The sequence below is a fragment of the Rutidosis leptorrhynchoides genome, chromosome 8 (assembly GCF_046630445.1).
Source record: "Rutidosis leptorrhynchoides isolate AG116_Rl617_1_P2 chromosome 8, CSIRO_AGI_Rlap_v1, whole genome shotgun sequence".
NCBI lineage: Eukaryota > Viridiplantae > Streptophyta > Magnoliopsida > Asterales > Asteraceae > Rutidosis > Rutidosis leptorrhynchoides.
Genome location: NC_092340.1, coordinates 312991488 through 313063576, shown reverse-complemented (window position 1 = coordinate 313063576; position 72089 = coordinate 312991488). Strand labels below are relative to the sequence as shown.

At 35.6% G+C, this 72089-nt stretch overlaps 5 protein-coding genes and 1 pseudogene across 6 annotated transcripts; 1 reads left to right on the top strand and 5 right to left on the bottom strand.

Annotated features, from left to right (window-relative positions):
• Positions 1 to 34682: 34682 nt before the first annotated feature.
• On the bottom strand, positions 34683 to 35566 carry LOC139864429 (uncharacterized). The gene is made up of 2 exons (XM_071853006.1): positions 35399 to 35566; positions 34683 to 35261 (listed from the first exon to the last, which is right to left on the bottom strand). Exons 1-2 carry the CDS (start codon positions 35564 to 35566, stop codon positions 34683 to 34685), a joined length of 747 nt encoding a protein of 248 aa, XP_071709107.1.
• A 339-nt stretch (positions 35567 to 35905) lies between these two features.
• Positions 35906 to 41639, bottom strand: LOC139864428 (protein NO VEIN-like). The gene is made up of 6 exons (XM_071853005.1): positions 41634 to 41639; positions 39371 to 41524; positions 38793 to 38905; positions 38297 to 38678; positions 37762 to 38079; positions 35906 to 37379 (listed from the first exon to the last, which is right to left on the bottom strand). The coding sequence occupies exons 1-6, from the start codon at positions 41637 to 41639 to the stop codon at positions 36030 to 36032; spliced, it is 4323 nt and encodes a 1440-aa protein (XP_071709106.1). The 3' UTR covers positions 35906 to 36029.
• A 672-nt stretch (positions 41640 to 42311) lies between these two features.
• Positions 42312 to 48171, bottom strand: LOC139864427 (protein NO VEIN-like; annotated as a pseudogene).
• Positions 48172 to 57668: 9497 nt separating this feature from the next.
• On the bottom strand, positions 57669 to 62124 carry LOC139862566 (uncharacterized). Of its 2 annotated transcripts, none has more exons than XM_071851183.1 (9): positions 62036 to 62124; positions 61273 to 61385; positions 61101 to 61162; positions 60503 to 60626; positions 60146 to 60294; positions 59932 to 60039; positions 59726 to 59845; positions 58484 to 58657; positions 57669 to 57942 (listed from the first exon to the last, which is right to left on the bottom strand). In XM_071851183.1, the coding sequence occupies exons 2-9, from the start codon at positions 61382 to 61384 to the stop codon at positions 57841 to 57843; spliced, it is 951 nt and encodes a 316-aa protein (XP_071707284.1). In that variant the 5' UTR covers position 61385; positions 62036 to 62124; the 3' UTR covers positions 57669 to 57840. The 2 variants fall into 2 exon arrangements, with proteins under 2 accessions (XP_071707284.1, XP_071707285.1); XM_071851184.1 differs by lacking the exon at positions 62036 to 62124 and adding an exon at positions 61871 to 61888.
• Positions 62125 to 64082: 1958 nt separating this feature from the next.
• LOC139862927 (OPA3-like protein) lies at positions 64083 to 67097 on the top strand. The gene is made up of 4 exons (XM_071851552.1): positions 64083 to 64284; positions 65306 to 65440; positions 65606 to 65692; positions 66599 to 67097. Exons 1-4 carry the CDS (start codon positions 64156 to 64158, stop codon positions 66755 to 66757), a joined length of 510 nt encoding a protein of 169 aa, XP_071707653.1. The 5' UTR covers positions 64083 to 64155; the 3' UTR covers positions 66758 to 67097.
• A 1388-nt stretch (positions 67098 to 68485) lies between these two features.
• Positions 68486 to 70665, bottom strand: LOC139862510 (transcription elongation factor 1 homolog). The gene is made up of 6 exons (XM_071851124.1): positions 70582 to 70665; positions 70436 to 70472; positions 69675 to 69803; positions 69411 to 69481; positions 69169 to 69190; positions 68486 to 68767 (listed from the first exon to the last, which is right to left on the bottom strand). The coding sequence occupies exons 3-6, from the start codon at positions 69785 to 69787 to the stop codon at positions 68686 to 68688; spliced, it is 288 nt and encodes a 95-aa protein (XP_071707225.1). The 5' UTR covers positions 69788 to 69803; positions 70436 to 70472; positions 70582 to 70665; the 3' UTR covers positions 68486 to 68685.
• Between the last annotated feature and the right edge of the window lie 1424 nt (positions 70666 to 72089).

Genomic DNA, 72089 nt, shown 5'->3' with positions numbered 1-72089 from the left:
GCTTGTTTAAAACGAAGTAATCATGATGTTGGGCTAATTACTAAAATTGGGTAATTGGGCTTTGTACCATAATTGGGGTTTGGACAAAAGAACGACACTTGTGGAAACTAGACTATGGGCTATTAATGGGCTTTATATTTGTTTAACTAAATGAAAGTTTGTTAATGTTAATATAAAGATTTACAATTGGGCGTCCCTATAAATTACCATATACACTCGATCGGACACGATGGGCGGGGTATTTATTTGTACGAATAATCGTTCATTTAACCGGACACGGGAATGAATTAATAGCCACTAGAATAATTAAAACAGGGGTGAAATTACATTCAAGGGTAATTGGTGTAATTGTTAACAAAGTAGTAAAACCTTGGTTTACACGCAGTCGATAACCTGGTGTATTCATTAAACAAAGTATTAAAACCTTGTTACAATTCGAATCCCCAATTAGTTGGAATATTTATCTTCGGGTATAATAATAATTTGACAAGGACACTTGCAATTTATATTTATGACTGATGGACTGTTATGGACAAAAACCAGACGGACATATTGAATAATCCAGGACAAAGGACAATTAACCCATGGGCATAAAACTAAAATCAACACGTCAAACATCATGATTACGGAAGTTTAAATAAGCATAATTCTTTTATTTCATATTTTATTTCCTTTATTTTATATTTAATTGCACTTCTAATTATCGCATTTTATTTATTGTTATTTTATTTTATCGCACTTTTAATTATCGTACTTTTTAATTATCGCAATTTTATTTTATCGCATTTTTATTATTCGCAATTTCATTATCGTTATTTACTTTACGCTTTAATTTAAAGTCTTGTATTTATTTTATATTTTACATTAGGTTTTAACTGCGACTAAAAGTTTTAAAATCGACAAACCGGTCATTAAACGGTAAAAACCCCCCTTTATAATAATAATATTACTTATATATATATTTGTATTTTTATAAAAGTAAACTAATATAGCGTTGAGCTTTGTTTAAAGATTTCCCTGTGGAACGAACCGGACTTACTAAAAACTACACTACTGTACGATTAGGTACACTGCCTATAAGTGTTGTAGCAAGGTTTAAGTATATCCATTCTATAAATAAATAAATATCTTGTGTAAAATTGCATCGTATTTAATAGTATTTTCTGCTAAAATTTAATAGTATTTTATACCCCCCCTGCTTTGACATCAAGTATTTTTGGCGCCGCTGCCGGGGAACTAACTCTTAAAAGCCGGAAGCGCAACGCTAATATAAAAAAAAAAAAAAAAAAGATTTTTTATCTACTTTTATTAAAAGTCATTTTTGTAAAATTACGTTTTAAAAATTCGAAAAATATAAAAAGAAAAACAAAAATATTAGTATTTTTAGGATTTTGTTAAATATTTAAGTTTTATAAGTTTCTTTATTTTTATTTTAGTTTATAAAAATATAAGTTTTAATTTTAATATCTTTTAATTATTTAAAAAAACAGAAAACAAAAAAAAAAAAAAAAAAAAAAAATAAAGAAAAACGCGTAAAAACAAAAGCTGTCAACTGAATTCCTGAACCCCGCGACTCGTGGGGTTTTCCTCTTTATTTGCCGCGACTCGCGGAGGACTTCTGACACACGGACAAAACCCTAATTTCGCATTGATTACGGGTTATAATTTATTATTATTATTATTTAACTTAATTATTATTATTATTATTATTAATTTTAGTTTTATTTTTACTTTTTACTTTATATTTATGTATTTTGTTTAATAAGTTTATTAAAATTGTAAAATTAGTAGTTTTAATTAAATAAATAATATAAAAATAATATTTTTATAAAAATTGTACTTTTTACAACTTTTTGTATATTTTTATATTTTGTACCTTTTTAATCGTTGTAGCGTAACTTTTGTATTTTTAGCTCATAATTAATTTTAAACTTAGTTTTTGCTATAGTTATTTTTACTCCTATATTTTTAGGCTTTGCCGTAGAATTCCTTAAGTGCTTTTTCTTTAGACTAAGATATAGGTGCTTTAGAATTTTGCGACGCCTTTTTAAGTTTTAGTTTCTTTTTAAGTTATTTCCATTTGGGATTTAGTTTTTCCTGTAAGCTTTAATATTTTTAGAGACCTTTTACTATGTACCAATTATCATTCCAATTAGTAATTTCAATTTGCGATTATAATTTTAAGTTAGTTGTAGTAATAAGGTTAGGTTAGTTAAGTATTTTTAAGTTTTTTTAAGTTTCTTTTATTTTTCCGTCACCTTTTATTTTTCAACCATTTTTCCTTTTTCGACCTTTTTCGACGAACTCTTTGTCTTTCTTATTTCTCGCTATTCTAGTTTTAGGACTTAGAATTTTTTCTACTTCTTATCTAAATTTCTTAAAATTACGAAAATTTATTTTAAGTGGTTAAATTAATAGACATCAAAATTTTCTGGTTCGTAGTAATAGTTGGATTTGTACGTGGACCGGGTTATTGGAGCCAAACAGTCCTCAATTATATTGAGACCAAACGAATCCTGCCCCTCTGCTGCATCTTTTGGCTATTCGAAACGTGGGCAAAATCAGAAAAGTCTATTGATTGGATAACTTATTATAATTTTTCTTTCCTTTTAAAAACTAATAGGATATTCTGTGAATGCACCGAGCAAGACGTTCACCACCTTTTGTACGTTCACCACCTGTAACTAGATCAAGACATCGTTTAACAAATATAACCGCCGTTGATTTTTCTTTAGAATCGTCATCCAGTCGACCAAGTACTTCAGTTCAAATTTCCGATAATCCAGTTTTTGAAACAAACCTCACAATTGAGAATCCAGAAAATATTCAGGAACGGTTCATAGATCCTGAACCATTAAACTTTCCTCCGGAACCACCAATCATTCAAACAGAGATTGTTGAGGAACGAACTATTAAATCAGAATCATCTAGTGATACCGAGTCAACAAATTCAATTATGGAGAATCTGGAACCTTTAAGTATGGAAGATCGAATGAGAGCTAAACGCACTGGCCAAGGTCACGCAATTACTCATCCAGACATTAATGCGCCAGATTATGAAATCAAAGGACAAATTTTACACATGGTGACTAATCAATGCCAATTTAGTGGTGCGCCGAAGGAAGATCCAAATGAACATCTACGTACCTTTAATAGGATCTGCACACTATTTAAAATCCGAGAAGTGGAGGATGAACAAATATATCTCATGTTATTTCCCTGGACTTTAAAGGGAGAAGCCAAAGATTGGTTGGAATCGTTACCTGAAGGGGCGATTGATACATGGGACGTTTTAATTGATAAATTTCTTAAACAATTTTTTCCTGCATCTAAAGCCGTAAGACTTCAAGCAGAAATTGTTACGTTCACACAAAAGCCAAATGAAACTCTATATGAGGCGTGGACAAGATATGGAAAGTTGTTAAGAGGATGTCCGCAACATGGTTTAGACACCTGTCAAATAGTACAAATATTCTACCAAGGATGCGACATCACTACAAGAAAAGACATAGATATAGCAGCTGGTGGTTCGATTATGAAGAAAACCGAAACTGATGCTTACAAAATTATTGATAACACTGCTTCCCACTCACATGAGTGGCACCAAGAAAAAGATATCATTAGATCATCTAAAGCAGCTAGAGCCGATTCTAGCCATGACTTAGATTCCATTTCCGCAAAGATAGATGCTTTCGAGAGACGAATGGAAAAGATGACTAAGGATATTCATGCTATACGAATTAGTTGTGAGCAGTGTGGAGGACCACATTTGACAAAAGATTGTCTCAGTATTGAATTAACAATGGAACAAAGAGAGAATATTTCATACATAAACCAAAGGCCTGGAAATAATTATCAGAATAATTATCAACCGCCAAGACCGATTTACAATCAAAACCAGAATTATAACCGAAATATTCCATACAATAACCAACAAGGTCCTAGCAATCAACAAGTATCCAATAATACTTACAATCAGCAAAGACCGAATTTTCAAAACAAACCACCACAACAAACCGATGATAAAAAGCCGAATTTAGAAGATATGATGACGAAGCTAGTTGAAACTCAAACGCAGTTTTTCACATCTCAAAAACAAACCAATGAACAAAATGCTCAAGCATTTAGAAATCAACAAGCTTCTATTCAAAATCTGGAACAAGAAGTAAGTAACCTAGCAAGGTTAATAGGTGAAAGAAAACCGGGAAGTTTACCTAGTGATACAAATGCTAACCCCCGGAATGAAACAGCTAAAGCTATTACCACAAGAAGTGGTACAACACTTAAAACACCTGAAATACCTGTAACTTCTGATGAAACTATTCCTACTCCACAAGAACCACAACCTAATCAAGATAAGGAAAAAGAACCGGTAGTTGAAAAGGTTAATGAAGATAACACAGTTAAGGATAAACCTTATGTTAAACCATACCAACCACCACTTCCTTATCCGAGTAAAATGAAGAAGGAAAAACTTGAAGCCGAGCAATCCAAATTCTTGGATATGTTTAAACAGATAAATGTAAATCTTCCTTTCATTGATGTGATTTCAGGAATGCCAAGGTATGCTAAATTCTTGAAAGATCTAATCACGAATAGAAAGAAAATGGAAGAACTCTCGGCTGTTACTATGAATGCTAATTGTTCAGCAGTGCTGTTGAATAAGATACCAGAAAAACTATCTGATCCAGGAAGTTTCACAATTCCATGTTTTCTGGGTAGTCTTAGTTCAATAGAAGCATTGGCTGATTTAGGTGCTAGTATAAATTTAATGCCGTATTCACTATACGCTAAACTAGACCTTGGAGAATTGAAACCAACCAGAATAAGCATACAACTAGCCGATAGATCAATAAAATATCCTAGAGGGATAATGGAGAACATGCTAGTTAAAGTTGGTACTTTAGTATTCCCAGTAGATTTTGTTGTTTTGGACATGGAAGAAGATTCTCAAGTTCCTCTCATATTAGGAAGACCATTCTTAAACACGGCTAAAGCAATGATAGACGTGTTCGGTAAGAAACTGACCCTAAGTATAGAGGATGAGAGTGTTACCTTTTCAGTTGATAGAGCAATGCAACAACCACAATCTGCAGATGATACATGTTATTATATTCAAACTATAGATGCACATGCAGAATTATTAGAAGAATTTCCAGAATTACAAGGAACAGGAGAATGTTCTTTAGGAGAAGGAAATGAACCAATTGATGAAGCTGAAATGTTAACTACACTTATAGCTAATGGATATGAACCAACAACAGAAGAAATTCAAATGCTAAAAGAAGAAGACAGATATCGATATAAATCATCGATAGAAGAACCTCCGAAATTAGAGTTAAAGCCACTTCCAAACCATTTGGAATACGCTTATTTACATGGTGAATCTGAATTACCTGTAATAATATCGTCTTCTCTTACTGAAAATGAGAAATCACAACTCATTTCTGTGTTGAAAGCTCATAAACCAGCCATTGCATGGAAGATTCATGATATTAAAGGAATAAGTCCTTCGTATTGCACACATAAAATTCTTATGGAAGAAGGTCATAAAACGTATGTGCAACGTCAACGAAGACTAAATCCTAATATGCAAGATGTAGTTAAGAAAGAGATTATTAAGCTGCTAGATGCAGGTTTGATATATCCAATTTCTGATAGTCCATGGGTAAGCCCAGTTCAATGCGTACCTAAGAAGGGTGGTATGACTGTCATTACAAATGAGAAAAATGAGCTTATTCCTACTAGGACTGTAACAGGATGGCGTGTATGTATTGATTATAGAAAATTAAATGACGCCACCAGAAAAGATCACTTTCCCTTACCTTTCATAGATCAAATGTTGGAAAGATTAGCCGGAAATAGTTACTACTGTTTTCTAGATGGATTTTCCGGATATTTTCAAATTCCAATAGCACCCGAAGATCAAGAGAAAACAACATTCACGTGCCCTTATGGTACTTTTGCTTACAAACGCATGCCATTTGGACTTTGTAACGCCCCTGCAACCTTTCAAAGGTGCATGATGGCGATTTTTCATGACATGATAGAAGAATGCATGGAAGTATTCATGGATGACTTTTCAGTCTTCGGTGATACATTTAAATCATGTCTAGTTAATCTGGAACGAATGCTAATTAGATGCGAAAAATCAAATCTAGTGCTTAATTGGGAGAAATGCCATTTTATGGTTAAAGAAGGCATCGTTCTTGGACATAAAATTTCAAAAGAAGGAATTGAAGTGGATAGAGCTAAAGTAGATGTAATTGCTAAACTTCCACATCCCACCAATGTTAGAGGAGTTAGGAGTTTTCTAGGGCATGCCGGTTTTTACCGACGTTTCATAAAAGATTTTTCTAAAATTGCCACTCCTATGAATAAACTCCTAGAAAAGGATGCGCCATTCATCTTTTCAGATGAATGTATCAAATCTTTTAATATTCTTAAAGAAAAACTCACTAATGCGCCGATCATGATAACACCAAATTGGAATCTACCATTTGAACTAATGTGCGATGCAAGTGATTTTGCAATGGGAGCCGTTTTAGGACAAAGGATTGAAAAACGATTTCAACCTATATATTATGCTAGTAAGACATTACAAGGAGCACAAACGAACTATACAACTACTGAAAAAGAACTCCTTGCTATTGTCTTTGCTTTTGACAAATTTCGATCATATCTCGTTCTAGCAAAAACGGTGGTCTATACCGACCATTCTGCTCTTAGATACCTATTTTCAAAACAAGATGCTAAACCAAGATTAATCCGTTGGATCTTACTCTTACAAGAGTTTGATATTGAAATCCGAGATAAAAAAGGAGCAGAAAATCTCGCCGCTGATCATCTTTCTCGTCTTGAAAATCCCGAATTAGAAGTTCTGAATGAATCGGCCATAAAAGACAACTTTCCTGATGAATATCTATTGAAGATAGATTATAAAGAAATCCCATGGTTTGCAGACTATGCAAACTACTTAGTTTGTGGATTCCTTGAAAAAGGATTATCGTACCAAAGACGAAAGAAATTCTTCAGTGATATAAAACACTATTTCTGGGAAGATCCACATCTGTTTAAAAGTTGTCCCGATGGAATAATACGCCGATGTGTATTTGGAGATGAAGCTAGTAAAATTTTAAACCATTGTCACACAGGACCAACAGGAGGGCATTATGGGCCTCAACTAACAGCAAGAAAAGTTTATGAAGCTGGATTCTATTGGCCTACAATTTACAAAGACGCACACCTTCTTTGCAAATCCTGTGATGCATGTCAAAGGGCCGGAAAAATAAGTCAACGTGATGAAATGCCACAAAATGTCATCCAAGTATGTGAAGTATTTGACATTTGGGGTATTGACTTTATGGGTCCATTTCCAAAATCTCATAATAATCTATATATACTCGTAGCCATTGATTATGTATCTAAATGGGCGGAAGCACAAGCTCTCCCAACTAACGATGCACGAGTTGTAGTCAACTTTTTAAAACGTCTTTTTGCAAGGTTTGGAACACCGAAAGCTTTAATAAGTGATCGGGGTACTCATTTCTGTAATAATCAACTTGAGAAAGTTCTTAAAAGATATGGAGTAACTCATAAAATCTCCACCGCATATCATCCACAAACAAGTGGACAAGTTGAAAATACCAACCGAGCTTTAAAACGTATTCTAGAGAAAACCGTAGGATCAAATCCGAAGGAATGGTCCATTAAATTGGAGGATGCACTCTGGGCTTTTAGAACAGCCTACAAAACTCCAATTGGAACCACACCTTTTAGACTTGTTTATGGAAAAGCATGTCATCTTCCAGTAGAAATTGAACACAAAGCATTTTGGGCTTTGAAGACATGTAATCTTGATTTACATGAAGCCGGACGTCTACGATTAAGTCAACTAAACGAATTAGAAGAATTAAGACACGAAGCATACGAAAATTCGTTAATCTATAAAGAAAGAACGAAGAAATGGCATGATAAAAGAATCAGAAATTCAAAAGAATTTAAAGAAGGAGACAGAGTTCTTCTTTTCAATTCACGATTCAAGCTATTTCCTGGAAAATTGAAATCAAGATGGTCTGGACCATTCATAGTCAAAAAAGTTTTCCCATACGGAACGATAGAATTGATAAATTCAAATGGGATTGAATTTAAAGTTAATGGTCACAGAGTTAAACATTACATACATGGTCCGATGGAAGTCGACAACGAAGTTAATCACAATTTCAATACCACAGCTAACTAAGTATGGGGAGAATCAAGTCTTTAAAGGATAATATATATTTCTGTTAGAGTTAGATTGTCTGTTTTCGTGTAATTCTCGAAAATGGAACACGTATGGTCTTTCCCTAGCAGACCCTAAAGAACTAGTCTTCTCCCCCCATTCTGAATTTTTATTTTTTTTAGGTTTTTACAAAATGAAGACTGCCTGTGAACTAAACCATGGTCTAATGCTACACGCTTTGATCACTAAACGTAATAATGACATACTACCGAGTGAAATAGTATCAGTAATCAGAGAAAGAATGGACGGAGTTAGAAAAGGATCCAGATGCGAAGATAATAAGTTACAATTTGGTAAAGGAAAATCAAAATCCGCAGCGAAAAGAAGAGCACGACACCTAGAAAAATGTCACAAATGCGGAAAATGGTCACATGGAGGTAAATGTTCAAATAATCAAACCTATTCAAATACCGAATTTGTTACTTTATGCAGAGACGGACCGTTCATATGTTTAGAAGAAAAGACAATGAATGCTCGAGGTTACGCCTATGCAGCCATGGAAAACCAATTAAATCGACTATCTTATGAATATAATAGATCATATAACTAAGAAATCTATTTCACAGGTATGTCTGTACAGTTTTTATTTTTATTTTTAACCTTTTGATAATAAACGCTAATTTGTTCGCTAAAAAGTATTAAATTGGTATTAAATAAAATTAGGTTTGGCAACCGAAATTATTGATATCATTCAAAAATTTATTACATCACTGCGAAATTTAACGTTTATTCTTAAGGTATAAATATCTTTAAACAATCAAACCAAAATATTTCAAAAATTCGTCATGAGTTAAATTAGGTCTTGGAACCAAAATTACTTTACCGAAAAGAGGGGCGCATATTTTTGATAATATTTGATTGATTAAAGTGGGATAAAAAGACAAAAAGATTTTTAAATTTATTTTTACCATGTTTTTAAAATTAATATTTAAATCTTAAATTAATATTGTAAACTTTGTAAAAACAATATATTTAAAATTGTAAATATTTGAAAAATTAATATAAGTTTGGTGTGAATTTATAATATGAATTTTTAATTTAAGTTTGGTGTGAATTTTTAATTTTTAAAATATGAATTTTAATTTTATGCATTTTAAATTTTAAGTTTGGTGTGAATTTTGAATTTTTAATATTAATTTTGAATTTTATATTTAAGTTGTGTGAATTTAAAAACAAAAATTTACTTTATCTCATTAAGTTAAGAATATGATTTTTAAAATTCGTCGTAAGTTGAAGACTAGGTCTCTGAACCGAAATTGCTTTACCCGAGGAAGGGACGAGAACTTTTATTATCATTATTTTTAATCTTATTAAATTAAAGTATGCCAAAAACATTAAAAAACCCAAAAATCTTAGCTTTTAAAACAATCGCTACAAAAAAGACAAATTTTAAAATTTTGTCGAAGGACGGACTAGGACATCGATCCGAAACGACCTCGTCCTAAATAACAAGGGAAACAAAATTTTAAAATTAATTTCTTAATTGTTTTATAAGTTAAGGATTAAAAAAAAAAAAAAAAAAAAAAAAAAAAAAAAAGGGTAACTCCGCGACTCGCGGAGTTTGCAGTGCAAACCTCCGCGACTCGCGGAGGGACCAAATTACAGAAAAAAAATAAAACAGCTGCACACGATCAGTTCACTCCCACCAACACATAAACACCCAAAATACTGCGAAAAAGAACTCGAAAAAACCCGAAAATCACCCCCAAAAATCTCAATTTTTAACCGTTAATCACCAAATTTTTTGCTAAAATCATGTTGAGAAGGATGATATCTAAGAATTACTCAAGAAAACAGGTACAATTACACCCCAAATCACCTTTAAATCCGAATTTTAGTGTGTTCTTGAGCATATTTTCATAATTTGAATTTTGTTAATTTTTAGTGTAATTAGTGTTAAATTGTTAGTATATTATGCATGTATAACCTAGAGTGATGCTTGTTAACATGATTTGAAGCCAAAAACTTCAAAATCTTTAGAATCTAGGGTTTGTGTTCTTGAGCAAATTTGGGGCTTTTTGATATAAACAGGTTATGGCCGATTTTTGTCATGAATTATTGCTAAATTGAGTAGTGTAACATGTCTAGGTAGTTAAAAGATCCAAACTTTGAGCCTAAACATGATTTTGAGAATTAAAGTGGACTTTTTCAAGTCCAAAATTCATGAACTTGATTTTTGAAAGATAATGCCATTTGAGACTTGTTTATTTGCTAGTAATGATTATTTTGACATATTATTTGAGTTGAATGCTTATGAACTTGGCGAAAATTTTCGTATATGCTTATTTGAAAAAGTGTAGATTTGATAAAAATGTGAAAATGAGCTTAAGTTTGATATAAATTGATAATGTCATTGTAATTATTTTGATTGATGATTTTGCTGACACTAATGCATATTTGGATGCACAAAATTTGTGTTTGACGTGTTTTGCAGAATGAAAGGGGTGAATCTTCATCCCAAGCCCGTCATGCTCCTGCTGAGAACTTGGAACAACAGGAGGTAGATAACTACTACAAGCAGGATGTACCTCATCCAGTCATGACCTTTTCAGATATGCACTTGGAACAGTTGCACCCGAACCTGAGATTTGACAGACTTTGGATAGATTATCCAAAATATCAACGGGGTTTGCATACTCTTCATTCCAAGGTTGTTGAGGTACCGAGGGTCATAGAATGGGGACCCTTGGAAGCTGTAGAATTGGCCGGGCCAATTAGGGAATTACTGGTACAGAGGTATGGTAATTCTTCTTTTAATGACTGGATATGTTTATTCACCATACGCAGACCTGTATATAAAGTATGGTGTGAAGAGTTGTTATGTAGTATAGAGTTGAATGATCGGGTAGCTAGTTTAACCGATCGTTCTTTTATTAGATTTTTGTTAGGCGGTTCGATGCGCCACATGTCTTTACTGGACATGGCTCAGGCTTTACGTATATATACGCCTGAGGAATTAGCGTCTGCCGATTGTAGAGGATTGATACTAAACGGTAGGAAAATAGATGAAAATTTTGATACACACGGTGTGTGGAGTCAAATGACAAGCCATCACCGTTTCAAAGGGGGAAACTACTCTTATTTGGATATAGATAGAGCCGAATTAAGAGTAATACATAGGTTTTTAGCTAATTCGATTACACAAAGGGGTAAAAACAAAGAAAAGGTAAATGAACAAGATTTGTTTTACCATATGTGTATTCGAGACCCACACAGCGCTGTAAGTATACCATATTGTGTGGGTTATTATTTATCAGCTATGGTTCGAGGGATGCGTCCACATAGCATAATAGGAGGTGGTATTTTTATTACTTTGATTGGTGAATATCTCGGTGTGGATATAAGTCGGGGGGGATTATTAGTAGAAGAGCCGGAACCCCGCGACACTATAGGTTTAAATGTATACCATGGTGCGAAAGTGTTGAAGCGGCGAAATAACGCCGCAGTACGATACAATGGTAGACATCCACAGGCAGAGAGAAACCAGGAACAAGGTAATGTAGGAGGGGGGGAACCAGATGCAAGAAATGCATAGGTTTATAGCTTCTCAGGAATACGAAAATGCTAGACAGAGAGCATTTGAAGATTGGCAAGTTCATCAGAACCAGATCATAGCACATTGCCAACATATAGGTAGAAACTATATTCCTACACCGAAACCCGTCTTCCCTCCTTGGTCGATAGAGATGCAGCCACAATATCCTACGTATGACCCTGCCGAAGCATTCTATAGCACTTATGGTTATGCGTGGAACCCCTATTGGTACCAATATCATCCTTAGTTTACTTATTTTTTATTATTTTGTAATTTGTAATTATTGATACATTTAATATTTTTGTTTATATTGTAATCATTTTTATAATTTCTAACTTTTATTCTTAGATTTTAATAATTTTTGAATGTGGGGTAATAAACCAAACTTCAAAAATATGTATATATGTTTGCAGTTTATCTTATGTACACAACAGGGTAAAACAACGCGTTTTCAAAGACTGGCATTAAGTTCAGCAAAAGCAAGTAATTTTGACGACAATGATGCAACATGTATGTGAAATAACAACAAGACGGAATGAACAAATGATGTGCACCATTTATCATTCAGCAAACAAACGCCAATATATTTGGAAACTTTGGTAAAAATTTAATCATTTTCACACAAATCACCCTCAATAATTTAAATTGTTACTGATTTCTTGCAAATGAGGGCATTGCAAGATCTTAAGTGTGGGAAGGGGTTAAATTCTTTCGGATTTTAAAATTTTTATATTAAACACTTGGTTACCATTAAAAATACTAGTAAAGCAGTAGTTGTATTAGAATCTAGTGCTCTCTGATAAAAAAGAACAGCCCTAGTCTTATATACTGACTACCCAATTCTAGTAAAATTTTTCAAAATTTTCAATTAAATGAATTAAAATCATGTTTATACACATTTATGAACGATAAAACTAGGTTTTAACACCGAAATTATTGTTACCTCGGAAAGGACATAAATTGAGAAACAAACTAAAATGTTAAAATTCATTTAAAATGGAATAGAGGACGATAAAAAGAAAAATAAAAAGCCAAGTGTGGGAAAATTTACCAAATTATTTTAAACATATGTCACATATATCTGTAACAAATAACTGAAAATACTTTTGCTTTGGACTAAACTAAACTGTTTTACCCAATGAAAGAAAAGAAGAGATGGATCTACACGATGAATCAATTCCATCATTAAAAGGAAGTAAAGTCTTCCGAAAAAGACACGCGCTTCTTGATTTAGGTCATGAAGTTGTCGTTCAGACCAGCTGTAGGTTGACGAAAAATCTAGAAAAGTCATCACTAAAATCAGCAGGAAATCCACGGACCTCAGCATTAAACAGGGTCGTCAAGTGGTCAGATTTATCCTAACCATGAGAAGGATTTATCTCGTACAATGGGGAGGCACCGTGCAAATTAGCTGGATAAGACTAATGAATCAGATCCCCAGAAAGGATAATCTCCTTAAAGATTAAAAATCAGCTTTTAAGACTGATATTACTCAATCCTAGAGATTGACCTTAAAGATTGAGAATTCAAACTCATGGAATTCAATGATATCTAAACTCGAGCTTAAACGAAAAAATATTTTGATCAAAATTATAAACCGATTTGTTTTCTGAAAACCCTATTTTCAAATGCGTTCATTACCATTGAACGTAAAATCCTAGGAATTCACCTGGAATTCATTAGGTCACCTGAATCAAATCGGGTGTCAACCGTAAGAACGGTGGTTGCATAGCATGGTCAAAGACAGGACCTTGTGCCAGACCGAAAAAATTATAAGGGTGAGCTTTACTATTGCTCCTACCAAGGATAGTAATTGCGTCCGACACGTTATAGACCATAATCAAAAGCATGTCACGGGACATTGCCTTAAACAGTTGCTTGTTCAACGCTTTCCTTTACAACCGGACGGTAGTTTGCCGAAAGGTAATATACGGAACAAGTAAACTGGACGTGTTGCTTTCCAAATACAAGGTTAGCAAGTGGGTGACACAAAACCGCAAGTTTTGAGCTAAAATTTTCAAATCTGAAACCCACCAAACCCACAAAAATATTTTGCAAACACCGGTAAAGGGTTATTCCGAAAAATTTATCTAGGGTAAAAACTAGATTTAATTTTCAAAAGATCAAATGTTTTCATAAAGATCCAATTTCCTTAATGGATCTAAATTTTTATAGTCATGTGGGACTGTAAACCATATCGTTACTACCATTGTTTATACCGCCGTATAGAAATCACTGATGTACAAAGTGTGAAGAATAAAAAAGTGATTCTAGTATTTCAAGACGATATTGCTTGAGGACAAGCAACGCTCAAGTGTGGGAATATTTGATAATGCTAAAAACGAACATATATTTCATAGCATTATTCCTCAAGAAAGACAAGCTTTTAGTTGCAATTGTTCTATTTACAAGTGATATTCGTTTAAATAATAAAAGGTGAAGACAAAAGACAGATTCGACGATTTGAAGACGCAAACGACCAAAAAGCTCAAAAGTACAAAAGACAATCAAAAAGGTTCCAATTATTGATAAGAAACGTCTCGAAATCACAGAAGTACAAGATTCAAAACGCAAAGTACAAGATATTAAATTGTACGCAAGGACGTTCGAAAATCCGGAACCGGGACTAGAGTCAACTCTTAACGCTCGACGCAACGGACTAAAAATTACAAGTTAACTATGTATATAAATATAATATAATATATAATTAATTATATTAATTATATATATATTATATATATATATTAAAAACTGTCGGCAGCCAGAAACTCCAAGGGTGTGAATTGAAAATACCTCTCCGCGACTCGCGGAGTTTGAAGGGCTTTTTGCCGCGAGTCGCGGAGCCCCAAATTTCACTTCTGGCTATAAAGCCAACCGAATTCTGATCGAATTTATCATCCTTTTTCTCTTCCTCTTCAACGTAAATATATTTATATTTATAATTTATATTTTAATTTTAATTATAATTCTAATAATAAGGGTATGTTAGCGAATGTTGTAAGGGTGTAAGTCGAAATTCTGTCCGTGTAACGCTACGCTATTTTTAATCATTGTAAGTTATGTTCAACCTTTTTATATTAATGTCTCGTAGCTAAGTTATTATTATGCTTGTTTAAAACGAAGTAATCATGATGTTGGGCTAATTACTAAAATTGGGTAATTGGGCTTTGTACCATAATTGGGGTTTGGACAAAAGAACGACACTTGTGGAAACTAGACTATGGGCTATTAATGGGCTTTATATTTGTTTAACTAAATGAAAGTTTGTTAATGTTAATATAAAGATTTACAATTGGGCGTCCCTATAAATTACCATATACACTCGATCGGACACGATGGGCGGGGTATTTATTTGTACGAATAATCGTTCATTTAACCGGACACGGGAATGAATTAATAGCCACTAGAATAATTAAAACAGGGGTGAAATTACATTCAAGGGTAATTGGTGTAATTGTTAACAAAGTAGTAAAACCTTGGTTTACACGCAGTCGATAACCTGGTGTATTCATTAAACAAAGTATTAAAACCTTGTTACAATTCGAATCCCCAATTAGTTGGAATATTTATCTTCGGGTATAATAATAATTTGACAAGGACACTTGCAATTTATATTTATGACTGATGGACTGTTATGGACAAAAACCAGACGGACATATTGAATAATCCAGGACAAAGGACAATTAACCCATGGGCATAAAACTAAAATCAACACGTCAAACATCATGATTACGGAAGTTTAAATAAGCATAATTCTTTTATTTCATATTTTATTTCCTTTATTTTATATTTAATTGCACTTCTAATTATCGCATTTTATTTATTGTTATTTTATTTTATCGCACTTTTAATTATCGTACTTTTTAATTATCGCAATTTTATTTTATCGCATTTTTATTATTCGCAATTTCATTATCGTTATTTACTTTACGCTTTAATTTAAAGTCTTGTATTTATTTTATATTTTACATTAGGTTTTAACTGCGACTAAAAGTTTTAAAATCGACAAACCGGTCATTAAACGGTAAAAACCCCCCTTTATAATAATAATATTACTTATATATATATTTGTATTTTTATAAAAGTAAACTAATATAGCGTTGAGCTTTGTTTAAAGATTTCCCTGTGGAACGAACCGGACTTACTAAAAACTACACTACTGTACGATTAGGTACACTGCCTATAAGTGTTGTAGCAAGGTTTAAGTATATCCATTCTATAAATAAATAAATATCTTGTGTAAAATTGTATCGTATTTAATAGTATTTTCTGCTAAAATTTAATAGTATTTTATACCCCCCCTGCTTTGACATCAAGAGTAGATGAGGATATCATCTATGAAGACGATAACAAACTTATCCAAGTAAGGCTTGCAGACACGATTCATGAGGTCCATGAACACGGCAGGTGCATTTGTTAAACCGAACGGCATCACGAGAAACTCATAATGTCCATAACGAGTCCTGAATGCAGTTTTCATCACGTCACTTTCCTTCACCCTCAGCTGGTGATATCCGGATCGCAAATCAATCTTTGAATAAACGCTCGATCCTTGTAGTTGATCAAAAAGATCGTCAATTCGTGGAAGAGGATACCGATTCTTGATAGTCAATTTGTTGAGTTCACGGTAGTCAATACACATACGGAAGGATCCATCCTTCTTCTTCACAAACAACACAGGTGCGCCCCAAGGCGAGAAGCTTGGTTGAATAAATCCTCGGTCTAACAGCTCTTGTAGTTGACTCTGTAATTCCTGCATCTCGAAAGGTGCGAGTCTATAAGGTGCGCGAGCTACAGGTGCAGCTCCTGGCACTAAATCAATCTGAAACTCTACAGCTCTCTGCGGTGGCAATCCAGGCAATTCCTCTGGGAAGACATCGGAAAATTCGTTCACAATTCGAACGTCGTTCACACTCTTCTCCTCAGTTTCTACCGCTTTCACATGTGCTAGGACAGCAAAGCGTCCCTTCTTCATAATCTTTTGCGCTTTCACGCAACTAATGAGGTTCAACTTCGAGGTACATCTCTCTCCATAGATAACCAGTGGTTCACCATCTCCTTGTGGTATGCGAAGTTCTTTATCTCCACAGATAATATCGGCCTTTATCTTGCTCAACCAATCCATACCGATGATCACGTCAAAACTTCCCAGTTTGATAGGTATCAAGTCAATTTCGAAATCTGCACCAGCTATGTTGATAACAGCTCCATGACTAATATGGTCAACCTTTTCAAGTTTTCCATTTGCGACCTTGACAAGCATACTTTCTTTTAACGGGACTAATGACCAATTAATCTTATCGCAAAAATGTCTACATACATAACTTCTATCCGCACCAGTATCAAACAGGATAGAAGCTAAAAGATTGTTGATTGTGAATATACCTGTTACCAAGTCGGGGTTATCGCGTGCATCCCTTGCATTAACATTAAAAGCTCTAGCACAGGGTGGCCCGCCATCTTTTCGCTTGTTGGGGCATGCGTTTCTGATATGGCCCGTCTGTCCACATTCGTAGCACTACTTAGGTCCATTGGTGTTCGGCTTCCCATTCAAAGTGGTGACCTTGCAGTCTTTCCCGATATGCCCAGCCCATTGGCACTTCTAGCAAACAACATTGCAATACCCAGTGTGGTGTTTGTAGCACCGTTTGCATTGTGGTAAGGTTCCTTTGTAGTTCGGGTTGGTGTTGGTGTTGTTGTTGGGATTAGGGTTTCCACCGTTGTTGTGCCTCTTGGCAGGGGTTTGATCGTAGTTTCTCCCCCTGTTGTTGTTGTTGTTGTGGTTGTGGAGGTTGTTGTGGTTGTTGTCCCATTTCCTCTTTTCACTACTATCGGCTTCAAACTTAGTCTTCTCCGGCTCGTCAAGGATGATTTGATTCAGGAGAGTATGCGCCATGCGCATTGCTTCGGGGACATTCGGTGGCTTGGATGAGGTGACATTACCCTTGATGGACTTAGGAAGTCCCGTGAAGTATTTCTCCATGCGCTTGAATTCGGGGGTGACCATGGTCGGACACATTAATGCTAACTCCAAAAACCTACGATTGTAACTGTTAAGATCGTTTCCCACGGCTTTCAACTGCATAAATTCGATCTCCATCTTTTGTATTTCGGTCCTTGGACAGTATTCCTCAATCATAGCACACTTAAACTCTTCCCAAGGCGTAGCATACGCCTCATCAATCCCTTTTTCTTGAGCTAACGTATTCCACCACGTTAGCGCGCCGTCAGATAGCGTGCAAGATGCAAACTTGGTCTTATTATCCTCCGAACAGTTGCTAACTCGGAATACTGATTCAAGTTTCTCGAACCATCTGGTGAGACCAACTGGTCCCTCGGTGCCGCTGAAGTTATGCGGTTTGTAGCTCTGGAATTCCTTGTATGTACACCCATTTCGAATGGGTGGAATAACCGGTGGTGGTGGCGGTGGAGCTTCGAGATTTCTTTCTGCTAGGGCTGCAACGACCCGTTCGTTGATCATGTCCTCAATCTGGGCAGCGGTAGGTGTGGACCTTCCGTTAGCCATGATATTCTAAACAAAAATTTTGACCCAAGTCAAAATCCAGCATTCAATATAGTAATAATATAGTATATAGCAACCAACATGGAATCAATACATCTCGTGTTATTAAATAACGCATCTAGGTACAAATACCACAGAATCATCGTACAGTAATGTAAATAGAACATCGTGCAAGAATTTAATAACGCAAAGTTCCATTCATTAATAATAATAAGTTTCATACATCTGAATAAGTCCGTACAATACATAAATAATATAAGAATCTACAACTAGATTACATCATGAAATCTAAATACAAGGTCCTACGGTGAAGGCGGGTGAACTGCTCCTCGAGCCAACTGCTCCTCGAGCTCAGTGACTCGAGCTCGGAGAGTTTCAATCTCCCTCATCAGTTCCTCGTTAGAGGGAGCTGGTGGGGCAGGCGGTGCAGGTGGGGCGGGTGGTGCCGGTGGTGCCAGTGGTGCTGATGTAGATGGTCCGGCTCCGGATGTAGACAGTACGTCCCTAGATGTAAGTGGTCCGTATCTAAATCTAGGTGGTACGGTTCCAGGAATAGTCAATACGTAACGGGGAACCTTACGTATCTGTGGGTCAGCAGGGTATGGCACAACTCGTTTACGAGCAGTAACCCTACGACGATGGCCAAATGCGTCAGTAAAAGCACGACCTCCATTCACCCCTGGAATGACGGTGCCGTCGAAACGGTACCGTTTCTTCGGTGGGGTGGAGGGTTGTAACGACCCGTCAATATCGCTATTGACGCGGCACGTTAATCATTGATTCCACAGTGAGGTTTTGACCTCTATATGATACATTTTGATAAAATATTGCATTCATTAAAATAAGTGACTTTCTAAACATAGAAAGTTATAAACATGTGGGCAAGTGCTTAGGTATAAGCAAAACCCCGAAATACATAAGTCTTTAATTTACAGGTTGACATCACAGTCCAATTATTTATTACACAACGCAGTTTTATTTTGAATGCAATAAACTTTGTACAAAGCATGAGAGACTCCATGCAGGCAACAAGCACATCACAGCGGAAGCATTCTAAGGACCTGAGAATAAAACATGCTAAAAAGTCAACACGAATGTTGGTGAGTTATAGGTTTAATTGCTCGAGTCATAAACATGTATAAAGATAGACCACAAGATTTCATATTTCCATTTCTCATAAACATACGTCCCATACATAGAGACAAAAATATCATTCATATGGATTGAACACCTGGTAACCGACATTTACAATATGCATAAGAATATCCCCATCATTCCGGGATCCTCCTTCAGATATGATATAAATTTCGAAGTACTAAAGCATCCGGTACTTTGGATGGGACTTGTTGGGCCCGATAGATCTATCTTTAGGATTCGCGTCAATTAGGGTGTTTGTTCCCAAATTCTTAGATTACCAGACTATATAGGGGCATATTCGATTTCGATCATTCAACCATATAATGTAGTTTTGATTACTTGTGTCTATTTCGTAAAACCTTTATAAAAGCGCATGCATTCTCAGTCCCAAAAATGTAAAGAGTAAAAAGGGCAAATGAAACTCACGCATATAAATATTGTAAAACAGTTAATAAAGCATTTGCATGTATTCTCAGCCCAAAAATATTTAAAGTATTTAAAAAGGGATCTATAACTCACAGTTCAATATTGAGACTCAATATTGTTGGCAAATTGCGTAGACGTAATGATGGTAGACGACTGTATGGTTGGCCTTGGATTCAAGAACAATACCCCGAACAATACCCAATATTTCCTTAGCTTAAAGCGGTTTGAAACCCGAATTAAAACACCCTCGAATATACTTTATTATTATTAAACTTAAATTATAATTATAATTATAAATTAAAATTTAAGTTACAGATATATTTATGAAAAATATCGTCGAGTAAAACTGACCTTTTATAGTACTTTTCGATTTACTGTAGCTCATGCGATCGCATGAGTTTTCAGTGTTTTTGCCATGCAATCGCATGGCCGCCTTTTCTGTTTTTGTTTGCTAGTTCGTCGACATCAAATAGTGTTACTGTAGCAAATAGTGTGTACTGTAGCAAATAGCGTACTGTATCAAATAGTGTTTACTGTAGCAAATAGTGTTTCACTGTAGCAAATCACTGTAGTAAACTCGTTTTCACTGTAGCACTGTAGCAAAATACAGTTCACTGTAGCAAATAGTGTTTTACTGTAGCAAATTGTGTTTTACTGTAGCAAAGTAATTTTTACTGTAGCAAATAGGGTTTTACTGTAGGAAAGTCGTTTTTACTTGTACATATATATATACATACATATAATTGTTCATGAATCGTCGAGAGTAATCAAAGGTAATTGTATATATGAAACAGTTCTAAAATTTTGAGACTCAATCTAACAGACTTTGTTTAGCGTGTTAAAATAATAAATCGTATAGAGAATTGGTTTAAATAAGTCAAAAATTTTCGGGTCATCACAGTACCTCCCCCTTAAAGAAAATTTCGTCCCGAAATTTTGAGTAGTACCTGTTTCATGAGCGATATCAGTGAACAAATGTGGATACTTTTGCTTCATCTGATCTTCGCGTTCCCAAGTAAACTTGGGTCCTCGTCTTGCGTTCCAACGAACCCTAACTATCGGTATTTTGCTTTGTTTTAATTGTTTGACCTCACGGTCCATGATTTCAACAGGTTCTTCGATAAAATAGAGTTTATCATTGATTCGTATTTCATCAAGAGGAATTACGACATCCTCTTCAGCTAAACATTTCTTCAAATTTGGCACGTGAAATGTGTTGTGAACACTACTAAGTTCTTGCGGTAGCTTTAATCGATAAGCAACTGTTCCAATTCTTTCGGTGATTTCAAAGGGTCCTACGTACCTAGGACTTAGCTTTCCTCGTTTACCGAATCGTACAACGCCTTTCCAGGGTGACACTTTCAACATGACTTTGTCGCCCACTTGAAATTCTAGCGGTTTTCTTCTTACATCAGCATAACTCTTTTGGCGACTCATGGCCGTTTTCAATCGCTGTTGTATTTGAATGATCTTTTCGGTGGTTTCGTGAATAATTTCTGGTCCAGTAAGTTGTCTTTCTCCTACTTCACTCCAACATATAGGAGATCTGCACTTTCTACCGTAAAGTGCTTCAAATGGCGCTGCGTTGATGCTCGTATGATAGCTGTTATTGTATGAAAATTCTGCCAACGGTAAGTGTCGATCCCAACTGGTTCCAAAGTCAATCACGCATGCCCGTAACATGTCTTCCAATGTTTGTATTGTTCTTTCACTTTGACCATCTGTCTGTGGGTGATAAGCGGTGCTCATATCTAATCGAGTTCCCAATGCTTTTTGTAATGACTGCCAGAAACATGATGTGAATCGGGTGTCGCGATCAGATATGATAGAAATGGGTACACCATGCCTGGAAACTACTTCCTTCAAATATAGGCGTGCTAATTTCTCCATACTGTCTGTCTCCTTTATTGGTAGAAAGTGAGCTGATTTAGTTAGACGATCAACTATCACCCAAATAGTATCATGACTACTTGCAGTCCTTGGCAATTTTGTAATGAAATCCATAGTTATTCTTTCCCATTTCTACTGCGGAATTTCTGGTTGTTGCAGTAATCCTGACGGCTTTTGGTGCTCAGCTTTGACCTTTGCACACGTCAAACATTTGCTTACATAAGTAGCAATTTCTGTCTTCATATTAGGCCACCAATAAAACTTCTTGAGATCGTGGTACATTTTCCCGTTTCCTGAGTGAATTGAGTACCTCGTTTTGTGTGCTTCATCTAGTACTAGTTGCCTTAGATTACCATGTTTTGGTACCCATATCCTATCAGCAAAATACAGGGTTCCATCGGCTTTTACTTCAAGCTGTTTTTCTAACCCTCTGCTCATTTCGCCTTTTTCATTTTCTTCTTTTAAAGTCTCTAACTGTGCTGCTTGAATTTGCTTTGTGAGATCAGTACGAATTGTAATATTCAAAGCTCGGACCCTAAGAGGTTTTACTCTTTCTTTTCGACTTAGGGCATCAGCTACAACATTAGCCTTTCCAGGGTGGTAACGGATTTCACAATCGTAATCGTTTAACAACTCTACCCAGCGACGTTGCCTCATATTGAGTTGTTTTTGATCAAAAATATGCTGAAGACTCTTATGGTCGGTGTACACTGTACACTTGGTGCCATATAGATAGTGTCTCCATATTTTGAGTGCAAAAACTACTGCTCCAAGTTCCAAATCGTGCGTCGTATAGTTATTTTCATGAATTTTTAGTTGTCGTGAGGCGTATGCGATGACTTTTGTGCGCTGCATTAATACACATCCTAAACCTTGGCGTGAAGCATCACAATAGATCACGAAATCATCATTTCCTTCCGGTAATGACAAAATGGGTGCAGACGTTAACTTCTTCTTTAATAACTGGAATGAGGATTCCTGTTCTGTGGACCAATCATACTTCTTTCCCTTTTGAGTCAATGCAGTTAAGGGTTTGGCGATTCTAGAGAAATCTTGAATGAATCTTCGGTAGTAACCAGCAAGACCTAAGAATTGGCGGATTTGTGTTGGAGTCTTCGGTGTTTCCCATTTACTAATGGCTTCGATCTTGGCGGGGTCAACTTTAATTCCATGTTTACTGACAACATGGCCCAAAAATTGTACTTCTTGTAACCAGAAATCACACTTCGAAAATTTTGCGTACAATTCTTCTTTCTTGAGTATCTCTAGTACCAGTCTTAAGTGTTGCTCATGTTCTTCCTTGTTCTTCGAGTAAATCAATATGTCGTCGATAAAAACAATGACAAATTTGTCTAAATACGGTCTACAGATGCGATTCATTAGATCCATGAATACTGCTGGAGCATTAGTCAATCCAAAAGGCATGACTAAAAATTCATAGTGACCGTAACGGGTTCTGAACGCTGTTTTAGGAACATCTTCTTCCTTCACTCTCAGCTGATGATATCCGGAGCGTAGATCAATCTTAGAATAAACACTTGATCCTTGCAATTGATCAAACAAATCATCAATCCTCGGTAATGGGTACCGATTCTTGATCGTTAATTTATTTAATTCTCGGTAATCTATGCACATTCTCATAGATCCATCCTTCTTCTTGACGAACAGAATAGGAGCACCCCAAGGTGAAAAACTAGGACGAATAAATCCACGGTCCGATAATTCTTGCAACTGGTCTTGTAATTCTTGCATTTCTGAAGGTGCAAGTCTATATGGAGATCGGGCTACAGGTGCAGCTCCTGGTATGAGATCAATCTGGAATTCTACACATCTGTGTGGAGGTAGCCCCGGTAATTCTTCTGGAAATACTCCGGGATATTCTCTTACAACCGGCATGTCATCAATGCTTCTTTCTTCAGTATCGATCTTCTTTACGTGTGCCAGAATAGCATAACAACCTTTTCTTATAAGTTTCTGGGCCTTCATACAGCTGATAAAGTTCAGTTTTGAGTTGTTCTTCTCCCCATAAATCATTAATGACGTTTCATCCTTACGAGGGATGCGGATTGCTTTCTCAGCGCAAACAACTTCCGCTCTTATTTTGGACATCCAGTCCATGCCAACGATTACATCAAAGCTTCCTAATTCTACGGGTATCAAATCAATTTTGAAGGTTTCACCAGCGAGATTCATTTCGCAACCATGACAAATTTTATCGGCTTTTATCAGTTTACCATTAGCTAATTCAATAGTATATTTATCGTCTAGAGGTAATGATGCACATTTTAGTTTAAAACTAAAGTCTTTACACATATAACTTCTATCAGCACCCGTATCAAACATAATAGAAGCTAGTTGATTATTAACGGTAAACGTACCCGTGACAAGATTAGGATCCTCACGTGCTTTACTGGCACTAACATTAAATGCCCTCCCACGCGCGGGTTCTTTGTTCTTCTCCTTATCAGGGCATTGATTTATAAAGTGACCAGACTTCCCGCATCCAAAACATTTCTTGACATCGGTCAGTTTTGTCTTTACTTCAGAAACGGTGGCATAACAATCTTTCGCCACATGTCCTTTCTTGTTGCACTTATCACAGACCACTTGACAATAACCTGCATGATGTGTGTAACATCTTTTGCAGAACGGATGGGGTCCCTTATAGTTTGGACTTGCAGTTGCCCCATCTTGTTTACCTTTAAAAGTTTCTTGTTTCTTCAGGTGAGTACTTTTGCCCTTATAGTATTCCCATTTCCTCTTTCCTTCAGTTGTCTTGACTTCGGTAATTGGTGCCTTAATCGAACTCTCTGTGATCTGGTCCATGAGTTGGTGTGCCATTGTCATGGCTTCCTGCATCGTATTCGGTTTGGACGATGTAACATTTCCTTTGATATTGATCGATAAACTGTCAATATACATTTCTATCTTTCGTTTCTCGTTTGGCACCAATTCGGGACACAACAAGGCTAGTTCCATGAAACGCTTTTCATAGTTATTGAGATTCGTGCCGATAACCTTCAGATTACGTAACTCAGATTCCATTTTTCTGATCTCGTTTCGAGGACAGTACTCCTCGATTAGCATCTTTTTCAGTTCTTCCCAAGAGATATCATATGCCGTATCTATTCCTTCTGCTTTAGCATAATTGTTCCACCAAGTAAGTGCACCGTCTTGCAACGTACACGAAGCATACTTTGACTTGTCTCCGTTCGCACAATTACTGATTTTGAAAACGGACTCCATCTTTTCAAACCATCGGGTTAGACCGACTGGTCCCTCGGTTCCACTAAACGTCTGTGGTTTGCATCCTTGAAAAGTTTTGTATGAGCATCCGTTTCGTGAGTTTGTGTTTACGGCTGCTGCTTTGGCTGCTGCTTCAGTTGTTGCTTTTGCTGCCTCGGCTGCAGCAATTCTTTCATTCACACGTTTCTCGACTAGTTGCTCAAACTCAGCATCCGACATTTGAGACATGTTTCTTCAATAAACACAACAGATATAATTTAATCATATAGAATATTATAGGTAAAATGAGTTGTTAATAGTTAATCGTAGCATATTAATAATATGAACCGATTATTATAAAAGCCTTTTCTTCTTATTAGCATTTTATAATTATTTCTAGGGTATTACCTACCCGTTAAGTTCATACATAATAGCTAGTACAAGGAATTAACTACTAAAATCCTAATAATATTCCACTATGAAAAATTATAGCGAGTTACTACATTATTATGTAATAATAATAATAAGAAGTAGTAATAATACAAATAATCATTCCATGCATTTATTATTAATAAACCAAAATAATACAATACCATACAATACTGATATTTTACATATGCTTATTTTACATAACAAGATAGAGTAGCACACATAAGCAATAAAATAGCGCATGGAAGATTTATGGTTGCGAGGTCGTTTATTCAGAACTATCAGAAACTTCTTCCCATTTGGTTCTCTCTGCCAATTGTTTGTGTGCACATGGTCCGACAGACATTCTGGCAGTGTATTTTATTTTTAGTTGGGGTTTTGAGGTACCCGTTGCCTCATTGGGTTTAATACAATAAGGGTGGTTACGGATCGAATGGTCCTGTTCTTTTTTAATAATTAAGGACATTTTATTATTGTGGTTGTTTTTATTATCTATAGCAAGTTGGAATTTCTCCTTAGTGATCTCTTTTATTTCATTAGCGAAATCCTCCTCCTTACTGATCTCGTCTGATGACGAACTGTCTGAGTCATGTGTAGGAGAATATGATGACGAACTGCAAGAATATGTACCGGTGATCATGAACCGAAATCTGCCAGGCGTAATCGGCACAACCCGCCCGTCGGCGGTATATCTGGACCAATGTCCATATTTGTTTAGAAATGGACGATCCTCGTTTACTCCAGGGATCATGGGTCCATGCCAACGATACTGTGGCTCCGGAAAACTAAAGCTGGGTGGAGCTGGAACCTCCTCTGGGTTTACCGGGAGTTGAGATTCCCCGGCTAACACAATTTCTTCTTTAATAGGTATTGGAACGTCCTTTTCAGTTGTGGATAGAATAGATTCAGTGTCCGATTCCGAGTCGTACAAAATGATAGGATTAGAGGAAGTCATCTATCACATAATTGAAACAACAATTACGTTAGCATATAAATATATCACATATAATATTTTTGACCAAATGATAAGCAAAAATCAGTAAAAACAAATATGGTCATAGTCCAGACTCACTAATGCATCCTAACAATTACTAGTTAAACACACTAATATAATTTCTGGTTCCCTATGACCTCAAGCTCGGATACCAACTGTAACGACCCGTCAAAATCGCTATTGACGCGGCACGTTAATCATTGATTCCACAGTGAGGTTTTGACCTCTATATGATACGTTTTGATAAAATATTGCATTCATTAAAATAAGTGACTTTCTAAACATAGAAAGTTATAAACATGTGGGCAAGTGCTTAGGTATAAGCAAAACCCCGAAATACATAAGTCTTTAATTTACAGGTTGACATCACAGTCCAATTATTTATTACACAACGCAGTTTTATTTTGAATGCAATAAATTTTGTACAAAGCATGAGAGACTCCATGCAGGCAACAAGCACATCACAGTGGAAGCATTCTAAGGACCTGAGAATAAAACATGCTAAAAAGTCAACACGAATGTTGGTGAGTTATAGGTTTAATTGCTCGAGTCATAAACATGTATAAAGATAGACCACAAGATTTCATATTTCCATTTCTCATAAACATACGTCCCATACATAGAGACAAAAATATCATTCATATGGATTGAACACCTGGTAACCGACATTTACAATATGCATAAGAATATCCCCATCATTCCGGGATCCTCCTTCAGACATGATATAAATTTCGAAGTACTAAAGCATCCGGTACTTTGGATGGGACTTGTTGGGCCCGATAGATCTATCTTTAGGATTCGCGTCAATTAGGGTGTTTGTTCCCAAATTCTTAGATTACCAGACTATATAGGGGCATATTCGATTTCGATCATTCAACCATATAATGTAGTTTTGATTACTTGTGTCTATTTCGTAAAACCTTTATAAAAGCGCATGCATTCTCAGTCCCAAAAATGTAAAGAGTAAAAAGGGCAAATGAAACTCACGCATATAAATATTGTAAAACAGTTAATAAAGCATTTGCATGTATTCTCAGCCCAAAAATATTTAAAGTATTTAAAAAGGGATCTATAACTCACAGTTCAATATTGAGACTCAATATTGTTGGCAAATTGCGTAGACGTAATGATGGTAGACGACTGTATGGTTGGCCTTGGATTCAAGAACAATACCCCGAACAATACCCAATATTTCCTTAGCTTAAAGCGGTTTGAAACCCGAATTAAAACACCCTCGAATATACTTTATTATTATTAAACTTAAATTATAATTATAATTATAAATTAAAATTTAAGTTACAGATATATTTATGAAAAATATCATCGAGTAAAACTGACCTTTTATAGTACTTTTCGATTTACTGTAGCTCATGCGATCGCATGAGTTTTCAGTGTTTTTGCCATGCGATCGCATGGCCGCCTTTTCTGTTTTTGTTTGCTAGTTCGTCGACATCAAATAGTGTTACTGTAGCAAATAGTGTGTACTGTAGCAAATAGCGTACTGTAGCAAATAGTGTTTACTGTAGCAAATAGTGTTTCACTGTAGCAAATCACTGTAGTAAACTCGTTTTCACTGTAGCACTGTAGCAAAATACGGTTTCACTGTAGCAAATAGTGTTTACTGTAGCAAATTGTGTTTTACTGTAGCAAAGTAATTTTTACTGTAGCAAATAGGGTTTTACTGTAGGAAAGTCGTTTTTACTTGTACATATATATATACATACATATAATTGTTCATGAATCGTCGAGAGTAATCAAAGGTAATTGTATATATGAAACAGTTCTAAAATTTTGAGACTCAATCTAACAGACTTTGTTTAGCGTGTTAAAATAATAAATCGTATAGAGAATTGGTTTAAATAAGTCAAAAATTTTCGGGTCATCACAAGGGTGCCTGAATAGGTCTATCAGCAGGATCCTCATCATCGCTGGAGTCGTCTGATGATGAAGAATCGGCGGATGATGAGTCATCCGAATCGTGTGGTGGTGACACTGGTGGCTGAGCTGGTAATCCGAAGTGTCCGAAGGCGGCCAACATCTGTCTGTGTCTGCCTGGCGGAATCATGACTAAACGTCCGTCGGGAGTGCGTCGGCAAGGCGTGCGCATGTGGTTACGAAACGGCCCTTCCCCGAACTCCGCGGGGATCTCAATACCACCAATGCGGGGCTGTGACCTGGAGGGTCCGGGAGCATACACTGGGGCAGGTGCACTAGTACCAGCTCCGGAAGTAGAAGCGCCGGGATCACTAGTGGGTGTCGGGGCCGGTGTATCGGCAGTAGCAGCAGCAGGTGTAGCAGTAGGTAGGGCGACGGGGTCTGAGTCTGTACTGCCCGAAATTCCAGTAGGTGGAACATCCGACATCTGAACAAGGAAAAATAAATTTTCCATGTCAGTATGTCATAAAGCAAGCAATTAATAGGCCAACAGTTTAAATCATGTATAACAGTAACTAGCATGGCAATAACAGCAATTCGTATGAAAGTAGCATGCAATCAAAAGCAAGTAGCATCATGCAGTAGTGATATCATGTAGTAGCATACGGCATATAGCAGAAAAAGTAAGCATTAGCATGTAGTAAGCTCAGCGGAAACAAGTAAACTAGCAAGTTGTAGATTAGTCCTATTAGTGAATCCTACTCGGGTCTGTCTTAGACTCACTAATGCAACCTAATTCCCTACAACCAATGCTCTGATACCAAATGTAACATCCCAGGTAAACGTTCCCCGTAGCATGATATTGTCCGCTTTGCCCGTAGGTGCACGGATTTTTCTTGGCAACCACACACGACGAGCACTTTCCCAGGAGGTCACCCATCCTGGTAGTGCTCTCGCCTGAGCACGCTTAAATGCAGAGTTCTCATGAGATCTGCTGCGCTTGTGGTCCCAAAACGCGTCATGCTAGGAAAGGTCTCCACACCCTTATAAGGCATGTTTCGTTCCCCTCTCCAACTGATGTGGGACTGATGTAACACGGATGTTACACAACTGCTGAAGAATATGGTACTGAATACATCTCCCCGATCTCTTCCTTGGATGAGGGACAAGAACTCTTGCTTAACTTGAAATGATTGGCTAATGGAATGCTAACAGGTTTTGCATTGTTCATATTGAAACGTGAAAGCACTCGTTCAATATACTTCTCCTGAGATAGCCATAACCTTTTATTCTTCCTGTCTTGGGTTATCTGCATTCCCAAAATCTGTTGAGCCTGTCCTAAGTCTTTCATGTTAAAAGACTTCGAGAGTTCCTTCTTCGGCTGGTTGATCTTCGTTGCGTCTTTCCCTACGATCAAAATATCGTCTACATATAGTAGAAGAGCAACGAAATTTCCTTCAGAAAACTTCTGAATGTAGACACACTCATCTGCTGCAGTTTTCTTATACCCTTGACTCACCATGTACGAGTCAAACTTCTTGTACCACTGCCTAGGTGCCTGCTTCAAACCATATAAACTTTTCTTCAGCTTGCATACGAAGTTATCTCCTGAAACCTTAAAACCTTCCGGCTGCTCCATGTAAATTTCTTCATGTAAATCTCCATGATGAAAAGCTGTCTTTACATCCATCTGTTCAAGCTCCAAGTTCATACTTGTGACCAATCCAAGTATGACTCTAATTGAAGTCATCTTGACTACTGGTGAAAATATCTCGTCAAAATCAATCCCTTTCTTCTGTTGGAATCCTTTGACTACAAGCCGTGCTTTGTATTTCACCAATTTTCCACTACCATCCTTTTTTCAGCTTGAACACCCATTTATTTTTCAGTGAATTCTTCCCGCGTGAAAGTTCTACAATCTCATAAGTCTGATTTTTCTGCAGAGAATCCATCTCATCCTGCATTGCGAGCAACCATTTTTCTTTGTCCTTATGAGATACTGCTTCATGAAAACTCTATGGTTCTCCATCTTCAGTAAGTAGAAGGTACTCGGATTCTGGATATCTACTCGATGGAATCCGACCTCGTTCAGATCTAAAAACATCTGGAACATTCTGAGGAGATCCACCATCATATTGACCTTGTGATGGTGCTGGAACGTCTGGCAGATGGGGTTGTGGCTCCCCCTGCTCAGCACCGTCATTTTCCTCATTATCTTTTACTTCTGGCATTTCTTCTTGCACTGAAAATTCATTTCTCATGAATGATTGCATTGTTACCTCTGGCACATGAGCATCAACATTTTTCTTCTGAGATATTGTGGGCTTTTCAATATCTTCTATTGTCTGGCTTTCATGGAACACCACGTCCCTACTTCTGATCACCTTTTTCTCCTTTAGATCCCATAATTTGTATCCAAATTCTTCATCTCTGTAGCCTATGAATATGCATGGAGTAGATTTTACATCCAGCCTCTGCCTGAGCTCCTTGGATACATGTGCGTACGCTAAACATCCAAATACTCTTAAGTGAGAGTATGATGGATCCTTTCCAGACCAAATTTTCTTCGGAACTTCAAAATTTAATGGTACTGATGGAGATCGGTTGATCAAATGACAAGCGGCTCTGACTGCTTCTCCCCAGAATGGCTTTGGCAGCTTAGCCATACTGAGCATGCTCCGAACACGTTTCATGATTGTTTGGTTCATTCTTTCTACTATACCATTATGTTGAGGGGTACGTGGGACCGTCTTCTCATGTAGGATGCCATATGATCTGCAATAGGCATCGAACTGCCTGGAAGAGTATTCACCGCCGTTGTCGGATCGAAGACACTTTAACTTCTTTCCTGTCTCACGTTCTACCGTGACATGGAACTGTTTGAAGTAATCGAACACCTGGTCCTTCGTCCGTAAGAAATATACCCACACCTTTCGAGAAGTATCATCGATAAACGTCAGAAAGTATCGATTGCCGCCAATTGATTCAACCTCTAAGGGACCGCAAACATCAGAGTGTACCAGACTGAGTAACTCTGATTTTCTCGTTGAAGATGAATTAAACGAGACTCTATGCTGCTTACCAAACAGACAATGATTGCAAGGATCTAGTGCAGCGTCCTTGTCTACATTGATAAGCTTCTTCATTATTAAGGTAGACAACCCTTTCTTACTCATGTGACCGAGTCTCTGGTGCCATAAATTTTGTGAAGCCTCCTTTTCTGCAACATTAATACTGTCTGTGCAGATCTTCACATGAGTTTTGTATAGTGTGCCACAAATGTGTCCTCGAGCGACTATCATAGCGCCTCTTGACAATTTTCATGTGCCTTTACTGAAATGACTATCATAGCCCTGTTTGTCGAGAGCTACTCCGGAAAGTAAATTCAGCCGAAGATCTGGCACATGGCGGACATCCTTCAAAGTGATTGTGCTCCCGGAACTTGTCTTTATCTTGACATCACCAATTCCGACAATCTCAGTGAAACTGGAATTTCCTATCTTCACAGCTCCAATGTCACCAACTTTGTATGTTGTGAAGTATTCTTTATATGGAGTCACGTGTAGGAAGCTGCAGTATCTACCACCTATTCCGTTTCTTCTCGTGATACGTGAAGGCATGTCTCATCATGGGTTGAACAATAAGCTACCTCATCAGAGATAGTCACTAATGTTTCTCCACTCTTATTCTTCGGCTGTGAACTGCTCTGATGTTGTTCTTCTTTTAATTTGTAGCAGTTCTTCTTCATATGTCCCTCTAATCCACAATGATGACATTTATATAATGGTTTTCTGTCATCAACAGACCTGCCCCTGCTCTTGCTTCTGCCTCTCCATTTGTTTTTGCTACTCATACGTTGTCTCCCCCGATTCTCTGTAACAAAGGCATGGGTCTGATCTGTGCCCATGTCCTTTCTCATTGCCTCTTCACTGAATAGGGCATCCTTGACCATTGACATGGTAAGTTTGTCATTCGGAGCTGAGTTGCTAAGTGTTACGACCAGTGTTTCCCATCTATCGGGAAGAGAACTAAGTAGCAATAGCGCCTGAACTTCATCGCCAAGAGGCATCTCTACAGACGATAACTGGTTGACCAAGCTCTGAAACACACTGGTATGCTCGGCAACTGAAGTTTCACTTTTGAGCTTCATGTTGACTAAATGCCTCATCAACAAGGCTTTATTTCGAGCAGTCTTGGCCTGGTACATGTCCTCCAACTTTTTCCAGAGGACATATGCGTCTGTCTCTTGTGCAACATGGTGGAAGACACTATGATCAATCCATTGACGGATCTGACCAATAGTTTTTCGGTTTGATTTCTTCCACTCTTTCTCTTTGGAAGAATCAGGGTTTATACCCTTCAATTCAATAGGATCGAACATATCCTTACAGCTGAGGAGATCTTCCATCCCAGCGTGTAGTTTGTGGTTGTGAGCATAATCATAGCTCCGAAAGATGATGTTGACTCTTCTGTGGACATTATCACCTTACAAATGATTTTTTAACACTAACGGGGTTGAATTTTAGAAAACAGATATCACCGTTACGTCCGGAACGGTTGAAAATGGTGGAATAGACACTTCGCGGCTCAAATTTCACTTACGGGGCAAAATTATAATTTGTTATAAACTTCAGGAACCAAAAATGAAATTCTGAAAATTTCAGGGACCAAATTGTAAAATTTCAGAATTGTTACAGTACTGCTACAGGAACTTGCTACAGTGCCGCCAGTTGCTACAGTGAATTGCATTTTCTGGGCTCGTTATAACTCCGTTTAAGTCACCGTTTTTTGCGTTGGACTCGGTTCGACGAGACGAATCCAATGGTACACTCAAAATTGGATTTTGAGAAAACTTCAGAAGACCCAAAAACTCGACCAACGTCTCTAACCAAGCTCTTGATACCACTTGTTAGGAAGAGAGGATCGCCTGGACGTTGGGAGATACAAATTTGAGAGAAAAATAACTCTATTACTCATAAGAATAGATTACACGAGTATTTACAAAACTCTAAAAAAAAAACTCTCAAACTCACACACACTCTCTAGGTTGTGATTACACTTCTCTGAGTGATTTGGGATGATTTACAACGGAGGTTTGCACCTCTATTTATAGGAGAAATCTTATGGCGGTGAATGGTGTGAACGAGGAAGGTTGGCGGAAGTTGGCGGCCGTCATCGTGTTTAAGTTTGCCACTTCCATACGCGTTGTCAATGTCGGCAGCTTTGAACATCTAGATGATGGCTGGAACAGAGCCATCTAGATGACGGCTGGAAACCACTGGAAACCATCAGTCCTCAACTACCATCATCTCCCCACAAATAGGGCAAGGTTCAATTTTTCAAGTATTTGCCACCTAATATTTTCTTATATAGTCTATTTTATGTCTTCATATCACTATTTTGATAAGGGCATTTGTGTAAACTAAGCTAAATGAGATACGACAACTCAAAATGTTTAGATACAAAGAATCCTGATCACTTCCAAAAAAGGATCAGACCAACCGTATAAGGTTAATGTGGACCTACATTTTAACACGCTATTTGTATTTGTATTGGAAGGTTGACATACTTTGGCAAATGTTAAAATAGGTTAAATGACAAATATGGGATAATAGACAACTTGATGTGGCCATGTAACCCCATTTGGTAGGGGCAGCCGGGCAGGAGTATAGATAACCACAGATAGTTTATTCGAAATATAGTATATCTAGCTATATTTAATGACGATTTTTTAGAGTGTGAAGTGCACATACATAAGAAATATCTTGATATTGTCGCGGAAATAACGAGTATCTAGGGGCATCGCCCCCTAGTTAAACCGGTTTTTCCCTCCAAAAATAAGAGTTGCACCCTTTCGTTTCACAACCGAAATTAACTGTACGTTTTTTCCTTTAGAAATATAGGAGGATTTTTCATATGAAGATTTAGAAATTACATACAAATTATCTAATATTCAAAGTTTATCATCTTCTAGTCTAGAAACAAAATACTTTTTTCTATCCAAGTAAAATTTTACTTATAAGAAATAATTAGTAATAATCATTACATTCTTTAATTTACTCTCATTGATCACTATAAGTTTTTAAATCTCTACCAACATTCACTTAAATTTACATTTAAATATACAAGAAATTGATAATTTATCGTATCATAAATAAATGAAAATGAAAATTGTCGCATGATAATTATTATGAGATGGAGGAGTGGATACAAGTAAAGTTTATTCTGGATTAATTGTTTTGGCCTTGCTTCTTGTTTGTTTTTTGTTTAGGCTTTCATCCTTTTTTAAAAATGTCTTTGTTGAGTCATTTGGGCAAAGTTTGTGTTTATTTGAAAATGAAAAACTTACAATGACAGAAAAACATAATCAAGAATCATTTTGAAGATCAATCCTTACTCCACCAAGACTCGAGTTACTAGCCGGTCCAACTGGCCTTAACCAAGCGCTCTTCTCTTGTGCTTGATGCAAATGCAATGGCACCGTGTTATTATCAAGAAAATAAAGCATACAAACCATCGTTACTGATGTCGCAAACATCGGAATTGGTCCAAAAAACCACATCAACAACAACAATGCAAGATAAAGTGCTCTAATGCCAAGTGACCAAAAATCACCACCTCTAATAACAGCCGATTCAACTGATTTTATAGGCACATTACTATCTGGTATACTTATTAAATAAGTAGCATGAATCAATGATCTTGTAGATTCAACAAAACAAGCAAAAGCCAAGAGGAAACTAAGCAATAGGCAAATGTATTTTATTGATATTGTGGATGAATTTGTGTCGCCATATATCAAGTTGGTTCGAAATACAGAAGAAGTATTTGCCACCCAAGCACCAATGATGGAACAAAGAGTTAAACATATTGATGACATGACCATTGCGGTTGATATATTGGTGGAAATCACACTTAGAGGTACCGAAATGTTAATTTTGTCCATCTGCAAAAAGAAAATCATATACATATGTTATCTAACTCAACTGGGTCGAACCCACAACCTCTAGTTGAAATTTCTTTTTTTCATACAAATGAAAGCTCGTTTTATATAATGTTGCGTAGAGATTAAAGAAATATTGCCTGCATAATCTTGTCGACCCAAGCCTTTTTGTCATTGTTTTCAAAGCCGATAATGGTTGTGTGAGGACAATGGAGACATCTATAGAGAAGCCATAGATGGTATCCAAACATGATCACAAGTGCACTTGGTACAAACACCAAATCAAGATACTCTTTTTGGTAAATCATTTTAGAATCAACTTCTTTTTAAAAAAGGCGATATGTTTGGTTGTTTATAAAGATCAAAAGAATCTTGTAATGTACTTGATCTACTTGGTTTAAGTTTGCAAAATGATGGTTGACTTTATATAAACTCTCATAGATGAAAGCAAAGTCATGGATATTAGTTGGATTTTAAGATATTGCTTAATGATAACTTTTCATTCATTAATGATACAATGATATGGTTAGGGTTGCTTGAGATTGAAACTTTAATTGGGAAAAAGTCAATTGTGGTCATTGCAAATTAAAGTTATGTTAATCACAAATAGACTCAAGATTTAAAGAATGATAAATTCAAAGGTGAATATTAACACGTTTGTTGCAAAATAACTACCTTCTCAATTTGTTGCAAAATATATATATACACAAAAAGCCTTAATTTGTACAGAAAAGCTATAACTATTGATGTATAATAACTTTATTAATTCGGTTAGCGAAACCCAAGCCGAAGGTTCCCTGATCGACATTGTTTTATCAGATCTCTATGAACAGTAATCTGAGCCGATTTCTTTTTCTTTTCATCTGATAAAACAACACACGCAATGCTATAAGATTCGCCTTTTTCAACAGCAAACTGCCACTCGTTTACACTTATACCAAACCACTCCTTTTTCGCCTTTACAGTCGATTTAACTTCTATATATTCCACCTCCTTATTATCTTCCTTATCTTCAACAACAATATCGTACGGTAGTCCAGATTCTTTAACTTCGTTTACCCATCTCACACGCTTATCCGCAAATTTCACACAAAAGTACTCGAACGCCTTTTGTTCTCCTGTACTCCCCGTTAACACATTTTGCGGAACTATTTTCTTCCCGTTATCCAATTTACCATTTGGACGGGCTTCTTTTTCTTCCAAGATAACTGAAGGTCTCGTTATAACGGGCTTTTCTTCAATGGTCCAGTCACCATCAATTACGACTAACGGTTCTGTAACATCGGGTCTCGTTTGAGTACAAGTATTAGACGGTTTTGGTGATGAAGGTAACGTTGAAGCAGCAATTGATCTGTCTTTAACGCCATTAGTCATACAAACAGAATCATACTCGTCGTTCAAGGTCAAGTCAATCTTTAGAGCAATTGATTCAGATTCTGATCTGTCTTTAACGCCATTAAAACCACCATTCGTATCCCTATATATTCCAGAATCTTCTACAACATCATCTTTCAAGGTCAACGAGTCCATCAATAGAGCGAGAATATCGTCTATTGTTTCCGTTAGTTTCGTCTTCGATCCATATTCAAACCGTGGTGGGGTTCTCCAATCGACAGGTGGCCAATTTGAATCTTGTTGCGGTGATGACGTGGACTCAAACGACCACTGTGGTTCGTCACTAGGAAGATTCGGTAGCTTTTGGCTATTTGCGATGAACACTTCGAGTTGCTCCTTTGTTGAACCGGTCATTGTTGTCAGCAAATGAAGGAAATTTGCCAAGTGCAATTCGGGAACTTGGGGAATTAAAAAACGAGAAAGCTCCATAAAAAGCGAGTGGGAATCAGATTCGACGGTTGCATACAAGATGTTGTCTTGTAGAAGACAAGCGCACTTAAACGAGTTATTAGATTTAACATTGTATCTTTCGATGACGTTTTTGTAGGACAGTTTCTCCACCACAACAATTTTCAGATTATCGAATTCAAACGATTTGAGTTGAGAATATTCAACCGGATGAATGCTATAAATGTAACGTTGAGCATACGGAAGAGCCCATTTTGCCAATGAAGTTTTATCACTATCATCTGCCAGCCTGTCGTATATTGCCTCACGAGTCATAACCTGCAGAAACAAATAACGTACTTCAAATAATATAATATCCATTTGTTCATACAATTTTAGGCTTAAGTGGTTCGAAATGTATCGAACTAAGGTCAGAAACCTATAGTGTGTGTCGATCTATTCAAGCTTAAGGTCAGACAAAAAAAACACACAGTTTAGGAAATATCCTTATCACTGTACTATTTGTTCACTTTCATACAACTTTTTGTTCACTTTACTGTTTTACCTCTTATTTTCACCTACATTTTTGTTTTACATGAATAAAGCAAGGGTATAAAAGAACTCATTATTCTTATCTACTTATAGAAGCGGACTATTAATTTGGAACAACCCAAAAAGGAATACTGGACTATTAATTTGGGAGAGAGAGAGAGAGAGATACCTCTAAAAGAGAATAGATTCCGAGTCTCCGCAATAATACCGAAACCTTATCGTGAACCATTTCTTTTTCGTGAATAGTAAGTTCACCGAAACATAGAAAATGAACATTGCTAAAGTTGTTGAATTCCTTCTTTAGCTGTTCATCAAAACACCAACATACGAGACTTGACGATTCGCGCAACGAAACCCATTTATTTTGCTCTGTAGGAAGAATCATCATATGCTTTTCCGCCATAGTTTTCTTCATGTAATCGATATCATCAGAGCTCAAAACCCCAGACTCTAATCCATCACTCCATTTTTTCAACACTTGAAAAACCTAATAAAGATAAAAACAAAACAGTTATGAGTAAGCAACTTTTGGGATATTATTACAGGTGGCAAATACCCATTTATGCAAAAACAAGTCGATTCGGTTGATATCTATGGTGAAAGAAGTAAAATTTAACACTGAGTTACAATAAAAATTTGTATCTGTTTTTATTTTTTGTAATCGTATGTATTGCATAAAATAATAAATATGAAATGGAACTCACTGTGTTAGATGCTTGTGAGGGGAAACTGTGGGTTGACAACTGTAACAAAAACTGAAGATAGCTTCGAAGAGGAAGACTTTCAGGTACCGAAAACTCGTTCACAAAGAAATAACGGAGCTGAGGATAAACATTGCATAACATCTTACTGAAAGTCAATCGTTGCTCAAACGATGGATTGGATGAGTTTGTTGAAGAAATGATGGAATCATGCCAATATACATCATTTGGAGATAAAAATAAACCAGAGACCACTTCAATCGTGGAATCAAATGAGTAAGGAACAAATATGAAAGCTTCGAACTTTAAACTGTCGACTATCTTCTGCTTTGAGACGCTCATCTCGTTCCATAAGTACGTGTAGAACTTGGACATTTGGGATATGCTGGTGAATGAAATCATCAACGGTTAACATGAAAAAAAGTTAAAGAAATAAACTATATAGACGTAAATAAGTTTGTACAAAATATAAACTTTAGGGAAACTAAAGTAATAATACCTGGTATTAAAAGGTTTCCGAGAACTTGTCCAAGTTTTAAGAACTGATAAAGCATCATCAATATTGACCGTACTCTTTAAACCGATATCATTTATCAGTTTCACATTGTTAACCTTCACACAACAAAAGATACAAGGTGTATTAGGGTTTGTTTGTTTGTTAAAACTGAATGATTAAGCGTTGAATGGTTCATAATCCGAATGATTCAAAGGTTCTTAATGAAGTTGTTTTAACCTGATTGATAATCATTTTGAACGAATAATGTGAATGATGTAGAATTACCTTATTAACCTTTGACATGAATAAAAATCACAATGTAATTGTTTAATAAGTGTTCTTGATATAATTAGAATATTACACAAAATTTATGTGCTTAATGGTTAAGAGAGAATTCCAGCTCTGACATTCTGTCATTCAGAGGTCAGAAACATATGCGTTGATTGGTTCACCATTCAGCGAACCATTCAATTAAAAGGTAAATAAACGCACCCATAGTACAGCAGTTTGTGCAGTTTGTATAGAGAAATAATATACCAGCTAATAAAAAGTAAAAAAAAAAAAAAAACAGATAAACTAACCATTGGAATAGCATATGGCACGCTAGCACCAAGAACATCGTGCACCGCCTCACATTTATGAAACAAATCTTTAGGAAAGTGAAGTTGATCATCGATACTAGAAGCTAACCGTTGTACACCTTGAAGGATTCTTATAATTGAAGTTTTGAACTTGTATTGTCCATTATTGTTGGAACATAAACCGGTTAACTTATGGCTAAAATAATCATCCCAAATTGTATCAATAACCTTTAAAATGCACTCACTCTTTTCCCTATCGCAACTACCCGAAACGTGCGCCAACAGACGATATAATTCGGGCGAATCGTAATCTACGACAACGGATCCCAAAGAAATATAATCATCCAACATCATATTCTTTAGATCCAAACGCGATATGTCCTCAACACGGTTTTCAACTTTAACAATTTGCACAAAATCGGAAACTCCTAATTCCTGCAAAAACTTTTTAAACTTGAATGGTGAAGATTTGTACATCAGGTGTTCGAGGTAACATTTATCAATCTCGCACCAATTCAGACCGGTCCCACTAACCAATTTGCTCATATCGATTAAATTCCCAAATTCTTTACCAAAATGAATGGGTACATCAGCGATTCGTTTGTAACCATGGTTTGTTAAAATATAAGCATTGTTACGTAACTGTGAGTATATGTTCTCCTTTTCAACATCACACTCGGGACAAGGTGTTTCGAAGTGAAACATTATAAAAGAAAGTAACTCGGTTATAAAACCCGTATTTTCTTTTAGAAACGTTACGTTAGAAATGTCACGTAAGACGTGTGATTTCAATATGTCGTGTTCAGACAACCGTTTTACACCGAGTTTGTAAAGCATATTGGTTACGTTTTCGGCATTTAAAGAATCTTTAATAAGTGCAGAATTCACCATTTGAATTTTGGTGTATAATTTTTCGAAATGATGATCAACAACAGCATCAATACGCAACCAAATTTGACCATCTTGAATCGATGTGTACCTGCCGTCAACAAGCGGAACGAACGGTAATTTGTAAAGAGAACTTATCACTTCAGCTTTACTTCCATTATTCGACATCAAAAACAAAAGATTTAACCAAGAAGATAACCAGTTAAAGCCCATCGATTTTAAAGAACCTTTCCGACATAAAGATTCCATGATTCGAATAAGAATGTGGGGTCCACACTCTTCAACGAGTAACGCCTGTGCCACAGGATCAGTTAAAACCGTATCTTTATTCAAGTACCCGAGACCCAAATGCTGTTTTATCAAACTATCCGGCAACAATGAACGAATATCTTCTGTCCAGTTTCGCACTACTTTACTTGGCGGGACCCATATATTGTGATCGTCAAGCAGACAGTTGGAGTTACGCAGCTTATCTTTAATTTTACGCGGAAGTTGAGAAAAAAAACCATTAACTTCCCCACCAATAGGAACAAAGCTCAAAAAGACGGAAACGCCTTTCGCGGGATTCTCTTTAAAACACGGAAGGTTGCAGAATGCCAGCTCAGCACTAAAAAAAAGATTCGGAAACTCGGATAACAAAAACTTGTTCCAATCACTATTTCCTTTAACTTCTTCTCTTGAAGATGGAATATCAAAATCCGCTTGGATTATAAACTTTAAACCGTAATCTCGTAAAGGAAGAAACGCAAATACCGATTGTTGGTCGAGTTTCGATACGTAGCTTCCGTCACCCGAAACCTCTAAACTAAGTGCAATTGATATTTCGGTCGTTTCAAGATCTGGACGAATATGATTCGCTTGTAGTTTATGCGATTTGATGAACCAAGTCGTTTCGTCTTTTCCCGTTAAAACATTCACGATTCCGTTACCGATAATTTGTCTCCTCATGACAATTAGTGAACCGTTTAATAAATTTTGAAACTTGATACATTTAAGGTGGTGTAAGAATAGCAATACTGATGGACGAAGATCAGAAAACATGGAAATAAGATTCTCGTTTGAAGAATCTTTGTTTTTCTTTGATCTGAAAGGAAGCATAATGCACGTTTTACAACGTTTCTCGTCACTTAAATTACAATTTTTGGTACCCATTTTGTTAAGAAAATCGACGTTACAAGGTGGAACAACTGATGGCACAATACCAATTTCAGTTTTGTCGAACTTGAAATGGAACCCGTTTGAATGGATTTCAGGAGCATCAGTTACCTGGAAATATATAAATCAAACAGAAGATTTACGTTATACTCCCTCTGTCCAAATTTAATAGTCCAGTTTTCCTTTCCTTTTTGGATTTGGGTTGTTCCAAATTAATAACTTCCATAAATAGATAAGAATTGTGTGATAAAGTTCTTTTATATCTTTTAACTTATGCATATAAAACAAAAAAGTAGTAAAAGGTTATTTGTTAAACTGAAGTAAACAAAAAGTACAATGTGATAAAAGACACTTCTTACAGTGTGTGTTTTATGCGTGTAGGGATGGCAATGGGCGAGAAAAAACCCGATCCGTGATGGGCGGGTAAAATCATAAAATCTTACCCGCGGGCACGGGTACGGGTAAGAAATTATACCCGTCAACGGGTCACGGGCGGGTCGCGGGTACCTACTACCCGTCGCGGGTAAAACCCGATCCGCTATTTCATGAGAATTTTTTTTAATTTATCCGTGAGTTTATACATACAATTATAAATTTAAAAGTGATTTTAATTGTAATGCAATAATGATTTAAAACATAATATAACATACAAGTAAAAAACTTGACTTTCACGTCATTTTACACATGTTAATTGTATATATTGTTTATAATTAATAAAATTTCCTAAATTTTTTTAAAAAAATTAACGAAGTTGTATATTATTATTACCCGCGGGTCACGGGTATCCGCGGGTCATGGGCACGGGCGAAATTTTTTTACCCGCGGGTGGGTTACGGGTCTCAACGAGCAAAAAAAACAACCCGACGGGCGGGTCGCAGGTATATAGAACCCGTGTCCATTACCGACGGGTGGGTCTGAGGACTATTAGATTTGGATGGAGGGAGTAGCATAATTTTATGACCGTGAATTTTGTTATTATTCCCCGTTCGTTATTCAACACTATAACTACCATTTCTTGAAGAATGAATGTGAGAGTGGGCTCCACATCACGCGGGTACTCATTGTCATCAGCATTTTGAACCTAAACATGTGAAAAGAGTGAAAGTGTAAATAACAATATGTGGCAATTGAGACTCATACTCTCAAAGTTGGGTCAAGCTTTTGGGTCAACTGGGTCTTGAAAAAAAAGCCTGGCAATTTAAACCCCGAACCTTAAAAAAGGTCCAATGAGTTTCCTCCAACATATTGGGTCCTATACAAAATATAAAGCAACAGGTCTAACGGGTATCAATTGCTAAAGCTAGATAAACAGTGGGTCTTGTGAATGGGTCAAACGAGTCAAGCATAAAAATCATGTTAAGTTCCATCCGTCAAACATTTATGAAAGCATTCATGGTTACATCAATTATTATGTATATTAATTAATATTTTCTTATTTGTATAATAAAAAATAGAACTAATAAATAATAATAACCAAAATAGATTTTTTGACCCATTTGACCCATGGCCCGTTACGACCAAGTTACCCGACCCTTTAAAAAATCTGACCTGTTTCACCCATGAAACGTTTCAACCAAAACCATTTTGACCCGTTAGCCAAACTGACCCAACCTAACCCGTTTGACAGGTAAGATAACGTTAAAGCTTGTTTAATGAGAAAGGATATGCTTACGAGTTCAAATATAAAATGCGAGTCTTGAGAATACAAATCTGTTGAAATATATTTTAATGCTCGTCCTAAACGATCGTTCTGCTTCGTATTAATGTTATCCTCCATACCTGGAATCAACCCAAATTCGTCTCTCCTGATACTCTCGATAATCTCGCTATTATCCTCACGTTCGGTAAAAACATCATACATTTTCTCACCAACTTTTATAGATTCGGAACCCGCAAATTCTGCTATCGTCCCGTTTATGACTTCAGTGTCCAAAATTTGCTTCTCTCTCTCAACTGAATTAAGTGAATTAGCGTGTATTTCAGAAGCAACTATGCTTTTTTCATGACCCGGTTGACTTTTTTCATGACCCGATTGACTTTTAAAACCAATATTCATTCCAGAACAAGATTGATCTTTTAAGGCTTCATCTACGTTCAAGATCGATAAGGTCACGTTACTTTTAATTAATTCTTCTGTAACATCATCATGTCTTGTTTGACTCGTATCAAAAGCTTTCGTCTTTAATGCGTTGTCAGACTCATTACCAGTAGATTCTTGAGAATTTGAATCACCAAATGATAAATTAGACATGAACAAACTAGACCACTTCAATTCTTCATTTGGGAGCAACAGTAGCATATGGACATTCATAATGTGAAACTCGATTTGCTCATTTGTAAAACCTGATTCTTTCATCGTTGTAATCAGGTCAAGGAAATGTTTTAATTTCAATAAGGGTAATTCGGGAAGTCCACTAAGTAGAAAATAAGAAAGTTCCATAAAAAGAGATTGGGAATCAGATTTAATGGTTGCATACAAAATATTGTCTTGTAGGAAGCAACTGCACTCGTGTCGCTTATTAGATTCAATCCCGAATCTTTTTACAACGTTCTTGTAGAACAACTTTTCAACGACAACAATTTTAAGAGAATTTAGCTTCTTAAATCCAGACAGCTTGAACTCATAATATTCATTTGGATGAATATTATAAACGTAACGTTGAGCATATGGGAGAGCCAATCTAACCAATGAAGTTTTAGTACTATTATCGGTTAGGCCGTCGTATATTACTTCACGAGTCACGGCCTGCAGAAAAGGCATAACATCTACTATATAATTGCAGAAAAGGCTCTATTTTTGAGTCAACACCAAGCGTCGATTTATTGGCGTCTTGACTACCGTTTAGAGCCTAAATTGAATTCCATGCAGGATTTAAAACCCATGAAAATTTGATTCTACCATTTTCATGGCGTCTCAAATTTTTTTTTTTTTACTATCTTTTTAAAAAAAAAAATTCCTACTTATTGGCCGGAGGTCCACTCAGAAGCAATCTCTTTATTCGTCGAATAGAGAGAGGGATGACTTTTCCTACTTTTGAGAGTGTTTTCACTCTGGGTGGAGAAATGACTTGTTTTTATTCTCGGATAGGGGAAGGATTGTCTACATCTTACCTCCCCCATACACCACTCATGTTGGTATTGGGTTTTGTTGTTGTTGTTGTATATAACTGTAAACAATATTGTTCATAAAACTTTTATGAATGAGGCTTTATGCTAACACACAAAATCGCAACCTGAAGTTGAGCATGTTGTCTAAAGATGGGTCGATTTTGTCGGTGCTTCATCTTCAACGGGTCAAATGGGTAAAATTACAACTGAGCTAAAAGAATCACACTGCTGTTTCAAATGTTAAAAACTCTAGAAACCATTATTCATAATGATTTTTCTAAACCATTAAAATGATAGCACATGATGTTATTAAGAGAGTTTATTAACAACTTGCAATTAAATAATGCATGTCCTAATATTCTAAGCATAACCCATTAGGGCTATGTTAAGAAAATTTCTATTCAGAAATATAAGATTATACTTATAAGTATAAATGTTGTTTCCTAATCTTATTAAATACATTTATGAAAAAACCAAAAGATATGGATAAATTTACTTGCTAGGTCTACCCAACCCTAACCAATGTGACCTGCATTTGAAAAGTTTCCAGCTTTATCCCGTTTCCGGACCCGCCCATATTACCACGGATAGTGGTAGCTGTTGTTGTTAGTTATGTGTATGTGTGTACCTCAGAAAGTGAAGTAATTCCCAATGTCAGAAGGAAAACAGAAACCTTATCCCGAAACATGTGTTTTTCTTCCGTAGTAAGTTCTCCAAAACATAGAAAATTCATGTTGCTAAAGTTGTTGAATTCTGTTTTTAGGTGTTCATCATCACACCAAAATATGAGCCCAAAAGAGTGATGCAACGATACCCAATTATCTAGCAAAGTTGGAAGGATCCTTGTTTCCTCTTCATCCATTCTTTTTTTCAACTTGTCAATATCGTCACATGTCAAAATACCCGAGTCTAATTTATCACCCCATTTTTGGAAAACTTTGAAAACCTAAAACATCAAACAAAAAGGGCAATGAGCAAACCTATTGCAAATATCGCTACTCGGGGGTGCTCGGTCGGGACTTTTCAGAGAGTACTCGGCAGCTCTAGGAGTACACAGGGAGTACTCAAATGTTGACCAAGTTTGACTTTGACTGGTTTTCCGAGTAATCCGATTTTTGGCGGAGTGTTGACCGATTTTTCGAGTAATCCCAAGTTTTGGCCTATTTTGACCAAGGTTGACCGAGTTTTGACCAAGGTTGATTACTCGGCTCGGAGCTCTCCAAAACTGAGAACTCGGCGAGTAATTATGAGTTCTGCATCAGAAAATTACAAAATAATGTGTCTGATGGGTTGAAAGTCATCCAAGGCGTATTTCTAATGCATACGACCTCCTAAATCGTTTTATTCAACATTTAACTTACAATTATAATATTTTATACTATATACTATACTTTGGGAGATATAAAACGTGTAGCTAACAAAAATGACTATATGACTGTACTCACCGTTTTTTTAGCTGCGAGTGATGGTGAACTCGCACTAGATAACTGTTGCAAAAACTGAAGATAGCTAAAAGGAGGAGGATTATCATCTACTCCAAACTCATCCACGAAGAAACTACGTAGATCCGGGTAAACGTTGCATAATATCTTACTACAAAGACTATGTTGGTCAAACTGATGATGGGTTGACTTTGACTTTGTTAGTTGTTGGATATCAGAAACGATTGAATCATGCCAATAAACTTCATTCGGAGATAAAAATAAACCGGATACGATTTCTTGCCTAGAGCCAAACGAGTATGGAACGAAGATGAAAGATTGAGAATGTAAATTCCCAATTATCTTCTGCTTTGATATACTCATTTTTTTCGATATATACGTGTAGAACTTTGACATGTCAGATACGCTAGTAATTGTAAAAAAATTAATAAATGATTAACAAGAATGTCAAAAAAAAATACAAGAATGTAAGTAAAACAGTATTAGGCAATTTGGAGATTAATCGGGGGATTAAGCGGTTTGGAAATTTTATACATATAAATTTAAATAATTAATTTCTAAATTATATGTGTAAATATAGATAAAAACTATAAACTTTAACAAATTATCTAATATATAAACATAATCGTTCATTTGTTCTAACACTCTAAAATCCGTGTTTGTGTTCATATTAAAATGTTGACCAATTTTAACTTTGACCGACTTTGACCAACAAATCCGAATTTGACCCATTAACTGGCGTAATGGCGTTTGACCGATTAATTAAATGGACTTTCAAAAATCGGTTCGATCTGTTCTTAAAAGGGAGTAATCGGGGTTTTTTACAACAGTGAATAAAAGGAACACAATAGTAATACCTAGCCATAAAAGGCATTTCGGATCTTCTCCAAGCTTCGAGAACCGATAAAGCATCATCAAGAGATACCGTATTTTTCAACCCAATATAACTTGATAATTTCAAATTGTTCACTTTTGGAATAGCATACGGTGCTTTGTCACCAAAAACCGCACGAACCTTTTGACAATCTTCAAATAAATCTTTAGAAAAGTGAAGTTGATCATCGATACTGGAAGCCACCCACTTAAAATCATGAAGGGTTTTTTAACGGAAGATTTAAACACCGAATAACTTCCATTAGCGAAACCATAGCCCGAAATCTTGTCACTAAAATAATCATCCCATAAACTATCAAGTACCTCTAAAAAGTACTTACCTTTTTCCCCATCACCATTTTTCGACAAATGTGACAACAAATGCTTTGATTCTTGAGAATCATAATCTAAGGTCATAAACTTCTTAACATTCTCGGGTTTATCCTCAATTCTCTTTTCGATTTTAACTATTTTCACAAAATCCGTCACTCCCAATTCCAACAAAAACTTTCTCCACGTCAACGTTTTACAAACTGGATGCTCTAAATAACTAACATCAATCTCGTACCACTTCATATCGGTCCCACCAACCAACTTACTCATATCAATCGAATTCCCATATTCTTTACCAAAATGAACCTCCACATCACCAAACCGCTTATACCCATCGTTTGTACTAACAAAAGCCTTATCACGCAAAACCGAAACAATCTCCTCCCTCTCTAAACCGCACTCATTACAACAACCCGTTTCCATATGCAACATTATAAACAAAAAATACTCGACCATTAGTTCCTTACTTTCGGACATAACTTCCGTTTTGTCACAAATAGTTGGCACGATAACTAACTTTACAAGTTCGTGTGCCGAAAACGGCTTTACGCCAATTTTCAAAAGCATGTTAGTCACATTTTCGACAGAAGCAGTATTAAAAAGTGACCGATCAACTACACGCATTTTCGAAAAAAGTTTCTCAAAACCGATAAAATCGGACTTATCTACACTTAACCAAATAACGCCGTCGTTTAACGACGAATAACTACCATCTAAAAGAGGGATGAACTTTAACTCTTTTAATTCAGCTATGATACTATCAGAGTTACAAAAACTATTGCTACGTGGCGTAATAATGTTTAAATAAAGAGCGTTTAACCAAGATGATATCCAGTTAGGGTTTAACGTACCAGAATTTATGACTGATTTCAATAATTCAATAGGGTTAGGGTTAAGTTTAGGGTTTTGGGCGGTTAGGGTTTGGTGGTGGTGATGATGGTTGTAGGGTGGTTGTGGTCGGTGTGGTGGTAGACGGCGGAGGTGTGGTGGTTGACTGTACATGATGACGTGGATATTAACAGAGACCAGGGTTTTGAAATTTATTTATGACCTATTTGTTATATACAAAAAGGTTGTAAGGTACAGCTGTAAAGTGTTGTAATCATCATGCTTTAAAGTGTTGTACAGTACAGCTGTAAAGCATAATAGTTGTATACATAACAAAATAGGTTATGTACATATCACTCCCCTTTATTTATAGTTAGGGGTTTGTTTAAGTCAATGAGGTTTATTTGTCCCTGTTTTGTGACGACCGACATCTACAATGATCCTCTAATATAACTCGATCTAATTCTAATAACTTGATGATCAAGTTTCAAGTAGTAATTTTTATAAGAGCACTCTCAATATAAATTCGAAACCATTGTAAATCTCATGCCAATCAATTGACACCATTAGAAGCAACTTGAGAATGCTTAACCAATATTTAGCCAATTACTTTCGAGAATGGTTTCATTCAAATTTGGCATATTTAATCACTAAGGCACTAACTACTTCTAATTGTGCTAAAATTTGTACATTGTATTTATTGATTAATATATTGGGCCTATGTTAATGTGAATAAGTGTGTAATGTGATGAGTTAGTGATATGAAAGAAATGATGATGTGATGCTAATGTGGCAGTGTGTTAATTTAAATAAGTAAGTCATGGTTGAGAATGGTCTAAGAGAAGATGAGATAAATAACTAAGTAAATAATTATAACGATAATTCTTAAAATTGCCACATCAGCACTATAAGGTCTCTTTTTATTCGCTCTACTAAGTGAGTCGACATCAAACGTCGATTTATTGGCGGCACTATAAGGTCCTTTTTTCCGCTCTATTAAGTGAGTCACAGCAAGCGTCGATTTGATTTGATTAATTACAACAATGATGGTCACGCGTGTAACATCCCGTGTTTTTCCGTTAAATTTAATTTTAACACCGTCTTTTTTTTTTAAACAAAATCTTTCGTATTTAAATTAATAGTTTCCGTGAGTAACGTTCATTATATTCCCGCTATTTAATTTTGACATCACCCGTTTACTCGAGCGTTTTAAAAATATTCGTTTGGTTAATTCCCGCACCCGCTTTGAAACTTGAGGGACTAAACTTGCCAAGAGGGCAAAGAGATGACTAGGTCAACTAGTCAACCTTCACCCTCCTCCATTCAATCACCTCCACCTCTCTCTCTTTCTCTCTATCAAGAACACACACACAAACACCCAATTATCAATCATTCATCATCTAAATTCAATCTTGGAAGCTCACAACAAATCCGATTACATTTTCGTGATCCTCTCTTCATCCTCTACATTTTGATACAAACTTCATCTCGTTTGGGTAACATTTCTAAAACTCTAGATTTCTTTAAATTCGTGTTTTTGACTTGAAATTGTGTTAGTTAGTGTCTATGGCTCGTGTATAACATGAATATATGTTTTGTTTGCTCGATTCGTTGTTTTGAGTAACTAGTTTGAACATTTGAAATGGGTTAGCTTAATCCTTGATTTTGGATGAGTTAATGTTGTTAGATGGTTAAAGTGCATGTTTTAATTGTGTTACTAGTATCACTGGCTTCGTTTTGATGCGTAGGTTGATTAAGGAAACTTCAAAAACATGAATATTGATTTTTGCGGATTTTGGTTAGGGTTTGATAGACTTAAAACGAGCTTTTGATGTTTCGAATGCCATGAAATGTTATTAGTAAGTGCTTAGTTGTAATGTATGCTTCATTACCTTCAAAACGGCATATCGTATGTGTAAATTGGATTCCCGAATCATAAAATACGTTTTACGAACTTGAAACTTTGAAAATAAACCTTTCTTGATCAATTGACGAGTTTTCGGTTATTGTAAATGATGTTTTTGATTAATGATATGTGGTTAGTTGTATTCCTTGTCGAAATAGCTTTCCGATGATATAAAATACATGTTCTAATTGTTTGCGGATCATAAAATGTGAATGTTTGTGTTTTGGTTCGTGCATACTTTGAAAACTGACCAGAATTCTCTGGCCAGGTAGTGGCGCGGCGCGCCACATCCCCGCGCGGCGCGCAGAATCGCCTGGCCAGATTCTGCTCACTTTGGCGCATTTCACGCGAAATGTTTGACTAGCTATCGACATCCGATTCACATGAAACTTGTTCTAATATGCTTATATATGAATAAAAACCTCAGAAAAATAGTTCGGGACCGAACCCGAACGTGTTGACTTTTTCGTTGACTTTGACCAAGTTTGACTTTTAGTCAAACTTAACCAAACTTTTATACAATCATTCTAACATGCTTTTATACTTGTTTCTTGTATGAAACTTGACAACGTGATTCACATGCTATACTTAATCGAGTCGTAACGAGCCATAGGACTAATTGAACACATTTCACCCGACCTTGTGTCGTAACCGGTTAATTGATATAACTTACTTGTTTAGGTCAAGGCTAAGCAACTTTCATGCACACGTTTACTTGTTGAAGTACATTTATACTCGTGCACTCGAGGTGAGATCATAGTCCCACCTTTTCAACAACTTTTTATACTTTTAAATTGTGGGCTGAGAAACATATACTTTGTTACATTTTGTACTACTTACTTTTATACTTTGAACACAAGTACAAGGAAAACAAACATTCCACAGCGAGTTAGAACAAAAATCCTCAATTCGATTATCATTAGTTACACTTGCAGGGTGTAAGCGAGAACTTATATTGTGTGGCCATACGGGTTTGACAAACCCTCATTACGGACGGTTCGCTACCGTCTACGGATGAAATATATTTTCGGGAAACAGTGTATGTTCTAACACTATTGTGATGGGGTTCTATGGAAGGAAACGTTAAGTCTTGATAATTGGGTGCTCGCGAACCAACTTTTGGAATGCAACTTTTGGATGATCAATTTATGGAAATACTAAATCTTGTGGTTCAAAATATAACTTTTACTAATACACCTATGATTTCACCAACGTTTTTGCGTTGACAGTTTTCTATATGTTTCTCAGGTTCATACTTGGCTATTTGATACATGCTTCCGCGTACACTCATACTTGCTTGGGGTCAAGCATACATGCATACACTCTGATTTTTTGCTTGGAGTCAAGATACATACATACATACGCTAGGGATAGCACTTTTTGGATTCAAACCTTGGTCTACATATTTACGCTATTTATAGCAACTGTGATTTAAACTAATTATGTCGCTAAATATTTCATTTGTACTTTATAACTTTTGTAAACTTAAACTTGTTGTCGATCCGCTTGTTAAACTAAACTTTGTAAGTCTTGTACTTTTCAAATGAATGCGACATAATTTTGGTCAAACGAGTCTCATATAGGGACTACGACCACGTAACGGGACCTAAGTAGTCGGCGCCGTCAATGACGATTTGGCCGGGTCGCTACAGATGGTATCAGAGCGTTGGTTGTAGGGAACTAGGACGTGCATTAGTGTGTCTAACAGAGTCGTTAGGACGCATTAGTGAGTCTAGACTACAACCGGATAGTTAGCATTTGCATTCTGACATACATTTGCTATAGATAGCACTTACTTGACTACTTGTGCATTATACTTGAATCATTCTTAGGCAAACTTTTTAATGGTACCCAACCTTCATCCTACGAACTCGTATTCCGCCACTTTTTGGTAACACACGTAAATTCATGATTCATACACGTATGGATGACGACGACTTCATTAGTCACACTTGTTCGGGAACTCTGTCTCCCGGATTGTTATTTGCCACCGTTTCAACTTACTATCGGTTTCCCACTGGTGTTTCTTACTATCTACTTTTTAGTGTTACTACCATCACTACTCTAGGTGAGTATCGTCATCAACATTTATCACTACGGTTGCGTACTACTCGTTATCATGACTCGTTACTCTTTTCATACCTAAATACATTATTGTTTGAATCGAACCGATTTGACGTTAACAATCGTTTATACACTTCCCACGGGGAAACGCTTCCTTAGATTTACAGAAATTCTTTCGATTTAATACGAGTCACGTTTGAGACGTCGTTACATTTTGTTCATTTTAGGTCTTCACGATGACACGAACTTGAATTTATAGAGTGATGTGGGAATGGAGGTATGAGTTAGCGTAATGTAACGACACTCGATCAACGTGGTTATATTACGGTAAGACATACCAAAGTTCTAGTGACACGTGATGGTGGTTAGACTCGATCAACCTAAACACCACCATGTGCCATGTACATGACTTCATCTTTTCATGTTTGGACATCCGAAAACTCCGAGAATATTGATAACAACCATACCGGGGACACCCCTTCGACTTTTGTCAAATTATATTTATGCTTCCGAATGAATTACCGATTCCTCTCGACTTCAACCGTATGTTACACGTGTATACTATCTCGTCCTCGCACAGTCTTATTGACTAATTACGATTTACTCGTTATGCTCGCACCGAGGCGGAAACTTCTTTTGCATCACCCTCGTACTCCCGGTTCAGGAGGTCCTTATTCTAAATTCCCAGTGGAGAGAGACTCTCCACGTTATACTAGTATTCACCTCGAGGGTGAATAGTTCCGACGAACGTTTTTCTTTCAGAAACCGATGAGGACTTGCCCCGACGAACGTTTTTGGAAACTGATAAATCTTCCGCGACGCGAATTTTCTTGAGAAACTTGTCCTAGCTAACGTTTTCAATTCCTAGCAAACTTGTTCAATATGCCTTAGGGAAATGTACCCCGTTTCGGATCGAGATCCTCGTTTCACTTCTAGATTTTGGAGTACCTTACAAAAAGTCTCGAGACCGCGTTTAGACATGAGTACCGCGTACCATCCACAACCCGACGGACCGAACAAACATGCGATTTAAACCTTGGAAACCATAATACAAGTTTGTATTACCAACTTTAAATTTACTTGAGAAAAGTATTTTCCTTTAACCGGATCCTCGTACTACAATGATTTTCATTCGAGTTTTAACGTCACTCCTTTTGAAACCACATGTGACCGGAAACGTCATTCTCCTTTGTCGAACCAAGTAAACGATGATCAATTCACCGGGGCCGAGGTTATTCATGAGCAACCGAGAAAATTTATTCATATTCAGGTAAAACCCTACGCGACTCGTAATCACCAAGAGCTACGCCGATGTTAGACGTAAACATTTCAAATTCCACGTGGGAAACCGCGTCACGTTAAGAGTCGCACCTTGGAAAGGTACAATCCATTTCGGGAAACGTAGGAAGCTAAATCCGCGATACTTTGATCCTTTAAATTCTTGGGGTGTTTTGGACCCGTCGCTAACCGTTTAGACTTTTCCGACTCATTTTGGGTCTCCGTTTATCCTACATTCGATGTATCAACTCAAAGACGTGTTTTGCGAAACGAGAACTTGTTATCTCCTTTGATGAACTCACTATCGACGATAACCCTCACTTCCTAGGAGGACCGGTTGAAACCATAAATCGTGAAGCCAAACCTTAAAACAACACATGATCCCGACCGTCAAAATTCGTTGAAATACCTTAGAACGTACTTCTCCCTCATTCGTAGAATTGGCAACACAAGATCTCGAGGAAGATTCAACGACTACTACTTCCAACTAAATTTCGGGACGAAATTTCTTTTGAGGTGTGGATAATGTAACATCCCGTGTTTTTCCGTTAAATTTAATTTTAACACCGTCTTTTTTTTTTAAACAAAATCTTTCGTATTTAAATTAATAGTTTCCGTGAGTAACGTTCATTATATTCCCGCTATTTAATTTTGACATCACCCGTTTACTCGAGCGTTTTAAAAATATTCGTTTGGTTAATTCCCGCACCCGCTTTGAAACTTGAGGGACTAAACTTGCCAAGAGGGCAAAGAGATGACTAGGTCAACTAGTCAACCTTCACCCTCCTCCATTCAATCACCTCCACCTCTCTCTCTTTCTCTCTATCAAGAACACACACACAAACACCCAATTATCAATCATTCATCATCTAAATTCAATCTTGGAAGCTCACAACAAATCCGATTACATTTTCGTGATCCTCTCTTCATCCTCTACATTTTGATACAAACTTCATCTCGTTTGGGTAACATTTCTAAAACTCTAGATTTCTTTAAATTCGTGTTTTTGACTTGAAATTGTGTTAGTTAGTGTCTATGGCTCGTGTATAACATGAATATATGTTTTGTTTGCTCGATTCGTTGTTTTGAGTAACTAGTTTGAACATTTGAAATGGGTTAGCTTAATCCTTGATTTTGGATGAGTTAATGTTGTTAGATGGTTAAAGTGCATGTTTTAATTGTGTTACTAGTATCACTAGCTTCGTTTTGATGCGTAGGTTGATTAAGGAAACTTCAAAAACATGAATATTGATTTTTGCGGATTTTGGTTAGGGTTTGATAGACTTAAAACGAGCTTTTGATGTTTCGAATGCCATGAAATGTTATTAGTAAGTGCTTAGTTGTAATGTATGCTTCATTACCTTCAAAATGGCATATCGTATGTGTAAATTGGATTCCCGAATCATAAAATACGTTTTACGAACTTGAAACTTTGAAAATAAACCTTTCTTGATCAATTGACGAGTTTTCGGTTATTGTAAATGATGTTTTTGATTAATGATATGTGGTTAGTTGTATTCCTTGTCGAAATAGCTTTCCGATGATATAAAATACATGTTCTAATTGTTTGCGGATCATAAAATGTGAATGTTTGTGTTTTGGTTCGTGCATACTTTGAAAACTGACCAGAATTCTCTGGCCAGGTAGTGGCGCGGCGCGCCACATCCCCGCGCGGCGCGCAGAATCGCCTGGCCAGATTCTGCTCACTTTGGCGCATTTCACGCGAAATGTTTGACTAGCTATCGACCTCCGATTCACATGAAACTTGTTCTAATATGCTTATATATGAATAAAAACCTCAGAAAAATAGTTCGGGACCGAACCCGAACGTGTTGACTTTTTCGTTGACTTTGACCAAGTTTGACTTTTAGTCAAACTTAACCAAACTTTTATACAATCATTCTAACATGCTTTTATACTTGTTTCTTGTATGAAACTTGACAACGTGATTCACATGCTATACTTAATCGAGTCGTAACGAGCCATAGGACTAATTGAACACATTTCACCCGACCTTGTGTCGTAACCGGTTAATTGATATAACTTACTTGTTTAGGTCAAGGCTAAGCAACTTTCATGCACACGTTTACTTGTTGAAGTACATTTATACTCGTGCACTCGAGGTGAGATCATAGTCCCACCTTTTCAACAACTTTTTATACTTTTAAATTGTGGGCTGAGAAACATATACTTTGTTACATTTTGTACTACTTACTTTTATACTTTGAACACAAGTACAAGGAAAACAAACATTCCACAGCGAGTTAGAACAAAAATCCTCAATTCGATTATCATTAGTTACACTTGCAGGGTGTAAGCGAGAACTTATATTGTGTGGCCATACGGGTTTGACAAACCCTCATTACGGACGGTTCGCTACCGTCTACGGATGAAATATATTTTCGGGAAACAGTGTATGTTCTAACACTATTGTGATGGGGTTCTATGGAAGGAAACGTTAAGTCTTGATAATTGGGTGCTCGCGAACCAACTTTTGGAATGCAACTTTTGGATGATCAATTTATGGAAATACTAAATCTTGTGGTTCAAAATATAACTTTTACTAATACACCTATGATTTCACCAACGTTTTTGCGTTGACAGTTTTCTATATGTTTCTCAGGTTCATACTTGGCTATTTGATACATGCTTCCGCGTACACTCATACTTGCTTGGGGTCAAGCATACATGCATACACTCTGATTTTTTGCTTGGAGTCAAGATACATACATACATACGCTAGGGATAGCACTTTTTGGATTCAAACCTTGGTCTACATATTTACGCTATTTATAGCAACTGTGATTTAAACTAATTATGTCGCTAAATATTTCATTTGTACTTTATAACTTTTGTAAACTTAAACTTGTTGTCGATCCGCTTGTTAAACTAAACTTTGTAAGTCTTGTACTTTTCAAATGAATGCGACATAATTTTGGTCAAACGAGTCTCATATAGGGACTACGACCACGTAACGGGACCTAAGTAGTCGGCGCCGTCAATGACGATTTGGCCGGGTCGCTACAACGCGCTTCGATGGGAATGATTTTAATAAAAAAAAATCATGAAAAAAATGAGAAGTTTGTACAATGAAAACAAATGTGAACCGTGAAAAATGTGTACCAACAAGAAAAATGTACCAATGAAAGACGAGAATAGAAAAATGTGTACCAACAAGAAAAATGTGAACCGTGAAAAATAAAAAATAGTAACGGAAAACATGAATAGAAACTTGTACCAATGAAAGACGAGAATCCCTCTTGTATTTAGTATATGTGATAATAATTAATCCCCGGGTTATTCTTAGCAAAGTAAATTGTCACTATTTTTCTATATTGTAACAACAATCTTCATTAAAACACTGCCAATGGGGTCCGCTCCCATCTTGTCTTAACCTTGTCCTCAAGGGCATCAATGCAATCAGTGGTGTGTGATATTTTGATCGCCTTGTCCTAACCAGGCTTGTCGTGGATTATTTCTTAGGATAGCATATTGTAGCACGAACACTCGAAGAGAGGGTATAAAATTACTTACTTCTTTGTATTTTTGTATTTTGGTGTTAACACTTATACATTAGTTTATTTAATTAATTTGTAATTTGATGAGGTCATGTCCTCGTAAAGAAGTATGTCATTAATGTTAGTGTTCACGTTTTTGAGAGAAACTGTGAAGAAAATGCTCATCTTATAGTCTATCATGGTGAGAAAAGATGTCATTGTTGAGATTGATATAACTGAAACTTTTGAATTACATTTCATTTATTTATAAATATACAATATAAAATATATATAAATATAAATACTGTTGTTACTTTGTAGAAAGTAGTTGTCTCTAATTTACCAAAGGCGTGTCTGTAGTTGTCTCTAATTTACCAAAGGCATGTCTGACACGGAGCTTTAAACTTATAACTTTTATGAAAAAGATATTATCTAATAAAAAATTTCGTTTGATTATAAGAACTCAAAGCTTTTAGATTGAGGGTAAAGGCGAATAGAACTAGCGTTTGAAAAAAAAAAAAAAATTCTTAGCATTTTGTCATTTTCCTATTTACTTTAAGAGTTCCAACTACTCTATCAAACACATAAATACATATATACAAAGCTAATAACTACCGGCTACTAGATATCAACTACAAGTTACGGCTAGTTTTGACAAAGATATCCAAGTTTAAGTTCAATATATATGATGATATAGCGGAATGCAGCAGCCCCAATCCTTAGTAATATCAACTTTGAAAGCTACACCCACTTGATTTAGATGTTCTAGTAATCTAGTAAAAACTACTCCGTAGTTAGAAAAAAATTAAAATTACAACAATTTAATCAAACAAAGGACAGACAAAAAGAATTATCTTGATCAAACATTTAAATAAGATGTTTATGCAACATCATCTTATTCTTGTCAAAACATCATGATCTAAGTGCCAGCATAGATATAACAAAAGAGACTACAAAGTTAAAGTGAAGGTGGCATCACGAAATAAGCAATCGCACACTTGCAGAACTCCAATAGCAGACCAAAATCTCATCAATGGCAGAGTGAGTTAAAATTACTACCTCTATATAAAGGCGAGTGCAATACAACCAGAAACTGACTCAACGATTAATTGGAGTGTGCATACGCTCTACGATCTTGTTAACAGCATCACGAGACATTACCAATGTGTCATGCAGAAGGATGCTGTACACATTCAAACCCTGCAACAAGATGAAGAAATTGTTCTTATTAAATCCATTCAATAAAGACTTGAACCATCTGCGTAATAGTTAACTCAGCCAAGATTCAATGTTGTAAAAGTCGCGAGTCGGGGACGAGATGGGCGTTGACCAATGTTGACTTTTAGTAATAAATCAATTATACACACACAGGCATACATACATATTTACACATTCTACAGGGCACAAAATCTAATTTTAAAAAATATTACAGTGATCAACTTTGACTTTGACCGACTCAGCCCAACTTTGGCCGACTTTAACCCATCTTTTAGCGTTGACCGACTTTTTAAGCGTTTTTGGGAGAAACGGAACGGGTTAGTCCCCAAACCAACACGTCGGCCGACACAACTGACGTTTACAACCGTGCCAAGATCCAAACCTGTTATCATCAAAAGCTTCTACTCTCAATAAATGAAGTAATGGTGCTCACATGTTGAGTACCGATTGATGGAACGATAGATTGAGAGGTGAATAATTATGGAAAATGATTGACAATTATAAGAAAGAAAAGGTAGCTTACAATAGAGGGAAGAACATTAACATAATGTAGGTTTTGGGTGGCCAGTTTTAGCTTTTCATCAATGGGACCCCCATCCACCAGTAGAAGCTTTTTGCTATCTTCCATTTGATTGGCATAAGTCACAATATTCTTTGTTTTGTGATCCGGGAGCTCAAAATCATCAAACACCAAAAGCTGCATGTTTTACTTGTTCTCATAAGTACAGACTCCAAATTACATAACCACAAACTTTTCACATACAAGGAAAAAAAAATGAACTTAAATATTTACAGATTTGACTTTGACTTTTTAAGTAAATTTAATTACCGGGTAAAAAGTAATTAAATTATTTTAATAAAAGTGGATGAGATATCAATATCAATATAGACGTATTAAAAAAATATGTTTTCTATAAACCCCTATATATAAGCAATTAAGGGGCAAAAGGTCACTTAACCAATATACATCTCTGCTTCTGTAAACACTGGTTATATCGTCAACTTTCAAAACTTACCAATTGAAAATCATTAAACTCCTCATTTATTACTCTCAATCATAAAATTCTTAATAATTTTCAGTAAAAAGTGCTTCAAATACAAGGGCAAAACCGACATTTCATCAATCTATATTAAAACTAAGAAGAATTGTCAAGGGACAATATTTATGAGACGGGGGAATATATTAGATGTTATTCATAAATCCATTGTTACCATAATGACTAATGACCTTATCATTTTGTAATAAATCAACTTATATAAGGTATATAAACAACTACTCCCTCTATCCCAAAAAATACCCCACCTTACAAATTATATGTGTGCCCCAAAGTAATGTCCACTTGCATAAAATAACTATTAAATATAATTAAAACCTCAATTTACCCTCGATTATTATTTTTAATCATTTATTTCTTTAAATAAAATCAGTCAAACTTACTTAAATATATTACCAAAACTGACATTTATCGAACATATAATAAAATCCAACAAGAATTCCTAGGGGACAGTTTTTTCGAGACGGAGGGGGTATTATGCTAAGAGCTACTAACAGATTCAACTTATTAGACCCATTTCCCTGTTAGTTAAGTTTCTATATCGTACCCGTTTGATCCACTAACATACAAACAAACAGGGTGTTTTCACATGAACGGGTGGAAATACCTACCCATGCTCACCACTGTTGATAAGATTAAAGATCACGAGTTATGTGAATAACAATGCTCGGCAGACAACATGGAGAAACACGGGCGAGAAGAAGACTTACCTTGCCTTCGGCTGCACGAGCAGAGAGAGCAATCTTAAGGCCTAGTCGCCTGACCTTCTTGTTGAGCTTATGTTCATGGCTACGTGGCTTTGGACCATGCATAACAGCACCATGCCTAAACTGTTGTCCACAACTACCATACATTAGAATATCCAAAAAAAAACAAGTATACAATAGACTAAAAAATATGTAACACTGGAAATTACCTGGGGTCCACGCAATGTTCCGTGTCTTGCACGACCAGTACCCTTTTGGCGCCATGGCTTTCTTCCAGTACCACTCACTTCACTTATAGTTTTCGTAGAATGAGTTCCCTATCAATTGTCAAATTCTCAGATAACTGGAAAAATCCATAATTTTCATAGTATTTTATGCGGGAAACGTGTAGATAAAAAAAAAGGAAAAAGGAAAAAGTAAAACCTGTTGTCGTTTTGCAAGTTGCCATCTAACAACACGGTGAATGATATCCTTCCTGATTGGTAGATCAAAAACATCGCCAGCCAACACCATCATTCCTTTGTCTTCATTGTGAAAATTTGTGACTCGGATCACAAGGTCTTGTAATTGCCCTGCGTTAATGTTTTCAGTAAACATATCAGAATGCATACAGTTACATCAACCTGAGTTAATAATATTATCTTTAGCAAGTGTTTCCTAGTTGATTATTACTGAAGAGTATTTCATTACATTTGATTATAGATAAGTCATTCCATTAAACCATGTTTCCATTAAAAAATATGTATATGTTATGGGATATAAAGACTGCATATTATATACCTATAGTACGTTCGGGGGTTATAATCTGTTTCCTGGATAGTAGATCAGATGGAAATGAGCCTTCACCCGACTCTGAAGTTAGCATGGTAGACAAACCTCGACTGCCCACCAAAGGAAAGCGTGCCTGCATTAAAAGTAGGAAAACACTTGTTGTTACTATAACAAAAATTCATTCATCCATACAGTAAGAAACTTTGAGTACATACCAGATCAACTTATCAAGTAAAAAGACAAAGCTACTAACTTCTTGAGATGAATTCCATGAGAAGTTACATCAATGTGATTACATACAGCATTCTAACAGTATGTATACTAAAAACTAGACGAAAACTGGATCATACTACACATTCATTACGTGCTATAGCTGAAAATAGTTAATATCAGGTAATAAGAGGAGTGAATATTAGTAAAGCATATAACGCCTTGTCACACCTAACTACCAATAGTAAAAGTACAAATACAAATTTTGCAATGCAAGCCAATTGAAACTAAAATAAAACAACATTTAATCACAGTAAATGTTAAAGAAAACAACATTTAATCAAAGTAATTGTTAAAGAGAACACCTGAACAAAGATAAATAATAGACATGATTTACCTTTTTCAAAATAGAATATTCCATGGAAGACTGCGTATCACCAATGTCATGATTGTACAGAGCTACATTCAGAATCATAAACAAATAAGCCCCCCGATAAAAAATGAGTCTCTGAAACTGTGAAATCAACACAGTATACGTTTCAGGAAGAAGAAAAAAATGTATTTTCTACCATTAGAGAGAATGTGGAAGGATCGACGCAAAACATCCTGATGTTTATTGCAATGTAGTTTATAAGCTGAACCCACGGAGCGCAACAACGTTCTGGAACACGGCAAAGCCATGCTGCAGGAAACAAAAAAGCAGAACGATTTATTATTCTATTATTAAAGACCTGTAAACAAGTTATAAATAAATCACAGCTAGTGATAGTACATAAAGACTACTACTAATGAGTGTGTTTCATTCCTTTTTCTATCTTTGATATCTTTAGTAACGAATCGGTATTAGTTATTCATACAAAGAAGAATTGAATTGACCTCACGGTGTGCTGTATATTCGATTATTTTGATTGGAACTAGCATATATGTATCTAATCATGTTCAGAACAATTGATACATTAAATTTTAATAGCCAGTAGGACAACCAATATCGAATCGGTCTGTACCTAGCTAGACGAAATGGATATAAAATGATTAATAACTGTAATATAAACTACACAATTATTTAAAATAGATACTGATAAACTATTAAAAAGGTAATGACATATATATATATAAAGTTATAACAAGAACGATAAATCATAGAGCACGATATACCAGAAGACGTACAGTATCGCGTAAGTGTGTGAGATTAGGGTTTAGTGCGATGAACAGAAAGTGAAAATGTTAGGGTTTTATAATGCGTCCGAGCAACCAAGAGAAATATATATATATTATTATATAATTATATATATTTTACATATATAAGAAAGACGAATAGATGTACACGTGTACCTGGTATGGCGGCAAGGAAATATGGAACTTCAAGCTGCTGCTAAACCAGGAACGAGGTTTAGGGGAAGATGATCTGTAGTAATTTTTTGTACAAAGCAGGGGCAGAAGGGTACATAACGCAAACTGTATCTAATTTGTAAATTTGCATTTTCAGTCCCTTATCTCAAACTCGTGAACTTAACTGACACAAAGCTTATGTTAACAACACTCAATTTTTTGGATTTAGCCATTTGATAAGATTTATGAAGAGTAGCAGCTTAACATAGCCCTAAATTTAATGGTGAGGTTTAAAGAAGAAAATGACTACGGTGAATATATAGACACCTAGAGACGAATAAAAGAGATCAAATGTTTTGTGAATTTGAAAATAAACATAGAACTGGAGATTTCCGAACAAGTTAACATTTTAAAATTCACGTGTGTCAAAAGATATTAGTGGTCTAAAAAAAGATATGGTGTGAACTAAATGATTGAGACAACTACACTTGTGTGTTGCATACTTGCATATAATTAATGATATAATTTTCATTTAATTATGTTTGTTTCTCACATTTTTGAATTTTCATGGAATTCTCAACTATACTTTGATCTGACGTGGTCTACCAAACCAAATGTAGATAAATGTGGTAAATCAAACGGTTTGAGAAATAAAGAAATGAGCGATTGAATGGGTATCAATGCTTTTGTAGACAATGTCATTGTGTCTTTTTTTACACTCAACTGATGTGGAATACAATAATTAACTTTATTAATATCAATTGTAGGGAAGACTCTTCTGTCTATTTTAAGTTTTAAGATGTCACTGTGTATTAATACACTACTCTTGTTATATAGTAGTATTTATTTATGCTGAATGAAAAACCAATGAGTTTTCTTTATAATATTATCAATCATCGATGCATTAACAAAACATAGTTTTACGTATTTGTTTTTTATTTTTAAATGCGATTATAAATAGTAGACTACAATGAATGAACTTAGGTCAATAATAGTGATCTTTAAAACTCAACATCAGGCTACCTTTGAGGTTATGTCATTTCATTTATAATGTAATATTTAATTAAAATATTAATTAAAAATAATACTATTGTGTTATAACTATAACTTTGATATCCACCAACAATAAAATCTTAAATTTAACAAATATAACAATTAACTGGAAGTTGCACAAATTAGGGTTACAATACCTCTATTGGGCATGGCATACTGCAGTTCAAGATGTTATAATTACAACACATTGGCATTCAACCACAACCATGACGACTTATGGTAAGTGAGAATTCAAAGGGTTTTAATCGAAGGCTGGAAGTGATAAGTGCGTTTCATCGGGTTAAATAACGCTAATAAACGAAGGGCGAAGTTAAAAAGGATAATCACCTCTCACGTGATGTGAATGTGAAATGATTTAACAAACCTTTTTAACGGCTGTTAGAGATAGGGACCACCCATATAACTTTTACAAATCAGGGTGATCATCCACGTAAAAAAAAGTACAAAGATACTATATGAACTATGTTTTTTTTATACGCAAGCATAATAATAATCAAACTCTTGAACGTGAGATATGGCGTAAATAATTTTTCATTGAGTGGTTCAAGTCTCAAAAAACATTTCACCGGCACTCAACCCTTCTCCCCTCACTCCACGAGCCAAAACAGCCCCTCTAGGCTCTAGGTGCTTTTCGTGGTTAGCGAGAGGGAAAACAAGACTCGTCCTTTATTACATCTAGCGATAGCTTTTTTTATATAATGTATATTTCATAATTTGGTGATCGACACACACCACTTTTTGATCCATTTACACTTTGTCTCATAATTTACAGTTATATTCTTAAATTAATCTAGGGAGTTGAACTTATATTATTATTCTAAATATAAATATAAATTCTAAGTATAATAAATAAATAAAACTATAATAATAAATTAGGTGTAGATGGATCAAAAATGGTAGGAGATTACCTCCTAATTTTATTTTCACTTAGTTTTATATTCACTTAGTATTAGTATTCCATTTAAGTATCAAACACCTTGTCAAGCCATTTCATTTCATCAAACACCTGGTCTACACAGTCATTTTTACCCGATTATTATCATACCAGGAGCAGAGATCACACAAGGGTAATGGTTCTCCCTTTAGTGAAACTCGGAACACTTTTATTGAAAACCGTAAGTAAACCCATTGCTAGCAGGCTCAAACAACAAGCTGCTATTCACCCCAAATTTCGAACTTCCATCATTGGTTTAGCGCAGGTATATAATTGCTTTCATTACTTCACATTTGCACCGATCATTCGTTTCTGTATGCTATTGATTGATTGATTGATTAAACTTTTTTATTCTATATTTTATTGAATTTGTGAACTAAAAATATGATACGTTAATAATACGGTACAAGGTTTAGCTATCGCGTTTTATTATAGTTGGTTGATTGAGGTTTAATTGTGTTAAATCTCTTGATGTCTATGATAAAAGTTAGGTGCATTGATGTTTGTGAATACTTTTTTATTCTATAATTTTTTTTTTTTTATTTGTTGATCATGATGTTCAAGCTACATGTGATGCATTACCTTTCATAAATCAAACCAGTAAGATTGTGCTTTGTGCTAGCACTGCTAGGTGTTAATAAATGAAACCAAGTTATCATGTATCTAATTTTGATTGTAAACAAACGGTCAATCGAACACGTGACCTAAGCATTTTACGGACAAGGTATGAGTAAATCAATCTTGGACAACATATAAGTTCAAGTATTGTTGCTTGCCATACTTCCTTTCGGTAAAAACAAGTTTCGAAAGTAAACCAAATAATCGTTCAAGTTCATGAAATCTGTCTAGAATCAAGTCTCAAGTAATCGACATGAAGGTGAGTGGCAAAGTCTGGTTCAACTAACGAGTAGGTCGTCGTATCTGATAGAGCGTTCGGCCAATCGTCGGAATGTGTATGAGATACCATAAGGGCCTAATATCTCAATAGCACCTTTGTCTAAAGCTTCAAATGAAATTAACACATGGGATCTTTTCATAATAGTCTTTTATCTCAATAAATCACCAATACTAAAATCATCTTTGAAGCCTTTGCATCCTTCAGCTGTGCCCTTTATTTGAGGCTATTTTGTTGTCCTTGGTCTAAAATCTTAGAACATCCAAAGTTAAATTATTCTTATTGTTTTAACCTCTGATTATTTTGAAAGCTGCAATATGTTAAATTTCTAGATTTTTTAATAGATCGATATCAACTTGTGTGTTCCTTTTGGTGTTGTGTCGCAAAACAGGCAAACCACAGGCTAACGACGAACATACAAAGACGGATTTACGGACATGCAACAAACGTTGAAATCCGGCCGTTGAATGAGGAGAAAGCTGTTCAGGCAGCTGGGGACCTCATTAGTGAACTCTTTGTCTTCTCGGTATACTATACTCTTCCTGCTATTATAAATTTAATTTAATTTCCATGTTATAAACAATTGTTGGAATTATTGACACTTTACCGATAGTTAAAGACTTGGCTATGGAGCTCTTAATGCTATTTATGATTTATATAATTTTGAATTACTTTGTGTTATTTCGATTAGGTCGCAACAGCCGCACTTATATTTGAGGTGCAAAGAAGTGCTAGATCCGAAGCTAAAAAGGAAGAAGCCCGCAGACAAGAAATGGAGGTAATTTGTTCCTGTGTATTTTACTACTACTTTATACTACCACAAATCGAAAAGGACTTAATTTAGTTTCATAGTATATGTTTTCCTGAAAGCAAAGAGCTTCATGGCTCTTATTTGTCCTTGAAGAAACTAATATTATGAACCTGAGGCAAGCTAAGCTTGGAGTAACATATTTTCAAATTTACAGTGACCGTTTCAGTGCGTTTTATGTAGTATAATATCAATATCATCTCTTAGAGGTGTTGACTCGACCCATTTTGCTTATGAACGGCTCAATTCGGGGTGTGTTTTATCTCTAACGGGTCAAATTGAAAAATGAAGCAAAATTGCTTTAAAGGAAATGGGTCAAAAGTCTCCCGGAATGTTTGCAAGTACATAAAAGTTTTATAATTCTTTTATAATTCACATTATAATTATAATATTATACTACTATTTGATGCACTCTAATTATTTATAAACAAATACAAAATAATTTCAACCTAACTTAATTTGTTTTAACCTATGACAAACTTACCCGTTTGGACCCTTTAGCCAACCATATCGACCCTCCCTTTTTGCCACCTCTAGTATGAAGTGCAAAAGATTAGGCGACCTGAGTTGCTTTTTTTTTATATTGTTTATTTTTTTTGAATGGCAAATTTTCGCATCGAATACTCTCATTTGCGACCCACACACGCTAGGTAGGAAACTCCAAGGATTGACCCGGGTTGCTTGGCAACTAATTGCGGGTTCCGGGTTGCTTGGCAACTAATCGCGGAAAAATCTTGGAGAAAACCTCCCCATTATCGGAATTGAACCCGGGTTGCTTGTCAACTAATCGCGGGTCCCCCTTACTAAGGCTTGGAAACAACTCAGGCAATACCTCGGTGTTTTTTTTTATATATTGTTTATCTTTCTGGGCTATAGGTTATGAGGCAACGAGACGAAGATTTAGCAAAAGAAGTGGAATGTCTGAAACAAAAACTTCAAGAACTTGAGCAGCTTGCCAAAGGAAAAGGACTTGCGGGTGTGTTAAACTTTTCAAAAAGCTCTACCCAGACTCCCAATTCAACCAATCCAGCTTGATCTGACCCTATCCCTGTTTTTGGTGCAACCATGTATCCTGGTTCGAACCCAACTGTTGCAAATGATGGTCTTGATTATGGACCACATGCAACTTTTAAATATCTTGTAGTAGGTGATATTGGTGGTTACTACACCTAATTAAAAAGGTATCGAGTGGTATGAGGTCTTGTTTATTTTATTAGGGAAGTTGCAAGACTCGGTTATGTTATTATAGTGTCTTGTTTTGTTACTCAATACCAAAGTTAACGTCATATGTTGGTGGGTTAATAGATGGGTTTGACAGATTTGTGAAATGTGCTTGATTTTTGGTTGAGCATGATTATGAGATGTAAATCTAAGACCGCTGACAACATTAGTTTTGTGGCGTCGTCGTCATAATTAGGCTCCTTGAAACTTGAAAGCAATATGATCATCACAAGCTACGAACTTTCTCTGAAGATTTTTGACGTTTATATTAACTACAAAAAACATGATCTTTATGCTTGAATTAGCAGCTTTGTAATTCGAGGTTGGTTTAGTATGTATACAATTTCCATCGTTTCTCGGATCTCGGGAGATCGTTTGCATATTTTTGGGGAGATATCGTCATCTCGGTAGATCTTGGAAGTTGACTTACGTTGAGTTTTTAGTTTTTTTAATATAAATATATATAAAAAAAAGAGATGTTTATTTATAGGGGGTCATATACTTTTTTTTGTCTTGATGTAGACTATATGGTCAGAAAAATACTATTGTAGGCTATATGCCCACAAAAATACTATATGCCCAGAAAAATACTATTGTAGACTATGAACTTGAGAAAAGTGTGCTAATGTAAACAAAATGTAACCGGTTACCTGCTAAACCGGTCATCTTCATCAACAACAGCAAAATCCTGCAGAATCCATGGCGGTTTATGGTGGTGCAAATCGAAAACACCTCAAAACTCGACCAAAACTTATCAAAATTTGTAGTTAGCTGCGGTAGATCATTCTAAACATAAACCCATTGATGGATTTCACAAACACATAACCAAATATGAGAAATGGGTCGATTTTAGTAACGATTTTTTTTGGAAAAAAAAATGCTAATAACTCGATTTTGTTGATGTTTTAGATCCAAAATCTTCACAAAATTTGTTTATCGCTGCTCAATTTTATCAAATTTCACTTTGAAAAATTTTGTTCATCGTGTTCTTTTAACAGCAGGTTAACAAATTAATTGTGTTTACATTAACACACTTTTTCAAAGTTTATGGCCTACAATAGTATTTTTTTGAGTACATGGCCGACATCGGGACAAAAAAAAAAATATATGACCCTTGAGTAGCCTTAACTCTTATTTATATACATTTTTACGAGAATTTACTTGAAAATATGAGAAATGAGCGAGAAAATCTAAGAAATGACGAGAAAATCTTAGAAAATCCGAGAAATGAGCTAGAAAACCCAAGAAAATCGTGGCTTTGACTAAATTTTACCCCGTTGACCGAGAAATCTCGCGAGTTGAACATCTCGTCTCGGTTACCTTCCAAAAATGAGATCTCGGAGAGAGAAATAAGGAGATTTACAATACTGATTTGGTATACTTTAGTTCATGCAAATAAGTTGTATGGTTAATTTTGATTTAAGAAACGTGAAAGAACAGTTCAGTTCGCATTTCCAACCAAGTATAACGAACTACATACCAAGTTAACGTCTTGTGCAGGCTAGCAGAAACATAATACTATACTGATAAAATACTCGGAGCGATAAAAATAGATACTTTGCAACAGACCTAAAATACAAATTTGTTTATTTTTAATATTTATACGATACGATTAGGTCATTAACGAGTTCCCAACCTAAGTTCACCGTACGTTCCAATTCATATAATACAAATCCATTCATCATACATACTACTTGGTATCTAATTGATATCAGATATCACCAAGCTTTCACATTTAGCTTCTAAGCATCGTCATCTTCAACAGGGACCCCATCATCATCAACAGTGTTAACACGTTCACATTCATCAATCCATTCGCTATATCTGTGCATGTTTTTAACATTCAACCATAAGAGATACGAACATGGATACAGGAAGCATGATGACAGGTCAAGCGAATTTGATTTTTTTACTATTTTTTTTTTTTTTTTTTGAGAGCAGTCAAGCGAATTCGATGAACAACAATTCATGATCTTTTATATTATCAGGTTGGGTTGACCCACAACCAGTTTTTTGTACATTAGATAATGCACCATAAGATATAACTAGAAACTGTTTTAAGTTGTATGCATTAAAAAATACAATTAGTGATTTTCAATCCGCGTAACCCAAATGAGATAAAGCATGAGCCACATCGACCCACTCAAACAAATGGGTCAATATTACCACCCTAAGCATAACAGTTGATGAAAGAGGGTGAAGGGGGTAAAGACTGTCACACTTACATGTCTATTGGTTCTGTCAAAGCTGCAAGCAAGAAAATAAACGAGAGTGGTTACTAACTGATAGTAATAATAATCAGAAAAAAAGGAATAAATTTATGCTATAGTTAAGATTTTCATCATCTATTTCGAAAATGTCATAAAAAACCGCATCTTGATGGCCCTCAACAGCAACAAAATACATAAAATTGAGCTACCACTTTTATTGCTTACAGATAAATTTGTATGTTCCAAAACAAAAGTACCTGTGATAGTAGTACTGAAATTCTCCTGGCATATTCTGCAAGATGCTTCGCCAATCAAATTCTTCATATCACTGAAATCAGACAAGCACCAAATAAGATACCATTTACAAAAAAACTCTAAGCTTCAATCCAAATCAAGGGATCCAATTTTTAACATTTAGATACCAACTTTTGAGTAACAAAAAAACAACATAATAACTAGGATGGTGTCTAATTTATAAACATAAAGAGCAGATACTGAATCCTCAAAAAAAAAATACGTACATGCGACATTCAACACTGGTCCCATGGTTGCAGAAGGGACAGCTAAATACAGTGTCGAGTTTGTCCATTCGCTTCCTAGGTGCAGGCTTTGCTCTTGACTTCCTCTTTCCCATTGTAAAGGCGACTTCCCTGAAACCAGAACCATCATCATCAAATCAGATTTGTCATCACAAAATTACTTAGACAAAATATACGGCACTAATTTTATGATAATATGCCGAGTATCTTATACAGTGTATCCATTTTCATATGTTATACTGTATAGCTCTATAGAATGTGAATACTGTGCGGTTACAGGCTTAATGTGATAGCAACATATCTTTTACAATACCATTTGCCTCTTGATCGTAATTCGGCCCTTTTCTTTCATTACGAAGACTTTCATTCAATAAAAAACAAAACTTTAAAGAGGTAAAGCCACCAAATATCCACAATTGTTGTTACTTCTTATGCATTCAAAACTTTGATTAGTTATGAATGAATCTTCCGACGACATCATACAAAATCACAAAAACCTCATTGAAAAGCATGCTCTAAACTCACCAAAGTACTAGATAAATAATAATATTAACTTCTATATGTATATATGCATCAACAACAAATATTAGTTAAAACCCTAACCCTAAACGACCTTAACAACTAACACAATTGCAGCAAATTCAATCTCTACAAATATTAATCAAAACGTTAGTGATCTATTCACGTTCAAATAAAAAAGCGTACAGCTTTTATAAAAACTGAACTCATAAACACGAACTTACTTGGCGGTTTAATATATCAATCTAGCGGATCTTCAATCTGCAAAAGGAAAATAAAAATAAAAACAATAAAATTGATAAACTTTAGAAAATTAACCTCTTTTTTGAGACGAATCGAATACTATTAATTCAATGGAAAGAATATTTACCTGATCGAATGAATACGAGTTGACAGAACGAATGATTTTGCCAAAGAAACGCAAATTGGAGGAGGTATACAATGAGGTCGGTCTGCGAATAGGATTCAAGACAATATATTACAATATAGTCCTTTAACTATCATTAGACAAACAATTTATTACCTTATATTTTAACATTAGGACATTAGGTCACGGATAGTATAATGTATTTTTCTACTTTTTATAGTAGGGGCTTTGTCGTTTAATATAGCGTTTAATATTTAATTTTAAACTCATTAACTTGAAAATTGAACTGAATAGAAGTCATAAAAATCAAACTATTTGATTAAGTTTTCAAATTTGAAGTTAAGTTTCAGTTCAATTTTCAGTTTTACTTTTTCGAATTCAGTTTAATCGAAAAACCGAATGTCAACTAATAATATATAAATTTATCAATATATATACTAGAAAATTTGGTTTTAAATAAAAAATCAAAATTAAAATAGTTTTGTAATAATTATTTTGGTTAGAATGATTTTTGAATTTTTCAGTTTTAATCGAAATCGAACCGAATTTGAATTCGCTTTTCGATTCAATATCAGTTTGAAACTGAAATCATTTTCGATTTTGGGTTCAAAATTTTTTAAACCGAACACATAGAATTGAATAAATAGAATTTGTGACAACCCGAAAATTTTCGGCCAAATTTAAACTTAATCTTTATATGATTCTGACACGATAAGCAAAGTTTGTAATGTTGAGTCTAGAAAATTTTGGAACTATGTTCATACATTCAATTACCCTTTTAACTATGCTCGACGATTCACGAACGAATATATAAATGGATATGAATATATATATATATATATATATATATATATATATATATATATATATGTATATCAAGGTTCGAAATTATTTTTGTAAACAATAGTAACACCCATTTATTGTTTCGTTTGATAAATAAATATTATATACAAATTTATATTTTTCTAAACGAAAATATATATTTTACAATGTGATAATGCATAGAATTGAATTAGATATAAAACGTTTTGATATTATTAAATATATTTTAATAAACAACGAGGAGTTGATTTATAGAAGCAAATGACCAAATTACTAAAATGTATAAGTTATACTTTGAGTAATATAGTTTATTGATAATTTAAGATTATATTTTGACAAAGGTACGAATCACGAAACGTAAAGTACAAGTTTTCTAAGCATACGAAAATACATTCGAGAAACCGGAACTGAGACATTAGTCGAGCGTAAACGTACGAGTCATTGGACCAAAAATTAAAAGTCAACTATGCACGTAAATATAATATAATATATAATTAATTAATATAAATTATATATATATATATATATATATATATATATATATATATATATTATAAAAATATGTCGACAAACAAAACAACAACAAAATTGTGAGCTGGATTTTGGGGCCATGTGATCGCATGAGAAATAGGCATAAAACCCATACGATCACATGACAGTCAGGATTCAGAAACATTCTATAAATTGGC

Excerpts from the sequence above, each read along its gene's own strand:
- LOC139864429 (XM_071853006.1), bottom strand. The coding sequence starts at position 35,566 with ATGATTTACCAAAAAGAGTATCTTGATTTGGTGTTTGTACCAAGTGCA. Across the intron at positions 35,262-35,398 it reads GGGTCGACAAGATTATGCAG|ATGGACAAAATTAACATTTC; the intron begins GCAATATTTCTT and ends TTCTTTTTGCAG.
- LOC139864428 (XM_071853005.1), bottom strand. Across the intron at positions 38,906-39,370 it reads TGCCATATGCTATTCCAATG|GTTAACAATGTGAAACTGAT; the intron begins GTTAGTTTATCT and ends TGTTGTGTGAAG. Across the intron at positions 38,679-38,792 it reads CGGAAACCTTTTAATACCAG|CATATCCCAAATGTCCAAGT; the intron begins GTATTATTACTT and ends TTCATTCACCAG.
- LOC139862566 (XM_071851183.1), bottom strand. The coding sequence starts at position 61,384 with ATGGCTTTGCCGTGTTCCAGAACGTTGTTGCGCTCCGTGGGTTCAGCT. Across the intron at positions 61,163-61,272 it reads CTTCCACATTCTCTCTAATG|CTCTGTACAATCATGACATT; the intron begins GTAGAAAATACA and ends TTCTGAATGTAG. Across the intron at positions 60,627-61,100 it reads AATATTCTATTTTGAAAAAG|GCACGCTTTCCTTTGGTGGG; the intron begins GTAAATCATGTC and ends CTTTTAATGCAG.
- LOC139862927 (XM_071851552.1), top strand. The coding sequence starts at position 64,156 with ATGGTTCTCCCTTTAGTGAAACTCGGAACACTTTTATTGAAAACCGTA. Across the intron at positions 65,441-65,605 it reads GTGAACTCTTTGTCTTCTCG|GTCGCAACAGCCGCACTTAT; the intron begins GTATACTATACT and ends TATTTCGATTAG. Across the intron at positions 65,693-66,598 it reads CCCGCAGACAAGAAATGGAG|GTTATGAGGCAACGAGACGA; the intron begins GTAATTTGTTCC and ends TCTGGGCTATAG.
- LOC139862510 (XM_071851124.1), bottom strand. The coding sequence starts at position 69,787 with ATGGGAAAGAGGAAGTCAAGAGCAAAGCCTGCACCTAGGAAGCGAATG. Across the intron at positions 69,482-69,674 it reads ACCAGTGTTGAATGTCGCAT|TGATATGAAGAATTTGATTG; the intron begins GTACGTATTTTT and ends GTCTGATTTCAG. Across the intron at positions 69,191-69,410 it reads TTTCAGTACTACTATCACAG|CTTTGACAGAACCAATAGAC; the intron begins GTACTTTTGTTT and ends TCTTGCTTGCAG.